At 44.5% G+C, this 71,622-nt stretch overlaps 9 protein-coding genes across 9 annotated transcripts; 3 read left to right on the forward strand and 6 right to left on the reverse strand.

Moving 5' to 3' along the window:
- Positions 1 to 1,644: 1,644 nt before the first annotated feature.
- Positions 1,645 to 3,852, reverse strand: HOO65_050584 (uncharacterized protein; the record flags this gene model as incomplete). Its single annotated transcript, XM_071003236.1, has 2 exons — positions 1,645 to 2,308; positions 3,623 to 3,852. The coding sequence occupies 2 exons, from the start codon at positions 3,850 to 3,852 to the stop codon at positions 1,645 to 1,647; spliced, it is 894 nt and encodes a 297-aa protein (XP_070858643.1).
- Positions 3,853 to 7,164: 3,312 nt separating this feature from the next.
- Positions 7,165 to 8,655, reverse strand: HOO65_050585 (Retrovirus-related Pol polyprotein from transposon TNT 1-94; the record flags this gene model as incomplete). The annotated part of the gene is made up of 2 exons (XM_071003355.1): positions 7,165 to 7,396; positions 7,967 to 8,655. The coding sequence occupies 2 exons, from the start codon at positions 8,653 to 8,655 to the stop codon at positions 7,165 to 7,167; spliced, it is 921 nt and encodes a 306-aa protein (XP_070858644.1).
- A 14,056-nt stretch (positions 8,656 to 22,711) lies between these two features.
- Positions 22,712 to 22,924, reverse strand: HOO65_050586 (uncharacterized protein; the record flags this gene model as incomplete). Its single annotated transcript, XM_071000952.1, has 1 exon — positions 22,712 to 22,924. One exon carries the CDS (start codon positions 22,922 to 22,924, stop codon positions 22,712 to 22,714), a length of 213 nt encoding a protein of 70 aa, XP_070858645.1.
- Positions 22,925 to 29,631: 6,707 nt separating this feature from the next.
- Positions 29,632 to 30,312, forward strand: HOO65_050587 (putative double-stranded RNA/RNA-DNA hybrid binding protein; the record flags this gene model as incomplete). The annotated part of the gene is made up of 1 exon (XM_071000953.1): positions 29,632 to 30,312. The coding sequence occupies one exon, from the start codon at positions 29,632 to 29,634 to the stop codon at positions 30,310 to 30,312; it is 681 nt and encodes a 226-aa protein (XP_070858646.1).
- A 2,962-nt stretch (positions 30,313 to 33,274) lies between these two features.
- HOO65_050588 (uncharacterized protein) lies at positions 33,275 to 33,629 on the forward strand (the record flags this gene model as incomplete). The annotated part of the gene is made up of 2 exons (XM_071003566.1): positions 33,275 to 33,414; positions 33,470 to 33,629. 2 exons carry the CDS (start codon positions 33,275 to 33,277, stop codon positions 33,627 to 33,629), a joined length of 300 nt encoding a protein of 99 aa, XP_070858647.1.
- Positions 33,630 to 43,328: 9,699 nt separating this feature from the next.
- HOO65_050589 (uncharacterized protein) lies at positions 43,329 to 43,635 on the reverse strand (the record flags this gene model as incomplete). The annotated part of the gene is made up of 2 exons (XM_071003568.1): positions 43,329 to 43,359; positions 43,406 to 43,635. 2 exons carry the CDS (start codon positions 43,633 to 43,635, stop codon positions 43,329 to 43,331), a joined length of 261 nt encoding a protein of 86 aa, XP_070858648.1.
- Positions 43,636 to 46,576: 2,941 nt separating this feature from the next.
- On the forward strand, positions 46,577 to 47,764 carry HOO65_050590 (putative double-stranded RNA/RNA-DNA hybrid binding protein; the record flags this gene model as incomplete). Its single annotated transcript, XM_071003439.1, has 2 exons — positions 46,577 to 46,688; positions 46,896 to 47,764. 2 exons carry the CDS (start codon positions 46,577 to 46,579, stop codon positions 47,762 to 47,764), a joined length of 981 nt encoding a protein of 326 aa, XP_070858649.1.
- Positions 47,765 to 54,868: 7,104 nt separating this feature from the next.
- HOO65_050591 (uncharacterized protein) lies at positions 54,869 to 55,087 on the reverse strand (the record flags this gene model as incomplete). Its single annotated transcript, XM_071000954.1, has 1 exon — positions 54,869 to 55,087. The coding sequence occupies one exon, from the start codon at positions 55,085 to 55,087 to the stop codon at positions 54,869 to 54,871; it is 219 nt and encodes a 72-aa protein (XP_070858650.1).
- A 15,301-nt stretch (positions 55,088 to 70,388) lies between these two features.
- On the reverse strand, positions 70,389 to 70,604 carry HOO65_050592 (uncharacterized protein; the record flags this gene model as incomplete). Its single annotated transcript, XM_071000955.1, has 1 exon — positions 70,389 to 70,604. The coding sequence occupies one exon, from the start codon at positions 70,602 to 70,604 to the stop codon at positions 70,389 to 70,391; it is 216 nt and encodes a 71-aa protein (XP_070858651.1).
- Positions 70,605 to 71,622: the final 1,018 nt, after the last annotated feature.

Consider the following 71,622-nt stretch of genomic DNA (forward strand, 5'->3'; position numbering starts at 1 on the left):
CGTTTGGGCGAAGTGGATCAGGGGGTCAGTTTCAGATATCATCTGATCGGATGCCATACTTTGCGATCGTGTTCACCACAAGCGGGAACCAATCACGGATAATGGTTGGATCTCTGCACTTAGCTCTCTGATAGTCGTATTTCTGGAAAAAAACGCGTCTTGAGGTCTGGGTGTCGCTTGACAAACTTTGAAGCCCAGCGCTTGTCGACAGATGGCGCATCGCGGTTGGCAAGCAATTGATCAGCCATTTCTTTAACACCATGAAGCCGGGGGGGGGGGGGGGGGGGGAATCCTTGCGAATCTAGGTGGAGAATAAAGTTCTTGAGGATCTGTTCCTCTTGATAAGATAGTCGACGCGATTTATTGAAGATATCGCTTTGAGATTGGATGCCTTGCTGGCGGCGACGTAGTCGACGCTCACCAATTTTATAGGTCCTTGCAGCTCGTCGGATACTTAGATTTGGGTTATTTTGAAGGGCCTGAAGGGTCTGAAGGGTTTCACCTTCAATAGTAGTAGCTGGCATCTCAGGTTGTTGAAAATCAATTGATCAAATGAAAATTTAGGTGTAGGGGGGAAAAGTGCGGCGCTCGGGGGACGTGTACGTTAGAAGTAATACCTTTCATAAATCAACTGATTTAACGTACACGATAAGCATGCGCACCAAAAAAATCAACACTCAAGACAGAAAGTGGCATAAAAACACAACAAAGCATCTAAACAACTGAAACTAAGTGCTACGTTCTTCTGCAGACATTGTAGAAACTATCTGACATGTTCTTGCATTATGACCAGTTCTGCCACATGTCCTACAGTGCCTTTCACTCACTAGCCCCGACCTTCCTCGACCACCACTTCTCGATAATTCCCCCTCTATCTGTGTGTTAATGTCCTTTTGATCAATTGCTTGCCTACCATCATCTACAGTCATTGTTCATGTATTCTGTAGCCGCCTTCCTTTTGCTCTGCGCCGCTTGCTAAGGGTCTCGTTTGACTGTCGAAGCGTCTGGTTCTCAGACTTCAATAATGTCATTTGATGCATTATTGCCGTTGTTCCCTTGGAAAATGACTTGAGCACCTCAAGAATAGATGCTGGAGAGCTACTTTGATGCTGCCTGATTCGTCTTTCAAGGTATTTAGATTGAGAAGTGGCCTTAAGTACTATCTTTGGTGTCTTGGGAACCCATGGGTCGGGAAGGCTGGCCTCCTCGTTGACCGGTGTTGGGGTCTGTAGCCGCACATCAAGCTTAAAAATGACACTTTCAGGATCTAAAGGAACATGTCCAGCTCCTCTAAATCCCCCCTTGATATTTCTTTCTGTCATAGTGGCTTGGTGGGCAGCATAAAATGCTGCAAAGAAGTCAGTCTTGGAAACGTGGGTTATCGAACACCTGATCAGATGCTCAATTTCTTGACCATATGCCTTCTTGAGAGGTCCAAAGCATCCAATGTCAAGAGGCTGAAGTATATGAGATGAATGAGATGGCAGACAAAGTGTGATAATTTTGTTTTCCTTGCAGTGTTTCTCAAAGTCAACTGAGTGGTGGCTTTCATGACCGTCGAAGATCAGAAGGCGATAGCGACCATCAGATCGTGCCTTTGTATGCCGATCAAAGCGCTTAAGCCACTCAAGGCCTGTCTCATTATCAGTCCAGCGATTGTGGGTGGGTTGTCGCGATAGCCAAATCCCCCAGAAGGTTGCTTTCTTGGTACCAGCTGGCAAGGTGATATCGGCCCGCAACTACAATAAACGGCGCGATCGCCCAGCCTTCGGCATTGATCGCCTGAATGGCAGTAACCCATTCCCAGTTTCCAGGCTGCACTGATTTTGCCTTTCCACGTCTTTCTGCACCTGTGACAACCATTCCACTCGCAATGAGGCCTATCATAAACCCAGTCTCATCAAAGTTGTAAATATCCACAAGGGTAATGCCATACTTGGCGACTGTGTCCTCCACGAGCCTGAACCAACCGCCAATGATAGTAGGATCTTCGCATTTGGCTCTTTGATAGTCGTATCTACGATTAAATGGCGTCTTGAGGTCTGGTTGTCGCTTGACGAAGTTGGAAGCCCAGCGCTTACCAATAGGTGACGCGTCGCGGCCGGCGAGCAGTTTATTAGCCATTTCTTCAACACCACGAAGTCGCGGAGGAAATCCTCGCGAATCCAGGTCGATAATGAACTGTACAATAGTCTCCTCTTCTAGATCAGACAGTTTTCGTGATTTGGGGATCCAGTCATGCCGAGATTGAATACCATGGGTGCTGGCGACGAAACTTATAATAGCACACTTCGTATGTCTTTGCAGCCTGTCAGAGACTTAATTTTCAGTCATTTTGAAGGGCGTCAAGAGCAAGAATTATATTACCCTCATTATTTGGTTGGGGCATATTTAATGGTTGAGAATTGATTGATCAAATGGACGAAAGTAAAGTTGTTTGTTTTTTGGTGTGCATACTTGTTTGGTGCGCATGCTTATCCTGTACGTTAAACATCAAGATCTATTCTACAGATCGAGACCATATTGCACTGTGGCGTGATCCTATTCCTGATAATCATTAGCTTGACCGGACTAATAGGCTCCGTATCCGTGTGGACCATCACCTGCAGCAATGGACTGCTGAAATATTCTGAATATCGATAGGTGACGCTCTCTTCTACTACAATGCTTCGAAGTCTGATGAAACCGCTATGTATCCTAATCTCTCTTCTTGGGCTTTTATGTTCGGTGACTCGGGCTATCTCATAGCGCAAGAGCACCCGCGGCTAGGGCTATTAGCGAGACCACGCTGTAGAGCATCCTAGTTACCCGGGAGCTTTTTCCAAGGAGCGGTCAATGCTCGTCTTAGATAAGACCTTTTATTGGCCCTGGCCAGTGCCTTGCCAAAGTGCAAGAGATTTGACCTAAACGTCCTTTTAATAACTACGTAACAAGAACAATGGACTAGCATCATGCATTGAAGTGTAAGAAGTGTTGCGAACGCTAGGCCTAATAGACTAGCCCTCTACACAAGAGGACATTGTGTTTTTGTAGTAGTATTTAGAGCCCAAGGATTTAACTCTGGGATCTCTAGTTTGAGCTTAAACAACCAAGTTAAGATTAGTTGAATGACTGAGATGGCACCAGCATGTGGACTCGGTAAACATTCTCCGACTGCCGTTGTTTACAATCGAAATATTAGCATTTAAGGTTAGAGATTGCGTAACATATAAACTGAAGACGTACGGGATGCCTACCAAGCATGAGATAAATACTATATCTTGATCTCTATTGCAAGTAATTGTGACTATGCAACTTGACGAGATCGGCGTGCTAAGTTGGAAATCGATCACCGGTCCTTTCAAGTTCAGTTTAGGATCTTGCTACAACTTGCTGGACTGTAGCTTGCTAAAGGCAAAGGTTGAACACGAGCAATTCAAAATTACACCAAATCATTCCAATAGTTCAACATCGAGAGATTCTTAGACAGTTATAGATGAATATATTTTAGTAGCATAGCTTAGCTAAAGTATTTGACGGAAAGATAGCTTAGGAGATTGGGACTGCTAGTCACTGACAATCTTACACTGGTTCCAGCTATCTCTATGCAGAGTAGTTCTACCAAAGGCTGGCAAACTCCTACTCTGCGCAGTATTCGTCGTCAGCCGGGAAGGGGCCCTCTTCGTCGTCAACACAAATGCAAACCCAGCCCACGTCATCAAAATTGACAAACCCACAGCCGACGATCACACGTTTAGAAACACTGGCATCGCCATCGAGGTTTTTGTTCTCGCCGACATTTTGAAGGCTGCCAGGAGCTGCCAGAGCACTGGCAGCAAAAGCGAGAAGCAGGGTAACAGCCCAGCGTTGCATGATTGCTGAGCAAAGATGTTGTGACAAAATTAAGGATTGAAGCAGAAGAGAGTGGTAAAAGGAGGCTGTAAGCGAAGTCGAGGTATGAGGAGTATAAAACTGATGTCCTGGAGAAAGAAGAATAGAAGATACATGTTGTGAGGCGAGACACTCTTATATACCTGTCCAAACGCTTCTCGAGTAGGTCTAAACACATTCAATTACACTACTATTTCTACTTCGCTGTAGCTACATCGGCATCAAGAATACGTAAGAGGGTCACCAAATCAAGAATGCCGTACATCTAAAAACGATATATAGCAGCTATGCTCACCTCGGCGTCAAGGCACACGATAACAGAGTTGCCATAGCTTCCATAATATCTCTATAAGTCAAGTCTCTGAAATCGTTCCGGAAAAGTGGAAATTCAACTATACCGAACGCCTTTCATAGCTCAGGTTTTAGTCCGGCCACGGAAGACAATTAGTAGCCGCGTTTTCCGCAGAAGCCCCTGCATCTAACCCTTCTGTTTTCTCGCCTTGTCCGACAATAAGTCTTTTCCTTTTTTTTTCATTATGTCATATAATTATTTTGTTACTCTCAAGCCATCTTCTTCCATAAATACCGCCAACCCATTCTTACATAGCACAGCCCACAGGCGGGCAAACACAGTTGCAAGCCTAATGCTGGCCGATGAGTTGTGTTTGGTGGTCTGGAAGAAGACTGATCATCTAGACCTTCCACACCGCTCAGTCGAAAGGGGGGGACGAAGAGCCTCATGAATGCGGATTTGAGATAAGTGTGACTCAAGGTTTTTCAATAGATAGAGCAAGTTTCACGGAACTGGCAGGAGTTTCGCGTTGAGTGCGCCGTCTATTCTACTCTACTCGCCAGTGTATTTCGATCAATATTGTAGTTTCTAGTAGCTCGTCAGACCCTGTATCTTGGGCTTGATAGGCTGAAGGGCTAAAAGTAGCCCAGGCCCTGTAACTGTAATTTCATCTGTTAAAAAAGAAAAGCACCTGTATCGAAGGATACGCTTAGCACAATTGTACACTGGTTTAATAGTCGCGTTATTCTTCTCACTCCTAATTATGCCTATATATGAGTGGGCAAATTGCTAAGACAGCATCCTAAGCTAATGGTTAGTATACCTGCAGCAGAAGCCTGTAAGCTTCTTTGATTCCCCTTAATAGCAGTTAATTTTGCAGTATTCATGGGCTATATTAACAATAATGTCAATTTTCCTAAGACATAACCGTGTGATTCTAGAGGCCCTTCTATACTTGAGTCTGAACTGGAGCAGATTTCGTGCAGGCTGAAACTCACCCATACATTATGTCCTTGAATAACGTTTGTCGTGGTTGAGGCAGCGCCTGTATGTCGCTTGATTCTAGAGCAAGATGATTCAATGCGACGGGCCTTTCCGTGTCGTAGTTCCCTTATCTTATTCGCGGACACTTTTCTCAATGCCTGCCCTAACTTCGAGAGAGCAAGCGCCTTGGCAGCATTCCAAGGATCAAATGGACCATATCTTCTAGTAGGGTTATGGTGGTCTTTGAGAAAGAGGGGCTAGGCTAGCATCCGGCTTGCTTGGATGCAAGTGGTTTGTTGGAGTTGCATCTCGAATTCCACATCTAGAAAAGATCGCATGCAAGTCATAGCGGATGGGGGAGAGGAGACTTGTTGGACTTGTGAATGCTACATATTACTAATGGTTGATTATATCTCGATTCCCTTGTTCTTCTTACTCAATCAGTAGAGCTCCAAGCATAGGGATAGTCAGCCTCCCCCTTGACAGAATTGCCACATCCAGTAATCATGGATCATAACACGAGACTAAGACACACACACGTCTTCTATCTATAGCCAGTAATGCCACAATGTGCTCAGTGACAGTCGCCTTGACTCGCATTGAGTGCTGCTGTTGTAAAGGGCATTATCAGGGCGCGTCGCATGGTGGGATAGATTAACAAAAGGACCGTGGTAAAGGAGGAGATGAAGCATCGCAAATACAAGTGAAGGGCAATAGTTACCGTGTGAGTGAATCCTTTCGAACCTGATTTCAACATACTAAGAGGATAGTGATTAGTATTAGTTGTTAGGCAGATGTACTATCTTGCATCCAGATCTATGCCCTGTCGATTTGGTATTATCCACATCCTTCCATCTTCCCGATACATAACTTTTGATGGGGGTGAGAGGCTATATAGTCACGTAATCACAGGCTCCTACTATATACTGGCAGATCTATATTATTGCACACCTGGAGCAACTCTTATGCTCTGCCTGGAATCGGCTAATAAAACTCCTGCCAAGAAAGCCGCTTGCTGGCATCACATTATTATTGTTAGCTATCTGTTGAATGGATAGCTCAAAGATTACTAATTCAAATCCACAGTATTGACCCAGTTCGTATTTTCCCTTTAGTGCTACATCTACACCATATCACACTGGACTACTGACTGGATATTCCTCGAGGTTACCATGTGGTAGAACGGCGAACAAAAATCGCATGAAATTCTTAGCTGGGCGATGATGGTTGCACAGTAGATATCAGCGGCACCATGGGTTCTGTTGCAGTGCTTTATGTAGTCTTAGACGAAGAGAGCATCGTGTTGGTGTTACGCCTGCGTCTATGATACGGCAGTTGTAACCCTGCAGCTATTGACCACAGTAAACATAACGCTATAATCACTCACGGTAGATGCCTATGTATAGCAATCATAAATGTATATCGATCATTCTGATAGATTTCCGAGGCGGACTCTTCGTAAGTCGATCTCAGAGTGTGGTCAGTGTCAGACTTGTCATCCGACCCTGGACCCACAACCCACAGTCGTTTCAACAGGATCGCCGCGTATTTCGTATCGCAAAATTTACTCCTACTCCTTAGATATGAAACCTGACTAATTAAGTAGCACAAACCTAGCCATGGGAAAATGTAGACACTGTTGAATAGACCTGACACTGTACAGCCGTTGTTCGTATTACAAATACCTGTATAACAGAGTTGGACCATATGTAGAATAGATCCACTAGTTCTTTCAAGTTCAGTTTAGGATCTTGCTACAACTTGCTGGACTATAGCTTGCTAAAGACAACGGTTGAACACGAGAAACTCAAAATTACACCAAATCATCCTAATAGTTCAACATCGAGCAATTCTTGGACGGTCATACATGAATTTATTTTAGTAGAATAACTTGACTCAAATATTTAATGGAAACATGGCTTAGGAGATTGGTACTGCTATTCATCGCCAATCTTATCCTCGTCCTGCCTATCTCTATCCTGAGGGTAGTTCTACTAAAGGCTGACAAACTCCTACTTCTAGCACCACTCTATAGGAACCTCGAAGGCTACATTATCCTCGTCAACGCAAATATAAACATCACCTGCGGAGGAGCAGATTATGTCACGTCTAGCAACACCGACATCACCGTCAAGTCTTTTGTTCTCGCCAACATTTTGAACGTTGCTAGGAGGAGCTGCTAGAGCACTGGCAGCAAAGGCGACAAGTAGGGTAACAGTCCAGCGTTGCATGATGGCCGAGTTACAGTTTCTGGTCAATAATTTGTAGAGGGGACTCTGCAATGGCCAAGATATTGTAACACAATTAAGGATTGAAGAAGAAGAGAGTAGTATGAAGGCTCAAGAACAGGCTGTCAGCGAGGTCGAGGTATGAGAAGTATAAAACTGATGTTCTGAAAGAGGAAAAGAAGATACATGTTGCGATGCGAGGCACTCTTATATACTTGTCCAGACGCTTCTCAAGTAGGTCTAAACACATTCACTTATGCTACTTTCTCTACACCGCTAGAGCTACATCGGCATCACGAATGCCGTGCATCCAAAAACGATAGGTAGTAGCTATGTTCACCTCGGCATCGAGGCACAAGATTACAGACTTACCATAGCTCCCATATTGTCTCTATAAGTCAGGTTTCTGAAATGTTCCCGAGAAAGTAGAAATTCAACTATACCGAACCGCCTCCATAGCTTGGCTCTTACCCCGGCCAACGGAGGAAGACGGCTAACCTTGTCCGCTGTAGAAGCCCTTTTATCTACCCTTTCTGCTTTCTCGTCTGGCCTCAGAACAAATCTTTTATTTTTCACCATGTTACATAATTACTTCGTTATTCTCAAGCCATCTTCTTCTCCACCCTGATCTTCTCCTCGGCCTTCAGCCATCTCTACCTCGCTATTTGCCTGATCGCTGTCCGCAGATTCCTTTTTTTCCAACACCTCTCGACCAAGACTCCATGGTCCTTTGGATACATCATAATCCTCAGCCTGGGGCAATCCTTTCTCTTCTTTCTGATTGTTGGCTTGCACATTCTCATAGAAATGCACTGATTCAGTAACGCCGACTTTCCGAGCATAAACGTCCAACAAGATGTATCGGCCATCAACATTTTCATCATGTCGTAGTAGCAGGGATTCACTCCCCCTAGGTCCATGTCTAGATGCTGCCGTGTGCCTAGTAGCCCGAAATTCCCATCTTCTGATGTGATCCGTCCGTGGCTCGACCCCGAAGGAGTACAAATGTGGAACTCCTTGCGTACCCAATGTCCTGTTGGAGATGTATACCGTCGCCCTCGCGGCTTCACCCCAAAACCTTTCACCCAAGTCGGTTTCCGACAACATCGTCCTTACGCCATCGTTGACTGTTCGGATCGTCCTCTCTGCAGTACCATTTTGACTTGACGAATTTGTAAGCGTGTAAGTCGGCTCAGTCCCCTTAGCCCTTGTCCAGTTCTCCAAGATTTGCTTCAATTCTGGGGCCTTGCCGCCTCTTGTCCTCTTGATGGTTTCACCCATTTGGAGTTCAATGCCTTTTCTCCATTCGTCCTGAGCTCCTTGAACCTCGCTCCTCTTCTCCAGCGTCAACAACCACTTATATCTGGAGAAATTGTCGACAGTTATGGCATACCAGCGATGACCGTTCCTCTCGACCTCATGCGGGCCGGATACATCTATTGACCCGCTGTCAATGTCACGGGTTGGGAAGTGGTGGTCGGAGGAGGTCGGAGCTGGTGAGGGAAAGGCAATGCGGAATATGTGATAAGGCTGTTCTTATCTCAAGAAAATTTCACATTGCCTCTGAGATATCTAGAGAAGAGAATAGCAATTTGTTTTAATCGATAAGATACTTTATTGCTTTTTTATAAGAGAATCTATAATGCAGCCAGTAAAGAATTAGGCGCTTGCTTGTCATTGATGTTAGTGCTCATGAGGGTTCATGAGGATTCACATTAGGGTGTCAACCCTATCATGGGTCTTGAGCCACAAGAGGTATGAAGAAGTGGGGCATGAATAAGACACCACTTAACATGTGTAGTGTGTCATGCATCACAAGCTTCACCGCATTTATAGGGCATGTACCTGCAAGTTAAAACCAATCAGAGTGTGTAAAATTTGCTCCCTACATAAAATAGCTTATCTTGAAGCAATTAAGGGTTAATTTTTACAGATGATTCAGACCTCAATAGTAGCATCTGCACCACTCATGTACATTACTGCCACAACACAATAGGATTTTGACCTGCTTACAGTAGGGCACTGGTAGTCTTTTCCAACTGATTCCTTGTCTTGTATTGTCTTGAATCCTTTTTACCTCTGTTTCTTCAGGGGTCTATATTTTTATATTTTTACTTGGCTAGATTTGTACTACATGACTATCCAAGGGAGGGGAGTGTACCTATTGGAATAAAACTGCACTGGTATCTGGCCCCCACTAGGTGTATACTATGGGGCCCAATAGAGCCATAGGCACCTATGGGTTACATCACAAGGGACCTGTGGGGTTCATATAAGCTTCTGCATTCAGTATAGTCCACAGATCATAATAATGAAGTATAGTAGGCATCTAAGCTATGACAATGGCTCTATTATTGAATAGCAATAGATTACATTGTAGATTGGCTAAAATACAGGAGTTCATCTATTACTATATCTTTATTGAGAGACTGTTTTGCTAATATTGAGAACTGGCAGCTGGTACCTTGAGTAGGAGTGGTCTTCTGCTAGCAGTTCTGCAAAGCATTAGGAGGCTTGCATGGTCTATTGCAGGTATATGTAACTGTCAATCAGTCGGATTTCCCCCTAGTAGATCTCCCAGGACAAAGAAATAACCATCATCCAGTGCATGGTAATTGATTGAGTGTGTCACGGGTTGGATACAAGATCTTCATTGTAGCCGGTTCGGAGGTTGAAAGAACATGCATTAAGGAGGAAAGGGAATAACTAGCTAGACTGTACTGGTGGGAGAGGGGCTCTTTATAGGTGAACTCTGTGTGGTGTGGTCTCGCACGGACCAAGGGCATCGCCCTAAAACATACAGGCGCAGCCCTTACAGAGTGTAAAAATGATTCTTGAGATTCATGGGTGCTTTCAGGTGGAAGATAAGTGTCAGGGAATGAGGATATGACTTCATATGAGACTTGATCCATTCTTGGGTTACCTACTTCTCAATGGTTAAAAAGTGATGTTGCTCTAATTTCACACGCGCTATTGGCGATTAGTGATGCTGAATACAAAAGCTTACATAACTCCCACCGGTATATGTGCAATTTTATAGTGACAGGTACCCATGGCCCTATTGTGCCCCCATCTACGGAGTAGGGGTTGCTTTTGCAATACGAATTACGCGGAGATCCCGTTTAAGCGATGTTCTATTCGTCTAAGACTCAGTAAGTTACTTTGATAGAACCCACAGTGCCGCTGATATCTACTGTACAGCTGTCATCACCAAGCTAAGAATTACATGCCATTTTTGTTCACCTTTCTATCACATGACAGCTTCAAGGGACATTATGACAGTCATCAAGTGTGATATACATGGCGCATATCTTGTGCTGAAAGAAAATACAAACTATGTCAATACAGTAGTGGATTTGTGTTAGTAATTGTTGAGCTATCCATTCAACAGATTGCTGACAATAATAATGCAATATCAGCATGTGACTTACTACGTGATAATCTTTTTAGATGATTCCAGGCAGAGTGTAAGGATTGCTCTGCATGTGCCATGATATGGATGTGCCAGTATAGTAGGAATCTGTGATTACATGGCTACCCCCAATATAGCCTTTCGCCCCCATCAAAAGCTCTGTATCGCAAAGATAGAAGGAGATAGATATTACCAAATCGAGGAGATATGGGTCTAGATGCAAGATAGTACATCTGCCTACCAACTAATCATCGGATTCTTAGTATGTTGAAATCAGGGTCGAAAGGATTCACTTACATGGCAAGTATTGGCCTTCACTTATATTTGCAATACTTCATCTCCTCCTTCACCATGGCCCTGTTGTTATTCAATGCCACTATGCCATGCATCCTAATGGTGCCCTTGACATAGGCTAGCCCATTGGCACTAGCCCTTTTTCTCCAAGATCATGATAACCCTACCGGAAGATATTATCTATTAGATCCTTGGAATGCCACCGAAGCGTTTACACTCTCAAAGTTAAGGCCAGGCATTGAGGAAAGTGCCCCCAAATGAACTGAGAGAACTACAACACGGAAAGGGCCGTCGCATTGAATTATCTTGTTCTAGAGTTAAGCCACATAGAGGCGCTAACTAAACTACAATCAATATTATTCAAGGACGTGATGTATAGCTCGATTTCTAACTGCATGAAAGGTGCTTGAGTCCATAGTCAAGTATAGAAGGGCCTCTAGAATCACACGCCTATATCTTCGGAAATTGCCACTGTTGTTTATATAGGTGATGAATACCACAAAAGCCACTGCTATTAAAGAGAATCAAAGAAGTTTATAGCCCTGCCAACGTGGTTTCTACTGATGGCATGCTAGACATTAGCTTGGAATGCTGTCTTGGGAATTTACCCACTCATATATTGGAATAATTAGGAGTGAAAAGAATAATGCGACTTATAAGCCAGTGTATAATCGTCCTAAGCTCACCTTTCGAGATGGAATGGATGGATGTACTTCTGAGTAGATGAAGCTCTGGCTACAGGGCCAAGGCTACTGTTAGTCCCTTAGCCTATCAATACTAGGAACACAGTACCCGACAGGCTTCTAAGCTCAGAATATTCATTATAAAGACACTACAGAGTAGAATGAATGGACTGCACACTCAAGTCAAAACTGTTGTTAGTTCTGTGAACCTTGCTGTCTCGATGAAAAAGCTTTAGTCACACTCGTAGTAAATCTGCATGCATGAGGCCCCTCGCCCCCCCTTTCGACTGAGCAGTGTGGAAGGTATAGATGATCAGTCTCCTTCCAGAACACCAAACACAGCCAATCGTCAAGCATTGGGCCTGCAACTGTGTTTGCCCGCCTATGGGCCGTGCTTTATGAGGATGAGTTGCCGATATTTATGGAAGAAGATGGCTTCGGAGTAGCAAAATAATAATAAAACATGATGAAAATAGATTCATTCTCGGACCAGACGAGAAAGCAAGAATGGGAGACACAAGGTCTTCCACAGAAGAGACAGTTAGTTTCTGTTCTCTGTCAGTCCCATTGAATGCTGAGCTATGAAAGGAGTTTGTTATAATTGAATTTCTACTTTCCCAAAAACTTGTTGGAAATCCGGCTTAAAGAGATAACATATGAGCTATAGCAGCTCTATTATCTTATGCCTAGATGCTGAGGTGAACATAGCTGCTATATATCGTTTTCAGATGTGTGTCATCCTTGATTTGGTGACCCTCTTTCAGACTCTCGATGCCAGTGTAGCTTTAGTCATGTGGAACTAGCGAGATGATTGAATGTTCTTCGAGTTGCTTGAGGAACGTTCGGACAAGTATATAAGGGGCTCTCCCTTCGCAATCTATCGGTTCTTCTCTTCTTTCTCTACAACATCAGTTTTATACTTCCAATACCTCCACTTAACTCGCAGCCTCTTCTTGAGCCTTCTTACCTCTCTCTTCCTCTTCAATCCTTAATTTGTTTACAACATCTTTGCCATTGCAAAGTCCCCTCTACAAATCGTTAACCAGAAACTATAATTCGACAATCATGCAACGCTGGACTGTTACTCTACTTCTCGCCTTTGCTGCCAGTGCCCTAGCAACTCGTCCTAGCAGCGTTCAAAGTGCCACCAATGCTAAACGGTCTGATACTGATCCCAGTACTGTTGGACGTGGGGAAATAGACTGCTTTTTTATCGATGGAGTTTGTATGTGCGTTGACGAGGATGATGTCACCTTTGAAGCTCCTGAGGACTGGTGCCGGCAGTAGGAGTTTGTCAGCCTTTGGTAGAACTACTCTCAGCATAGAGATAGTCAGGATCAGGATAAGATTGGCAATGAACAGCAGTCCAAACCTCTTAATCTATCCTTCCGACAAATACTTGAGTTAAGCTATGCCCCTAAAAATATATTCACATATGGATGTCCAAGAATTGCTAGATGTTGAAATATTGTAATGATTTGGTGAATTTTGAATAGTATGTATCCTCTGCTTAGTAGAAATGCTGTAGTTATTCGATTCATATCCATTATACTAACTCTAGCCTTCAATGCTGATATTTCGAGTGTAAACAACAGCAACCGGAGAATGTTAGTTCCTTCTCTTTACCGAGTCCACGCGGTGGTGGGATCTCGGTCATGCCAGTAATCTTGACTTTGATTGTTTAAGCTCAACTTAGAGATCCCATAGTTACGTCCTTGGGATGGAACGTTCGGCCGATATTGTTCCTTGGTATGCCCAGTTTCCCAGGTCGGCGTGTTTCAACCTCGAATCAATGTTGGTGATCATTACAAAGGAGACAGGGAAAAGAAAGAAAAATACCGCCCAAACGAAGGCATACTATACTATCCATGTAGAAATTGAAGCTCACAATGTTCTAAATACTACCACGCAACACCACCCTTTCGTCAGGCAAAAAGAATCGCCCACCAAAACTCAAGACTTTCATTAGCACACATCTCGACGACAATCAAGATTATTTAAACGTAGTTTTTTCTATCACGTATTAATTCCTAATTCTATTCTCAAACTTCCAAGTTGGGCATCCCACAATCGGATTCGTGTTTGAGTTATGGGCCTCCTAAGACAACAAGGCGACTAACTGGAATTCAAATGCAACTAGGTAGCTAGATTCATTGATAATCACCCAGATCTTAAGACCAAGATTCATAGACATCAGGAAGCAAACAAGTTCGAATCATTTGCATCTAAAATAGTTCATTGGTACATGAACGAGGCACCATGATCGGTTTTGGCAAGTCTCTAATTTTGCTTTCACTATAGCTTCGAAATTTGACCGACTGGACTATCTTTGTTAGGGCTGGATAGCCGAGTAGTTGGAAGCGTGAACCTGAAGTGAAAGGGTTTCTCAAGGGACCACAAACTCAAAATTGAACCCCATTCATCAAAGCTACTGCTGTTTACAGTGTCGGCTTAGCTCTTGACATAACATTCAAAGATAAATGAATTCAGAAGCATCGGCTTTTGATAAATTCAGGAAGATAGCTGACTGGCATTACATAACTTCACCCAATGGGTGGGCTGATGACTACATCAGAGTTGAATGGCTTTAAAGAATCTTTTTGCCTCAAACCAAGCCTAATGACGAGTCTGATGCTAGATTAATCATTCTGTACTGCAATAGAGTGTGTAATGTCCGCAAAGCTGCATATCGCCGAGAACTAGAAAAGCATACTTCCCTGACTGATTCTGCTCCAAGTGGATAAGGTCGATTTCATTAGAGCTTATGCTAAGGCTTGTGAAGTGGCAACAACTATGTGAAATGCACTCTATGACGGGAGAGTCTCTGGGAATTGGCCAATTTCTCAACCAAAAGCTTATGGCATCCGGAAATTCCAGCGGATAGGCCCAATGACGGTCTGAAATGGAGGGTACTACAAAATCATGATGTCCTCTTGTGTAGAGGGCTAGTCTATTAGGCCTAGCGTTTGCAAAATTTCTTACAACATGTATGTAAGAAGCCAGTGCATAGCGCCTGTTCCTTAGTTAGTACAAGGACGTTTAGGTCATATCTCTTAGACTTTGGAAAGGCGCTGGTCGGGGCCATTAGAAGGTTGTAGCCAAGATGGAACATTGGCCGCTCCTTGGAAAAAGCTCTCGGGAAACTAGGGTGTTCTAACGGTTATAGCGAGCCCTAGCCGAGTGTTTTTTGAAGTGGCGCTTACGCTATAAAATAGCTCGAGTCACTGAACAGAAAAGCCCGAAAAGAGAGAATTACAGTACCTCGTAGTTTCGTTAGGTTTTGAAGCATCGTAGTAGAAAAGAGCGTCACCTATCGATATTCTGAATATATATGCTACTAACTTAATAAGTAGGACATGCTTTCATGAGTTAAATCTTTTGGAAACAAAGAAAGGCCTGTCTGTAACTTCAGATTGCAGACAACAGGATAGAAAGAGGATTTTTGACTGCTGCCACCACAGTAAACAAGCGCTATAATCACTCACGTTGATGCATATAAATACGTGAGTCTCGTATGAATAGCTATCCTAAAAATGTATGTCGATTCTCTGATTCTAAAAGCTTGATGAAGAGGGAAGCAAACTCTGTGACAGACTTCCGAAGCTGGCGCTTCGTAGGTCTATCTCAGAGCGGGGTCAGGGTCCGATTGTCATGTGACCCTGAACCCTAAACCCTACAGTGGCGCGGTATATATGTTAAGTGGCGTTCCATACGTGCCCCACTTATCCGAACCTATTGTTACGCGGAGACCTCGTTTCGGCGATGTTCTATGCGTATAAGACTGAGCAAGTGGCTCCGATTCAAGCAATGGTGCCGGCGATATCTACTGTGCAACCATCATCAACAAGCTAAGGATTACATGCGATTGTTGATCGCCTTTCTACTACATCATAACCTCAATGGACGCCCCCGTCAGTCGTCTAGTGTGACATACATTGTGTAAATGTAGTGCTAAAGGGAAAAGACGAACTCGATCGATATGGCCGAGTAGAATTAGAAATTCATGAGCCATCTATTCAACAGATAGCTAGTCTTTACGCGATTTCACTACATGTCTTGCGTGTCGAGAGTTTCATGGGTCGATTCTAGGCAGGGTCTCAGAGTTGCTCCGCGTATACCATAATATGGGTGTGGTGGTATAGAGTCCGAATCTGTGATTTCGTGGCTACCCCCAGTTCGGCCTCTCGCCCATATCAAAAGCTCTTGATTGCAAAGACGAGGGGATAGATCACACCAAATCCACAGGGCAAATATACTGATGCAAGATAGTAGATCTGCCTAACAGCCAACCACCGGCTTGTTTGTTTGTGGAAATCAGGTTCAAAAAGATGCAATTCCAGCTGCAAGGCCTAGGCTACTCTTAGTCCTTCAGTCTATCAAGACCAAAAACACAGTTCCGACAAGCTACTAGGGTCTACAATATTTATTACAAATACAACGAGGAGTAGAATGAATGGACGGCGCACTCAAAGCGAAGCTCTTGCTAGTTCTGTGAAGCTTGGTCTCTCCATTGAAAAACCTTTAGTCACACTTGTGTCAAATCCGTATTCATGAGGCCCCTCGCCGCCCCTTTCGAACGAGCGGTGTGGAAGGGATAGATGATCAGTCCCCTTCCAGATTACTAAACACAACCCATCGGTCAGCATTGGGCCTGCAACTGCGTTTGCTCGCCTATGGGCCGTGCTATGCCAGAATGAGTTGTAGATGTCGATGGAGAAGATGGTTTTGGAGTAACAGAATAATCATATGACAAGACAAGATGAAAAAAAACAGTTTACTCTAGAGCCAGACGAGAAAACGGGAAGCGTAAATTCCAGTGCTTCTGTGGAAGACAAGGTTAGTCTTCGTCCTCCGTCGGCCAGATTCAAAGCTGAGGTACAGAAGGAGTTCGTTGTAATTGAATTTCTACTTTCCTGGAAACTTGCTGGAGATCCAACTTGAAGAGATAATATGCGAGCCATGACAACTCTATTATCCTGTGCCTCGATGCTGAGGTGAACATAGCTGCTGTGAATTGTTGTTAGGTATACGAAATTCATGGTACCCATGTAGCAACAGTGGAATGATTGAATGTGTCTAGGCTTACTTGAGAAACACCGGGACAAGTATATAAGAGTCCATTGCCTCGCAACATATATCTTCTTCTCTTCTTTCTCTACAACATCAGTTCCATACTTCCAATACCTCCACTTAGCTCGCAGCCTCTTCTTGAGCCTTCTTACCTCTCTCTTCCTCTTCAATCCTTAATTTGTTTACAACATCTTTGCCATTGCAAAGTCCCCTCTACAAATCGTTAACCAGAAACTATAATTCGACAATCATGCAACGCTGGACTGTTACTCTACTTCTCGCCTTTGCTGCCAGTGCTCTAGCAGCTCGTCCTAGCAGCGTTCAAAGTGCCACCAATGCTAAACGGACTGATACTGATCCCAGTACCGTTGGACGTGGGGAAATAAATTGCTTTTTTATTGACGAAGTTTGTATGTGCGTTGACGAGGATGATGTAACCTTTGAGGTTCCTGATTTGTGGTGCCTGGAGTAGAAGTTTGTCAGCCTTTTGTAGAACTACCCTCAGCATAGAGGTAGCCACGATTAGGATAAGATTGGCAATGAATAGCAGTCCTAACCTCCTGAGCTATCGTTCCAACAAATACTTGAGTTAAGCTATGCTACTAGAAATATATTCATATATGAGCGTCCAACAACTGCTCGATGTTGAAATAGTGTAATGATTTGGTGAATTTTGAATTAATGCTGTGCGACCTTTGCCTTTAGCAAGCTACAGTGTAGCGAGTTGTAGCAAGATCCTAAGCTGAACTTGAACGAGCCATTGATCGATTTCCAACTTAGCATGTTGATCTCCCCAAGTTACATGGTCACAATTACAGCAATAGAGGTCAAGATATAGTATGTATCCTATGCTTGGTAGGTATCCTATACTTACTCAGTTCATCTGATTACAAAACCACCATGTCCACTTGAGTGGATTGGGCCTAGCACTTGCAACATTTCTTACACTTTCGTGTACGAAGCCAGTGCATTGTGCCTGTTACTTGGTTAGCACAGCGACCTCTTGGACTTTATGGACTTTAGAAAAGCGCTGATCAGGTCCAATAAAGGGTCTTATCCAAGACGAATATCAGCCGCTCCTTGGAAAAAGCTCTCGGGAAACTCCGGTACCCTCTAGCGAGGTCCTGCTAATTTCCCTAGCCATGGGTTCTATAAAGCGGTGCTTACGCTATAGGATAGTCCGAGTCACCGAACAGTAAAGCCCAAGAAGAGAGAATTAGAATACATTGTAGTTGTATCAAGTTTTGAAGCATCGGATCATGTTTAGTATATTGTGTCCCACAATCTCCTCGTATTTGTCGTTTTCCTCTCCATTTTCATCATCATCATCATGATAGTTCACTCAGATCACAAGCATGCACCGCACTTCTTGAACTCTCGAGAAAGAAATTGCAATAAAGAACAAAACAAATTACTTAAGCAGACAAATTATTCTCTATACTCTTCCCAATATGTCCGGAATACTACATGACGTGTCCTTGTATTATGACCAGGCATGCCACAGACACCACAATGCTGAGTTCTTGGTCTAAGGAAGGCCTTCCCCGACCACCACTTCTCGATGATTCAGCCCCCATGTGTGCATCCACATCTATTTGATCAATTGCTTGATTTCCTTCCTCGACTCTCATTGTCCCTCTTTTCTGCAGTCGGGCTTTTTTTGACCACCGGCGCCGACTTAGCATCTCATTCGCCAGTTCAAGGTCTTTGACTCCAGCCTTCAATAAGTCTACCTCATTCATAACTATCTTTGTTCTCTTACAGGAAGAGCCTATGCCCTCTAGAATTGACGCTGGGGAGCTACTTATGTGCCTTTCAACTTGTCTCTCGAGGTATTCAGACTAAAATTGAGCTTTAAGCGCCGTCTTTAGGGTCTTTTTAACCCAAAGGTTTGGCAGCTCTACCTCGTGATCATCAAAAGTTAGGAGACGATAAAGACCGTTTGATCACTTGGATATGTAGTGATCGAAGTGCTTAAGCCACTCGAGGCTAGTTTCACCATCAGTCAACCAAGTTTGGGTCAAGTACCAGGTGGTGAGGTGATATTGGCCTGCACTGATTGGTGGGATCGCTCAGGCATCTGCATTAATCTCTTGAATGACTGTAATCTTTTCCCTATTTCTAGGCTGCACTAACTTTGGCCTCCCACACATATCTATGCCTGTGACGACTATCCTGTTCTGAATCAAGCCCATCATAAAACTAGTCTCATCGATATTGTAGAAGTCATCTAACCATATGCCATACTTTGCAACTGTCTTCTCCTCAAGCTTAACCCAGCAATAGATAACGACTAGATCTTCACACTTAGCCATCCAGTGGTCATGTTTGTGAAAAACACATATCTTGAGGCCTGGTTGTCGACTGATAAAGTTTGAAGCCTAATGCTTGCCAACTGGTGATGCATTGTGGTCTGTAAGTAATCGATCAGCCATTGCTTTGCCATGCACCACCACCCTTTCGTCAAGCAAAAAAACAATTCCACCACCAAAACTCAGCTATTTCATTCACACAGAATCTGGCCAAAATAAAAGTCGTTTGTAAATTCTAACCTCATTTGAGTTTGCCATTGATATCTCTATTGAACCTTTGGTCTTTTGGCTCGTGTCGCAGACCTAGTGGTTCGCTGAATTGGTATGCTTTCCTCTGTTGTAGAATTGCTTGTATTGATTCTTCCCTCTCTCCTTCGTCCACCCCTGAGTACTTCGACTATGAGATATTTATACTTGGGTTTATGATTACGCTTCCTTTCCTCCATGTCTGGTTAGTCATGTTCTGACAGACACCGATGAATTCGCTACTTGATAGAAGAAACTCACTTGAAATAATCTCTATTCTCGTCGAGATATGTGTGCATGAAAATGTTGAGTTTTGTTGGGCGATTTCTTTTTTGCCTGACGAAAGGGTGGTGGTGCATGGTAACTTCATGGAGAGAGCAAGGTTCACAGAGGTAACAACAGCTTCACCTTGAGTGTATAGTCCATTCATTCTACTCTGCAGTGCATTTACCATCAATATTCTGTGCTTAGTAGCGTGTCAGATACTGTGTTTCTGGTATTGGTAGGCTAAAGGACTAACAGTAGCCTAGGCCCTGTAGCTAGAATTTCATCTACGCAGGAAGACATTCCTCCACCTTGGGGTGAGTATACACTGGCTTATAAGTCGCATTATTCTGTTCACTCCCAATTATTCCAATGTATGAGTGGGCAAATTCCCAAGACAGCATCTCAGGCTAATGGCTAGTAGACCCTCAACAGACACCACACTACCAGGGGCATCAGCTTCTTTAATTCTCATTAATAGCAGTGGTGTTTGAGGTATTCATCAGCTATGTGAACAATAATGGGAATTTCCCAAGATATAGACATGCGATTCTAGAGGCACTTCTATACTTGACTCTGTGCTCAAGCAGCTTTCATTAACGCAGAAACCTACCTCTACATGACATCCTTGAATTTCATTGATTGTGATGTAGTCGGCGACTATATGTGGCTTGAGTCTAGAACAAGATAATTTAATCCCACAGCCCTTGCCATGTTGTAGTTCTCTCATTTTATTTGGGGGCACTTTTCTCAATGCCTGAGCTTAACTTCAAAAGTGTAAGGGCTTGGGTAGCATTACAAGGATCTAATAGATAATATCTTCCAGTAGGGTTATCGTGATCTTCGAGAAAGAGGGCTTGTGCCAACAGGCTAGCCTAGCATCCAGATTGCTTGGATGCAAGTGGTTTCTTGGAGCTGCATCTCAAATGTCACATCGAGTGCTGCTGTTGTAAAGGGCACCTTTAGGATGCATGGCATAGTGGCATAGATTAACAAAAGGGCTGTGGTGAAGGAGGAGATGAAGTATTGTGCCATGTATGTTACACTGGATGACTGACAGAATGTCCTTTGAGGCTACCATGTGGTAGACAAGAGAACAAAAGTTTCTTGTAATTCTCAGCTTGGTGATGACAGCTGTACAGTAGATATCAGCGGCACTGTGGGTTCTATCAAAGTAACTTACTGAGTCTTAGACGAATAGAACATCGCTTAAACGGGATCTCCGCGTAATTCGCATTGCAAAAGCAACCCCTCCTTGGTAGATGGGGGCACAACAGGGTCATGGGTACCCATCACTATAATAAAGCCATTATCATGAACTAGAGGCCTAATTGATCATAGTACTATACTTCCTTGTTATGATGGGTAGGCTATACTGAAAGCATAACCTTACATGATCCTCCGAGGTCCCTTGTGATTTAACCCACAGATACCCACGGTTTTATTAAGCCTCATAGTGTACAGCTAGTGGGGGCTAGAAACCAGTGCAGTTTTATACACCCCCCCTTGGCTATCAAGCCACTAATCATGTAGTACAAATCGGGGGCGGCTACACGCTGTAGGTTTTAGGGTTCAGGGTCACATGACAATCGGACCCTGACCCCGCTCTGAGATAGACTTACGAAGCGCCAGCTTCGTAAGTCTGTCACAGAGGTTGCTTCTTTCTTCATCAAGCTTTTAGAATCGGAGAATCGACATACATTTTTAGGATAGCTATTCATACGAGACTCACGTATTTATATGCATCAACGTGAGTGATTATAGCGCTTGTTTACTGTGGTCAATAGCTGCAGGGTTACAACTGCCGTATCATAGACGCAGGCGTAACACTCACAACGCGCTGCTTATTTTCTTCGATGCGCCGTCCCCCTTGTCTTGGCGACGCCTATATCCGCGCCCCCCTATCTTCGCTCCCCTCCCCCCTGTTTTTGGATTACCTAATGAAGATTTTGCTGTGAGCCCTTGGCAGCACCAGCAAGCAGACTACAGATGCACCAGATAGAGATGGAGACAGACGCTGTAGCAGAGGCTTTAAATGCTGTAAATGCAAATGGTACAGCAGACTACGTAGCAGACAACGCAGAATTAGAGCGATGGAAGTGTCTGACTTTCAAAACACCTACTCAGCCGGTCACAAGTACGAAGTGTGAGCTGTCTGGATTTAAGAAAGTTGGGCCTACGAAAAGGAAAGCTTCAAAATGTAGCAAGTGTCATCAGGTTGGCCATACAATTACTTCGAAGGCATGCCCCCTTAAGTATTCAGGGCTTTGCAATACATAATTTCCACTACATTATTTACCTCTATCTAGTATGTATGTATGTATTTTTTAACATACCTTTATCTAGTGCATTTGCTACATCTACATTGCTAGTAAGGGCTCAAAACACCAGCGATGCAAATGAACACCGAGATTTATTCAAGGTTGAAACACGCCGACCTGGGAAACTAGGCATACGGAGGAAGAACATCCGCTAAACGTTCCATCCCAAGGATGTGACGGTCGGATCTCTAATTTGAGGCTAAACAATCAAGGATACAACGAGTTGAATGACTGATGTGGACTGGGTAAACATTCTCCGACTGCCGCTGTTTACACTCAAAATATGAGCATTCAAGGTTAGAGATAGCACAAAGAATATGAACTGAATAAATATAGCATGACAACTAAGGACAGGATACATACTATAAATTGATCTCTTTTGCAGTAACTGTGGCTGCGCCACTTGGTGAGATTAACAAGCCAAGTTGGAAATCGATCACCAGTTCTTCCAAGTTAAGTTCAGGGTCTTGCTACAACTTCCTGGACTGTAGCTTGCTAAAAGCGAAGGTTGAACACAAGCCATCCAAAATTTCGCCAAAGCATTCCACCAGTTCAACATCGAGCTGTTCTTAGACACTCACGCACGAATACATTTTTGGTAGTATAGTTTAACTCAAATAGTTGTGGGAAAGATAGTTTAGGAGGTGAGGACTGTTATTCATCGCCAATCTTATCCTGGTCCTAGCTATCTCTATGCTGAGGGTAGTTCTACCAAAGGCTGACAAACTCCTACCGCTAGCACCACGAATCAGGAACCTCGAAAGATACACCATCATCGCCAGTGCAAATACAAACCGAACCTGCGAAAGAGCAGTGTATGTCACGTCTAGCAACACCGACATCGCCATCAAGGTTTGTGTTCTCGCCAACATTTTGAACGTTGCCAGAAGGAGCTGCCAGAACACCGGCAGCAAAGGCGAGAAGTAGGGTAACAGTCCAGCGTTGCATGATGGTCGAGTTGTAGTTTCTGGTTAATGATTTGTAGAGGGGACTTCGCAATGGCAAAGAGATTGTAACAAAAAATTAAGGATTGAAGAAGAAAAGAGTAGTAAGAAGGCTCAAGAAGAGGCTATGAGCGAAGTCGAGGTATGAGAGGTATAAGCCGATGTTCTGGAGAAGAAAGAAAAGAACCCATATGTTGCGGTGAGGCACTCATATATACTTGTCTAGACGCTTCTCAGGTAGGTCTAAGCACGTTCAATTATGCTACTCTTTCTACGTCGCTAGACCTACGTTGGCATCAAGAATGTGAAAGAGGTCACCAAATCAAGAATGCCGTAGATCTAAAAACGATATATAGCAGCTATGTTCACCTCGGCATCGAGACACACGATAACAGAGTTGTCATAGCCCCCAAATTATCTCTATAAGTGAGGTCTATGAAATCTTTCCGGGAAAGTGCACATTAAATTATACCGAACTCCGTTCATGGCTAAGCTTCTAGTCCAGCCAACAGAGAACGGCGACTAACCTTGTCTCCTATAGAAGCCCTTGCATTCACCCTAACTGTTTTCTCGTCTAGCCCAAGAATAACTTTTCTTTTTTTTCATCAAGTTATACAAGTGTTACGTTACTCTCATGCCATCTCCATCCATAAATATCATCAACTCATTCTCACATGGCATGGCCCACAGGCGGGGAAACACAGTTGCAGGCCCAATGCTGGTCGATGGGTTGTTTTTGGTGTTCTGGAAGGAGACTGACTGATCATCTATACCTTCCACACCACTCAGTCGAAAAGGGGGGGACGAGGAGCCTCATGAATGCGGATTTGAGATAAGTGTGAATACAGGTTTTTCAATGGATATAGCAAGCTTCACAGAACTAGCAAGAGTTTCGCGTTGAGTGCGCCGTCTATTCTACTCCCCAGTGTATTTGTGATGAATATTGTAGATTTTAGTAGCTTGTCAGATACTGTGCTTTTGGTCATGATAGGCTGAAGGACTAAAAGTAGCCTGGGCTCTATAACTGTATTTTCATGTCCTATGTAACAAAATCACTCGGATTGAAGCTTTGGACAATCATCCACGGGGCTATAAGTCACGTTATGGGCATGTGTTTCTAAGGGCCCTTCTGTACTTGAGTCTTAACTCCAGCAGATTTTGTGCAGGCTGAAACTCGGCTATACATCATGTTCTTGAACAATGTTAGTTGTGGTTGAGGCAGTGCCTATATGTAGCAAGACAATTTAATGCCACAGGCCTTTCTGTGTCGTAGTTCCCTTATCTCATTCAGCGACACTTTTCTCAATGCTTGCCCTCAACTTCGAGAGTGCAAAAGCCTTGGTAGCATTCTCACAATAAAACAGACAACATCTTCTAGTATGGCTACGATAATCTTTGAGAACGAGGTCCAGCTTGCTCGGATGCAAGTGGTCAGTTGGAGCTGCATCTTGAGTCTCGCATATGGAAAAGATTGCGGGGAGAGGAGACTCGTTGGGGGCTTGTGAATGCTACATATTTCTCATGGTTTATTTTATCTCGATTACGTTGTTCTTACTCAACCAGTAGAGCTCCAAGCTTAGCGACAGTCAGCCCCCCCTTAATGGAACTGCGACATCCAGTACTTAGGACCATAACACCAGCCTTAGACACACACACACGACGTCTAGCTATAGCCAGTAATACCACAATGTGCCCTGTGACGGTCGCGTTGACTCGCATTGAGTGCTGCTGTTGTAAAGGGCATCATTAGGGTGCATGACATGGTGGGATATATTAACAAAAGGGCCGTGGTAAGGGAGGAGATGAAGCATTGCAAATATAAGTTCAGGCTAATAGTTACCGTGTGAGTGAATCATTTCGAGCCTGACTTCAAAGACTAAGAAGCTGGTAGTTGGTTGTTAGGCAGCTGTACTATCTTGCATCTAGATCTATGTTCCGTTGATTTGGTAACGTCAATGATAAGCGAATGCACCAAAAATATCGACCCTAAAGACAAAACAGACCATAAAAACACAAAACATCTAATCAATTGAAACTGAGTGTTATGCTCTGCCATAGACACTGTAGCAACTTTTTGACAAATTCTTGAATCATGACCAGCCTTACCACAAGTTCCACACTGCCTTACCCTCGCTAGTCCCAACCTTCCCTGACCACCACTTCGGGATAATTCTGCCATCACCTGCGCATCAACGTCTTTCTGATCAATCTCACTTCTTCCCTCATCCATAGTCATCTCCCCTCTATACCGTAGCTCAGTCCTTTTTGTTCTATGACGCCTGCTAAGGGTCTCATTTGCCTGTCGAAGGATCTGGACCTCGGACTTCAACAAGGTGTTCTGGCACATTGTTGTGTTCATTCCTTTTGAAAATGACTTAACTGTCTGGATAATTGATGTCGGGGAGCTGCTTTGATGCCTTCTAACTCGCTTTTCAAGATATCCAGATTGAGAATTGGCTTCTAGCACTGTTTTTGGCGTCTTAGAAACCCAAGGGTCGGGGAGGCCGGCCTCCTCCTCGATCAGTGTTGGAGTCCGTAGCTGCACGTCAAGCCTAGATATCACACTTTCTGGATCTAGAGGAATGATTCCAGCGCCTCTAAATCCCTCCTTAATATTGCTTTCCGTCATAGCTGCTTGGTGGGCAGCATAAAACGCCAGAAGGAAATCAGTCTTGGAAACGTGAGTTATCGAGCACCTGATGAGATGCTCGATTTCTCGACCATAGGCCTTCATGAGAGGTCCAAAGCAGCCAATGTCAAGAGGCTGGAGTATATGAGATGAATGAGATGACAGGCAAAGTGTGATAATGTTGTTGTCCTTGCACTGTGTCTAAAAGTCAACTGAGTGGTGGCTTTCATAACCATCAAAGATCAGAAGGCGATAGCGACCACTAGATCGTGCCTTTGTATGCCGATCAAAGTGCTTAAGTCACTCAAGACCTGTCTCATTACCGGTCTAACCATTGTGGGTTGTCGCTTGACGAAGTTGGAAGCCCAGCGCTTACCAACAGGTGACGCGTCGCAGTCGGCGAGCAGTTTATTAGCCATTTCTTTAACACCACGAAGTCGCGGAGGAAATCCTTGCGAATCCAGGTCAATAATGAACTTTACAATAGTCTGCTCTTCTAGATCAGATAGCTTTCGTGATTTGGGAATCCAGTCATGCCGAGATTGAATACCATTGTACCGGCGACGTAACTGGTTTAAGCTCGTGGAGTTGTCAGTAACCTAAGTCAGGGTTACCAGGATTGCTGACCCTGATCCAGTTCGCCCAAACGCTAGGGTTAGTATCAGACATCAAGGGTCTAGAACATGGTAGTGAATATATAAACCGGCCTGCTGAGATGTGCTCCTCGGAGATACAGAACAACTTCAACAATCACTTATTCCTTCTTTCTCTTCTTCACAAGAAATTCAGTACGTCCTTCTAATACCTACTGTTGTATGTGAAGTATGGCATATAGTTGGATGATTTCTATAACATCGATGAGACGGGTTTTATGATGGGCTTGATTCAGAACAGAATAGTCGTCACAGACAAAGATGGGGATGGGAAGCCAAAGTTAATGCAGCATGGAAACAGGGAATGTGTTGCCGGTGCTTGACATCGATTGCTCAATGAAAATACCGTAAAGCGTTTTATTTAGAAAAATCTGAAGAAAGAAAGAAAGAAGGAGAAAACTAAAACTAAGTGCCTGTTGTCCTATTTGTATTTCTTGCTTCCCTCTAGCAGAGTTTTCTCTGCGCCATTTGTCATCCATGGTCGCCAGTTGTCTGTGCACTCCTTGCTCTGTGATCCATATCGACTGTAGGCGCACAGCCTGCAACAGAATGGATTGTGGTCATTCAAGCGATTAATGCAAATGGCTGGGCGATCCCGCCGCTTATCATCAGTGGAGGCCAATATCACCTCACTATCTGATACTGGGAAAGCAACCTTCCAAGCGATTAGGTCATTGCGACGACCCAAATTCGCGGGATCAATAACGAGACTGGTCTCAAGTGGCTTAATCATCGATCACTGTACACCCAAGCGATCAAATGGTCACTATTGTCTCTTAATCCTCGATGGCCGTGAAAGTCACCACTCTATCGGATTCGACAGATATTGTGAGGGGAATAAGATGGTCTGGTTTTGTATGCCACCAAATTCGTCCAATCTACATGAGCCCCTTGATGACAGGTAGTGGCCGAATTATCGAGAAGTGGTTGGTTGGGGAAGGCCGCTTAGACCTGTTGCGTGGCGCGGTATATATGTTAAGTGGCGTCCCATACGTGCCCCACTTATCCGAACCTATTGTGGCTGATCACGTGACATGATTGACACCACAATACAAAAGGAATCGTGCCAGGACGTAGCATAGACTTGAACCCTTTAATAAACCAACTGATTCAACATTTAAGATCTATTCTACAAGACCAGAGATTCAGCACTGTGGTGCATGTGGCAAGCCTGCTGATAATGTAAGGGCATGTCAGGTAGTACCATGCACCACCACCCTTTCGACAACCCCACCCTTTCGTCAGGCAAAAAAAAAGTCGCCCACCAAAACTCAACACTTTCATTCACACACATCTCAACAAGAATAAATATTATTTAAAAGTAGTTTCCTCTATCGAGTCTTGAATTGATTGGAGTTCCTAATTCTCTCCTCAAACTGCCAAGTTGGGGACCCGATATATGTGGGTAGTAGCAAGGAAAGAGTTGTTCCTATTCGCACCGTAATAGTTTCCTACTCGCACGTGTAAATTTAATGCCCCACTTAACACCAAGTAATTGAACCAATCACATAACCAATTTGACAATAGTCTGACCAATAAAATAGTCATATAGATTTTTAAAGTGGAACCAAACTTGAGTAAAGAAGCTGAAAATGAATATCACAATCAAGTGAAATCTAAAGCCCATCTTCTAAAGTCTATTAACGATTTAAACTTGTACACTAAAAACTAGATAAATCAGGTGATTTGTACGCTATCTTGGCACTAAGTATCAAGTTTCTAAGCAAAAGGAGAGTGTTTGACGAAGTCACACAGCAAATTGGCTTGGCAATATCTCTCGTGAAGTATCATATGCCTGTGTTGATATTCTTGCTAAGCAACACCGCTATATTGCAGGTGTACAGGATTCAGGTCTGCCTTCTTGTAAGCCTCTTATACGCTCTTGTGCTGGCATTTGTCGGAAGCAATATGGTTTGCCTGGTGCCCATGAAATTCTGGCAAAAAAAGACAGAAAAGAAGCTATTTTGAAGGTCGAAATTGATTCGTATTGGTGGCTAGACGACAAAATCACTGAGGACAACGATATATTCTTGATTCAGGAGCCAGAAGTTGTTCAACGTGGGCGTGGGCGCCCTCGAAACACTGCAACCTTCAGTGCAGATGAAATAAGTGTCTTTCCCTCATCTCAGTCTGTCTACGAAGGTCAAACAATCATCCCGTCACCATCCCCTGTTATACAGCCGATTCCAGACCAAAGCTCCCGCCGTACAACTGCTTCAATATGGCGCCAACTCAGTCAATGGGAGTATGGCGATAGCCTTGCGGCGATGGATCAGCAGGATGTGGAGACAATTCAATGCAAAGGAAAGACGGAAACACGGCAAATGACACTGACGATATCACCAAAGAAGGCACCACAAGAGGTATCACAGGAGACACTGCAGGAGGGACCACAGGAGGCAGAGGGATGGAAGGAGGCTACATACAACATTCGGCGCAAGAGGCCCAGAGTAGACTTTCTTTTTCTTGAATCGAGGAGGAAAGGGATGTTATAAAGTGGGGCTGGAACGACTATTTTATTGGTTCAATTATTCGGTGTTAAGTGGGGCATTAAATTTTCATGTGCGAGTAGGAAACTATTGTGGTGCGAATAGGAACACTCATAATCAAGCCAAGGGAAAAGCTACACCCTTCTTCCTGTTCTGAGAGGATTATCCCCCAGCTCCTAGGTGACCTCAGCCTCTATACAGTCATTCTCTGCCTTACTCTACTGGCTGTCATGAGGTTGTTTTCCTGAGTAGGGGCAGCTGCATCATAGTACTTAAGAGTAATAACATAGCATAAAGAAATCATATGTCAGGGTAATGAGTGAAGTCTTCAACACAATGAGTATCCCTTCCTTTTACATTTCTTTGTGTAAGGATCAGCCATAGAATTTGATTTGATTTGATTTGAATATATTTAACGTCTACTGGAATCACTAAGATCAAACGACGCCGGGTTGGTTACCGGACAGAATTAACCCTCTGCAAGGCTGACCACAGATCTCAGGCGGCGAGAAGCTCGTATGCTCCCAAGCAAGCTTGTTACTCGCCCTCCTCCTGTAGCCGACAATTACAAAAAAAAAAAAAGAAAAGAAAAGAAAAAGGAAAAAGGAAGAGAAGAGAAAGAACTAGAACAGAACACAAAACACAACAAGAAAGAAGAAGCAAGCAAAAGCCGTGAACTTCACCCTCTCGTAAACACTAAACAAATCCTAACGCCCCTCCTCCCTCCGTGCTAGCCCGTCCCCTGTCATGTGTCTACTCGACACGCCCTCCATTTAGGGTCTAATTTTTCCGCTAGGTACTTACAAGACCTATCCTCTCTGAGGAGTTTCTTTACGAAGCTCCCCACCAGTCTCGTGGCGTTGCCTATGCACTCCCATGGGTGACTGAAATCCTTCGGTTTGCCACAGTTTGGCACTTGGCACTTTGTCTCGGCGTCCTGATGGTTGAACCTGGTGTGGTACTCCTCAAAGTCGCCGTGTTTGGAGCGCGCCGCCAAGATTCTCGCGACGGTGCCTCGGTTCAGCCCTCTCATCCAGTCCAGCTTGTATGGCCTTGGGATTCCCAGCGCCCCTCCAAGGTGGTCGGTGTTTGGGCAGTTGTCTCTCATCCAGTCCTTGAAGTCGGCCCTGAATGCATCGTTCTTCCAGCGTCTCGCCGCCGCCAGAGACATCGTCCTCTCGGGAACCAGCAGATCCGAACTCTTGCATCCCGCTTTGGCCAGCTGGTCCACTGCTTCGTTCCCTGGGACTTCGCAGTGCCCCGGGACCCAGTGTACCCTGCCGACCGGCTTGTCCAGCGAGAGGCACTCCGTTCCGCCTTCCCACTTTGCAAGGATGCGCCTGATCTCGTCGACCTCGAGTTGGGAAGTGCCTGGCTTCCTCATTCACTTGCTGATACGCTTCGCTACTCCCAGGTTGTCCACGCACAGATTCAGACCCTCTGCTTGTGGTGGGGCAACTTCTGCTGCGATTCTGACTGCTCTGAGGGCTGCGATCGCTTCCGCGTCCGCCACTTCCCTGTACTTCCCACATGCCCCGGAGCCTTGCGCCAGGGTCTTGCCTCCGTGGTAAACAGCCCAGCCAGCTCCCGTGTTTCTGTCGCTGTCACGCGAGCCGTCTGAGTAGACCCAGATTGTGTCCTGAGATTCCTTCTCGAGCAGTTTAAGATAGGCCTTGGCCGCTTCTTCCTTGCTCAGTTTCTCTGCTAGTGGGTCGGGCGGTCCCATCAGCCATAGAATTGGCCAGTGAGAGAGGTACATTGGCAGAACTCCAGAGCATGGAATGCACTAACAGACATATTTCCAGCCAATCAGAGTGCGTAAAATGTGATGCCCACATAAGCCTGATGCCCATGGAGAAAAACGTGATGCCCACGTAGTAACTGCCTCCAAGAAACAGCGCGGCGCATGTAGCTGTCGCCGCTATCCATTCAACAGATGGCTAACAATATTAATGTGATGCCAGCACGCTGTAGATTTTAGGGTCCAGGGTCACATGACAAGCTGACCCTGACCCCGCTCTGAGATAGACTTACGAAGCGCCAGCTTCAGAAGCCTGTCACAGAGTTTGCTGCCTTCTTCATCAAGCTTTAAGAATCATAAAAATCGACATACATTTCTAGGATAGCTATATGTACGAGACTCACGTATCTATATGCATCAACGTGACTGATTATAGCGCTTGTTTACTGTGGTCAATAGCTGCAGGGTTACAACTGTCATATCATAGACGCAGGCGCAACACCCACAACGCGCCATACTACACTAGGCAGGATTTTTATTTGCCGATTCTGGGCAGGGTGCAAGGGTGGCTCCGTCTGTGCAATAATATGGATGTGCTAGTAAATAGTAGGAACCCATGATTATGCGGCTACCCCCAATACAGCCTTTCGCCCCCACCAAAAGCTCTGTATCGCAGGGATAGAAGGAGATATTACCAAATCGAGGAGACATCGGTCTAGATGCAAAATAGTTCATCTGCCAACAACTAATCACCAGCTTCTTAGTATGTTGAAATCAGGTTCCAAAGGATTCACTCATACGGTAACTATTGGCCTTTACTTGTATTTGTGGTGCTTCATCTCCTCCTTTACCACGGCCCTTTTGTTATTCTATCCCACCATGCCGTGTGCCCTGATAATGCCCTTTACAACAGCAGCACTCGATGGGAGTCAAGGCGACCGTCACAGGGCACATTGTGGTATTTCTGGCTATAGCTAGAAGACTTGTGTCTGTCTCAGGCTGGTGTTATGGTCCTAAGTACTGGATGTCGCAGTTCCGTTAAGGGGGGGCTAACTATCGCTAAGCTTGGAGCTCTACTGATTGAGTAAGAAGAACAAGGGAATCGAGATATAATTAACCATTAGTAATATGTGGCATTCACAAGTCCAACAAGTCTCCTCTCCCCTACGAGGTATGTCTTGCCGGCAATCATTTCCATATCCGAGATTCGAGGTGCAGCTCCAACCGACCACTTGCATCCGAGCAAGCCAGACCTCTTTCTCTAAGATCACTATAACCCTACTCGAAGATATTATCCAGTTTATCCTTAGAATGCCGCCAAGGCTTTTGCACTGTCGAAGTTAAGGGCAGACACTGAGAAAAGTGAGTGTCCCCGAATAAGACAAGGGAACTGCGACACGGCAAGGCCCGACGCATTAAATTATCTTATTCTAGAATCAAGCCACATACAGGCGATGCCTCAACCACGACAAACGTTATTCAAGGACATGATGTATGGCGGAGTTTCAGCCTGCACGAAATCCGTTCCGGTTCAGACTCAAGTATAGAAGGGCCTCTAGAATCACATTCTTATATCTTGGGAAAATTGCCATTATTGTTAATACAGCTCATGAATACCGCAAAATCAACTGCTATTAAGGGGAATCAAAGAAGCTTACAGACTTCTGCTGCAGGTATACAAGCCAATAGCTTGGGATGCTGCCTTGGCAATTTGCCCACTGATATATAAATAGGCATAGTTAGGAAGCTAGGAGTGATAAGAATAACGCGACTTTGAAACCAGTGTACAATTGTCCTAACCTCATCTTTCGATACGGATGCTTTTCCTTTTTAAGAGATGAAAATACAGTTACAGGGCCTGGGCTACTTTTAGTCCTTCGGCCTATCGAGACCAAAAACGCAGTATCCAACAAGCTGCTAAACACTACAATATTGATCACAAATACACTGGGGAGTAGAATAGACGGCGCACTCGACGCGAAACTCTTGCTAGTTCCGTGGAGCTTGCTCTATCCATTGAAAAGACTTGAGTCACACTTGTCTCAAATCCGCATCCATGAGGCTCCTCGTCCCCCCCTTTCGACTGAGCGGTGTGGAACGCATAGATGATCAGTCAGTCTTCTTCCAGACCACCATACACAACCCACCGGCCAGCATTAGGCCTGCAACTGTGTTTGCCCGCCTGTGTGCCGTGTGATGTAAGAACGGGTTGACGGTATTTATGGAAGAAGATGGCTTGAGAGTGACGAAATAATTATATAACATAATGAAAAAAAATGGAAAAGATTTATGCTCAGACAAGACGAGAAAGTAGGAAGGGTAGATACAGGGGCGTCTGCGGAAGACAAGGTTATTCATTGTCTTCCGTGGCCGGATTAAAAGCTGAGCTATGAAAGGAGTTCGGTATAGTTGAATTTCCACTTTTCCGGAAGCATTTCAGAGACTTGAGTTATGGAGATATAATGGGAGATATGGCAACTCTGTTATCGTGAGCCTTGACGCCGCGGTGAGCATAGCTGCTATATATCATTTTTTGATGTACGGCATTTTTGATGCCGATGTAGCTCTAGCGATGTAGAAATAGTAGCATAATTGAATTTAGACCTACTCGAGAAGCGTCCCGACAAGTATATAAGGGTGCCTCGCCTCGCAAAGTATATCTTCTTCTCTTTTTTCTCTAGAACATCGGCTTTATACTTCTCATACCACGACTTCGCTTACAGCCTCTTCTTGATCCTTCTTACTACTCTCTTCTTCTTCAATCCTTAATTTTGTTACAACATCTTTGCCATTGCAAAGTCCCCTCTATAACTCATTAACCAGAAACTATAACTCGACAATCATGCAACGCTGGACTGTTACCCTACTTCTCGCTTTTGCTGCCAGTGCTCTGGCAGCTCCTGGCAACCTTCAAAATGTCGGCGACAACAAAAACCTCGATGGTGATGCCGGTGTTGCGAAACGTATGATCCTCGGCTGTCAGTGGGTTGACGTGGAAGACGTAGGCACAGTTTGCGTTTGCTATGACGACGTAAAGGGCCCCATCGTGGTTGACGACTCAATTTGCCGAGGTTAAGAACTTGTCGCCCTTTGGTACAACTACCCTCAGCGTAGAGATAGCTGAAACCAGGATACAATTGGCAGTGACTAGCAGTCCCAATCTCCTAAGCTATCTTTCCGTCAAATACTTTAGCTAAGCTATACTACTAAAATAAACTCATATAACTGTCTAAGAATCTCTCGATGTTGAACTATTGGAATGATTTGGTGTAATTTTGAATTGCTCGTGTTCAACCTTTGCCTGTAGCAAGCTACAGTCCAGCAAGTTGTAGCAAGATCCTAAACTGAACTTGAAAGGACCGGTGATCGATTTCCAACTTAGCACGTCGATCTCGTCAAGTTGCATAGTCACAATTACTGCAATAGAGATGAAGATATCGTATTTATTCCATGCTTTGTAGGCATACTGTATTCCCTCAGTGCATGTATGTTACGCCATCTCTAACCTTCAGTGCTGATATTTTGAGTGTAAACAACGGCAGTTGTACAATGTTTACCGAGTCCACACGGTGGTGCCATCTCAGTCATTCAACTAATCTTCACTTGGTTGTTTAAGCTCAAATTAGAGATCCCAGAGTTAAATCCTTGGGCTCTAAATACCACTGCAAAAACACGATGTCCTCTTGTGTAGAGGGCTAGTCTATTAGGCCTAGCGTTTGCAACATTTCTTACACTTGAATGCGTGAAGCTAGTGCATTGTTCTTGTTACTTGGTTATTAAAAGGACGTTTAGGTCAAATCTCTTAGACTTTGTAAAGGCACTGGTCGGCTAATTTCTGCTTGGCTTTTCAGCAGTCCATGCTGCAGGTGATGGTGATGGTCCACACAGATACGGAGTCTAATAACCTTGTTAGTCCAGTCAAGCTAATGATTATCAGTAATAGGATCACACCAGAGTGCAATATGGGTCTCGATCAGGGGAACAATGCCCCCAGATTGTCAGCAGTATTACTCCTCGGATCCTAGCGCGAGCATCTCGGATCGTGGTTGGGATATTGTATCCCACAAGCTCCCTGTATTTGTAGTTATCCTCTGCATTTTCATCATCATGATAGTCTCCTTGTAACAAGCACTCATTACCTCAAATACTTGGTTATAGAAACCTATAAAGGTATTTTATTGAATCCCATAACTTTCTATAGAGGCCTGGTCACTACTTCACTAGCCTCAGAACCTAGTTGTCATTGGCTTTATGTAGGGTAAGTCTCGTCAAACTACGACCCTACTCCGGCTTTTCGTTGAGCAGCTGGATTTATTGACGACAAAATGTGAGACTCATCGAGCCAACAGCCTTTTAGCTCAAGCTGAATTGCGAACTCAACCTCTTTGTGAGTATCGTGCAACAGCCTGCAAATAAGACAGCGGCTAACAGGGGGGTTGGGGGACACTACTTACCTACAGAATGTGCTGATGCTTTTTTCCAGACCAGGATTCCAGCCCTCCAAGTTGTTTCGAGAGGGTTTGTAGTTACAAGTCGTAAAGAGTATCACAATAGCTATAGGCAGACAGCTGTCAGTTGGATCTGTCCAATCTAGGCCATCTAGGTTTGAATAATGGGCATCTCCTGTGGGCTTGCATCTAAAACAAAATACAAAAATTAATCTCAAGTGGAATAGACAGAACACTTGGAATTAAATGTGGTGATATGAAGCATCAGCCACACTGTGGCACCGCTATGTGGCACCGCTATGTGGCTGACCACATCTCATAGGTTACATTCAGTCCTAGGAAACTATGTAGATACCCTTTCGACAACCCCACGCTTTCATCAGGCAAAAAAAAAAGTCGCCCACCAAAACTCAACACTTTCATTCACACATATCTCAACATGAATAAAGATTTTTTAAAGGCAGTTTCCTCTATCAAGTATTGAAATGATTCGAGTTCCTAATTCTATTCTCAAACTGCAAGGTTGGGGACCCGATATATGTGGGTAGTAGCAAGGAATTATTACCACTTCAATCCCTAATTTCCTCACCACTCTTTTCCAATACTATTCCTGATAGCCTCTCACAGCACTATCAGAATGCATTCATCTCGGCCTCGTTGGAAATATACAGAAGATGACATGGCTGAGGCTATATTGGATGTCACCGATAATGGCTTTTCACCCTCCCAGGTGTCTCAGCGACGGGGGGTGCCTCGAACCACCCTAATCGACAGACTTAACAGTCAGGCGGCTGTGAAAGAGCAAATCCAGCCTAGTCAACAGTTATCCAAGAATCAGGAAGACAAACCGGCTTTCTGAATCCTTCGAAAGAGTCCCTGGGGTACGCCCCATCCCACAATCAGATTCAGGCTTGCGTTATGGGCCTGCTAAGACAACAAGGCGACCAACTGGAATTAGGACACAACTGGGTAGCCAGATTCATTCATCGTCGCTCAGACCTTAATACCAAGATTGGTAGACGTCAGAAAGCCAATAGGTTTGACTCTTTCACGCTTAAAGCGGTTCACTGGTACTTCGATATCAGGGGGGGCCAGTATGGCTGGATTCGGCCTGAGAACACTATTAACGTTGATGAAGGAGGCATCATGATTGGTTTTCACAAGTATCTAACTCTATTTTCACTATAACTTTTCAAATTTGACTAGCTAGACTCTCTTTGTTAGGATTAGATAGCCTTGTGCTCGGAAGCGTGAACCTGAAGCAGAAGGCTCTTCTCAAGGGAACACAAACTCGAAATTGAACCTCATTCATCGAAGCTATCACTGCTGATGGTCGTGCCTTGACTCCTGGCATAACATTTAAAGGTAAAGAACTCAAGAGACAATGGTTTCTTGATGAATTGAGGAAAATTGCTGATTGGCATTTCATAACTTCACCAAACGGGTGGACTGATGACCACATTGGAGTTGAATGGCTTGAAAGAGTCTATTTGCCTCAAACCAAGCCCAATGACGAGTCTGATTCCAAATTGAACATTCTAGATGGCCATGGGAGTCATGCAACGGTAATGTGTTTGTTTACCTGGCTATAGGCTGCTGCTAACCGATCTAAGGACGAATGGATGGCTACATGCTTTTTGAATAATATTTACTGCTGCTACCTTCCAACACGTTGCTCCCATGGACTTCAGCCATTAGATGATGGAGTGTTTAATGCCTCCAAAGCTGCATATCACCAAGAACTGGAAAAGTTTGCTTCCCTGACTGATTCTGCTCCAATGGATACGGTCAATTTCATTAGAGCCTATGCCAAGGCTTGTGAAGTGGGAATGACTAAGAAGAATATACTCTCTGGCTGGAGAGTTACTGGGAATTGGCCAATTTCTAGAGCCAAAGCTCTATGGCATCCAGAAATACAAGAGGATAGGCCGAATGACAGTTCGAAGACAACTCCAGAGCCGGCGACATATTTCGTGTCAGATGATTCACCAAAATCTAGCCGCCACATCCGTGACTTCGGGCTTAATAGAATACTAAAGGCGCGGAGACGGTATAACGTGATAGCTAAAGAGTTTGAAGCGCAGTCGCAGACGTTGACGTCGTATGCCATGAGGATTTCTGGTCTAGACGAGCAACTGGCCTGTCTGAAAAGAGGGAAGAAGAGGAAGGTATCACCTGATCCCAATAAGCGTTTCATGACTCCAAGTGAAGCTCTAGTGACTGGATAAAGTCTTTCCAAGAAATAAAGCGAAAAGAAGCTTGTTGTGGTGAATGACAGCTCGTCAAAGGAGTCAGGGCCAGAATCAGAAGCTGCTTCAGTTGTTGAAGTTAGAGAGGAAAGCATACCACCTCAGCGAACCACTAGGTCTGCGACACCAGCCAAAAGACCTAAGGTTCAATAGATATATCAATGGCAAACTCGAATTAGGTTAAAATTTACAAACAACTTTTATTTTGGCTTGATTCTGTGTAAATGAAATAGCTGAGTTTTGGTGGTGGAATTTCTTTTTTGCTTGGCGAAAGGGTGGGGTTGTCGAAAGGGTGGGGTTGTCGAAAGGGTGGTGGTGCATGGTAATCTGGAAATCTGTACAAGAGTGTAGTGAATAATTTAGGTTGTGTCGAAACAATCTACTGAATTCAGATTTTATCACTTGAGAAGTCACTCGTGATCCTGTACAACCGCACGTGGAACCGTGCTGGTATACAGATTGATCGTTATGGTGAAGCTTGTCTTCTATTCATTCTCTATGGTGTTAAGTTCTTTCATCATGCACAACTAAGCTCAAGTATTCAGGCTCGGGTTTACCCAGGGTTAACCCGACCGAAGGCAAATTCCCCACAATACCCATCCTCCATATAGTTTATAACATTCATCCAACAGCAACACACTTTGATTAAGCCTCTGAATTAAGCGCGCAATTGATAATTTGTCCAATTAATTAAAATTAATGACTATACTATTCTCTGTTAAAGTCATGGCCTCTTGGCAGGTCCTTGCATTCAATCTGGTCTTTCTACAAATACTACACTGTCAACAATTGAATCTGTTGTGGAAAATCCAACCCTAGTCGGTAATAACACAGTAGGATGGTGCTGGTGTGGAAAAAGGACTAGGATACACAAATAAGGGTCTTGAACTATAGGGGAAGCATCACAGTCAATTGATCAGATAGATATCGATGCATAGGTAGCAGTTGAATCCTCAAGAGGTAGTCGTGGAAGGTCACAAGAGGCAAAGGTTTTGCAGTGTAGTATTTGCAGAAAGACCAGATTGAATGCAAGGACCTGCCAAGAGGCCATGAGGTCAACATAGAATAGTGTAGTCATTAATTTTGATTAATTGGACAAATTATCAATTGCGCGCTTAATTCAGAGGCTTTAATCAAAGTATCTCCGTTGCTCGCTTAACACTCGCGTTATATACTGGCACATCCATATTATTACACATGTGAAGCAATCCTTAAACCCTGCCTGGAATCAGCTAATCAAACTGACAGTGCAGGCATCACATTATTGTTGCGTGGCGCTTTGACAAGCACCCCTCGAGCTCAAGACTTACTAATTCAAATTCACAGTGTTGACTGAGTTCGTATTTTCCCTTTAGCGCTACATATACGACATACCACACTAGACTACTGACTGGATATTCCTTGAGGTTATCATGAGGTAGGAAGGCAAACAAAAATCGCATGTAATTCTTACCTTGGCGATGATGGTTGCACAGTAGATATCAGCGGCACCGTGGGTTCTTTGGCAGTGACTTACGTAGTCTTAGACGAAGAGAACCTGGTTTGAACAGGATTATTGTGTATTTCGTATCGCAAAATTAACCCCTGCTCCCTGGATATGAAGCTTGACTAATTATATAGCACAAATCTAACAGTAGATATTAGGAGGACGTACTGAATGTCCTGTGAAGAAGAGGAAGAAGGAGAATGAGTGATTATTGATGTTATTCTATGTCTGTCTAAGTCTAGCCCGAGAGGCGGATCTCGGCCGGTTTATATATCCATTACTACCATGTTCTGGGTCGAGCACTTGGGCCTTGGAAGAAGACCCTTGATGTCTGATTCTAACCCTAACGTTTAGGCGAACTGTATCAGGGTCAGCAATCTTGGTAACCCTGACTTAGGTTACTAACACTTACGCATTCTTTGCTACTAAAGACGCAGATCTTTAGCAGGTAATAAACACTGTTGGGTTTAAACCAGTGAATGCTAGTAAGTTGTAGCCATAGATAGCTAGATAGTTCCCCGGTAGTTTAGCCAACCGCCTGGCCTGTAGCAGTCATGCGGACACACATCGAGATTTACGTTAGTATTAGGATGGGCTTTCTACTTTAGAAATGGCCCAAAAGTGCCTGGCTGCAGAGAGAGTCCAAGGTTAACGCCCCTTCATCTGGACTAGAGATTAAAATTTCAAGTTTGTCTGTCAAGCTGAGGGCCAGATCAATGTTTCCTACAAGATAGACTAGCCTCAAAGAGGAGATCTTAGGTCTGTCAGGTAGATATATACTCGGAATACTGCATCACCTTGATCGCTACCGAAGATGTTGCTCTGGATTCGGACTGCAATTTCGTGCCATTTTACCCGCTATCCTTCTGGAAAGTATATGTAAGCGACAGAGCTAAAAGCTATTAGGTGAACTATGGAAGGTCGGATTCCATAGGAAACTTCATACAGCGGGATATGATTGTAGTTCGTCTTGCATGTTAGTTGGTGACCACTTCGTACGCAAAAGGCTAGAAGGGGTAGGATAAGCTCGCATCATGCTTCATAGCCCCGACTCGCTTTGTGATGATGCCGTTCCGTATTTCGGCCAGTCAGTTGGAACTGTGAAAATACAGTGGAGTGACCCCTACATAGGTTCCCTTCTGATTGGCAGTTTTTAGCCGAGAGCTAAATCCCGCCCCTCCATCGACATGAAACGCTCGCATTCGTCCATCAAGTTGTGTTATGGTCAGTTTGCTACGTGGTTGCATGGCTAGGAACCTAGTCCAAATATGCCTAGTGACACTCACTGTTGACGATTGGAAGGAGGCGTCCTTGTCTCGATAAGATCTGTGTGGAGACAGCGGCCAAGATTCTAGGTGCGAGATTCGCATTGTGGGATTGTAGACTGTGTGGTCTTTTGAAGGAACTCACTGTTTAGAATGCTACGGGCGCAGATCTTTTTTGATTATTGTGAATGTGGGTTCTGTTGTACATGATGCTGCCTTTCGTAAATATGCGGATGAGATTTACTCTAAACACCGATGCGGGAGACTTTGTTCAGTCGTTACAGAAGTAGCTGTTTTTGGCCAAGGCCGACTTTGAGTGGTTTAGCTGAAGTAAACGGACCCTGTTGAACGTTTACTACTGCTAGCATGAGATTTACTTGCCCTGAAGACCGGGAGATAGCAAGCTTATAACCGGAGCAAGGTTCCATCTTCTAGGTTTTCTTAGCTGCTCTTGTCAGTAACCTAAGTCAGGGTTACCAAGATTGCTGACCCTGATCCAGTTCTCCCAAACGTTAGGGTCAGTATCAGACATCAAGGGTCTTCTTCCAAGGCCCATGTGCTTGATCTAGAACATGATGGTGATGGATATATAAGCCGGCTGAGATCCGCTCCTTGGACTAGACTTAGATAGACACAGAACAATAATGAACAATCACTCATTCTCCTTCTTCTTCTTCTTCACAGGACATTCAGTACGTCCTCCTAATAGTTACTGTTAGCTCTATTGCCGCCTCCATATCAAGATAGGCATTGATATCCTTAACCACGAGCAGGGAATAGATGGCATCCTTCCATCCATTAAGGTTTGGCTTACCCTTCAACAAGAGGACTTTAGTTGCTAAAACTCCCTCTATAATAAGGATAGAACACTTGCGGCTTTTCCTGGAACTATCATAGATTCAGCGCTTAACCGGCGCTATCCTAAGCGCGATGGCCTCTGCGCGCAAAAGTCGTCTAAAGTTTGCAAACCTAGCGTGAAACGGATCGCAAAGACGAGGGGATTCCAGATCGTCAAGACCACGGCTTTGCAGTCGAATTACCTGTGAGGGCACTTGCAGTCTGTCAAGAGTGATGCAGGTGTAGTCATGAAAATCAGGCAGGTTAATCTAGCAAGACCAAGCAAGGTCAACACTAGCTTGCCGCTGAGTAGGGCAAATTCTGAACAGGGATTTCTGCTATGCGAAGTACGAGTAGATTTCTGGGTCATTAACAGACAATGACAAAATAAGTTTCCTGTCGAGCACGCCCTAACAGAAAGCACAGAGGCCCTCGGACACTATGCAGACTAGAATCACACTATGTGGATGTGAATGTCAACCTTCCTAAGAAGAGTATAACAACAGTCTTGAAACAATGAATGGACAGGCTTGAATGATAGTTCAAGACAAAGAGATATGAGAACAAATAGCGATTTCACAAGAAGACTGCTATGGTATGCGTTTTAGGTGAAAGCTGATGTATTTTGAACTCTGCCTTGCAGACCCCTTATACTGTTCCCATTCTATCTTCAATCTCCAGAGTTAAAGAACTGTATCGTTATATGATTGTATGTTGTGGTGATTTTGCATAAAGAACTTCAATTTGGTCTATCTACATAATTTCCTTGGACTGAGTATAACCTGTGAGATGTGGGACAGCCACATGGCGGTGCCACAGTGTGGCTGATGCTTCATATCACTACATTTAATTCCAAGTGTTCTGTTTATGCCACTCAAGATTAATTTTTTTTTATGTTGTTTTAGATGCAAGCCCACAGGAGATGCCCATTATTCAAGCCTAGATGGCTTAGATTGGGCAGATCCAACTGATAGCTGTCTGGCTATAGCTATTGTGGTACCCTTTACGACTTGTATTTGCAGGCTGTTGCACGATACTCACAAAGAGGTTGAGTTTGCAATGTAGCTTGAGCTAAAAGGCTGTTGGCTTGATGGGTCTCACATTTTGTCTTGAATAAATCCAGCTGCTCAACGAAGAGCTGTAGTAGAGTCGTAGTTCGACGAGACACACCCAACATAAAGCTAATGAATGACAACTAGGTTCCGAGGCTAGAGAGGCAGCGATAGGGCCACTATAGAAAGTTATGGCACTCAATGAAATACCTTTACAGGTTTCTGTAACCAAGTATCTGAGGAAATCGGTGCTTGTTCCAAGTAGACTATCAAGATGATGAAAATGCAGAGGATAATTACAAATACAGGGAGCGATCCAAGTTGCTCGCGCTAGGATCCGAGGAGTAATACTGTTAACAATACGGGGGCATCGTTCCCCTGGTTGAGACCCATATTGCACTGTGGGGTGATCCTATTCCTGACAAACATTAGTTAGCTTGACCGGACTAACAAGGTTATTAGACTCCGTGTCCGTGTGGACCATCACCTGCAGCATAGACTGCTGAAAAGCCAAGCAAAAATTAGCCTGAGAGCAGCAGCCAAAAACCCCTTCTCTACCACATTGCCTGCAATCTCAAGTTACAGGCCTTTCTTTGTTCCCAAAAAAGTCAGTTCATGAAAGCATGTGCCATTTATAAAGCTAGTAGCATATATATTCTGAATATTGATAGGTGACGCTCTCTTCTACTACAATGCTTCGAAGCTTGATGAAACTGCTATGTATTCTGATTCTCTCTTCTTGGGCTTTTATGTTCGGTGACTCGGGCTATCTCATAGCGCAAGAGCACACTTCAAAGCATCCGCAGCTAGGGCTATTAGCGAGACCACGCTGTAGAGCATCCTAGTTTCCCGGGAGCTTTTTCCAAGGAACGGTCAATGCTCGTCTTGGATAAGACCTTTTATCGGTCCTGACCAGTGCCTTTACAAAATCTAAGAGATTTGACCTAAACGTCCTTTTAATAACTAAGTAAGAAGAACAATGCACTAGCATCATGCATTCAATGTAAGAAGTGTTGCAAACGCTAGGCCTAATAGACTAGCCCTCTACACAAGAGGACGTTGTGTTTTTGTAGTAGTATTTAGAGCCCAAGGATTTAACTCTGGGATCTCTAATTAGTTGAATGACTGAGATGGGACCAGCATGTGGACTCGGTAAACATTCTCCGACTGCCGTTGTTTACAATCGACATATTAGCATTTAAGGTTAGAGATTGCGTAACATATAAACTGAAGAAATACGGGATGCCTACCAAGCATGGGATAAATACTATGTCTTGATCTCTATTGCAGGTAGTTGTGACTATGCAACTTGATGAGATCGACATGCTAAGTTGGAAATCGATCACTGGTCCTTTCAAGTTCAGTTTAGGATCTTGCTACAACTTGCTGGACTGTAGCTTGCTAAAGGCCAAGGTTGAACACGAGCAATTCAAAATTACACCAAATCATTCCAATAGTTCAACATCGAGCAATTCTTGGACAGTTATATATGAATATATTTTAGTAGCATAGCTTAGCTAAAGTATTTGACGGAAAGATAGCTTAGGAGATTGGGACTGCTAGTCACTGACAATCTTACGCTGGTTCCAGCTATCTCTATGCAGAGTAGTTCTGCCAAAGGCTGGCAAACTCCTACTCTGCGCAGTATTCGTCGTCAGCCGGGAAGGGGCCCTCTTCGTCGTCAACACAAATGCAAACCCAGCCCACGTCATCAAAGTTGACAAACCCACAGCCGACGATCACACGTTTAGAAACACTGGCATCGCCATCGAGGTTTTTGTTCTCGCCGACATTTTGAAGGCTGCCAGGAGCTGCCAGAGCACTGGCAGCAAAAGCGAGAAGCAGGGTAACAGCCCAGCGTTGCATGATTGCTGAGCAAAGATGTTGTGACAAAATTAAGGATTGAAGCAGAAGAGAGTGGTAAAAGGAGGCTGTAAGCGAAGTCGAGGTATGAGGAGTATAAAACTGATGTTCTGGAGAAAGAAGAATAGAAGATACATGTTGCGAGGCGAGACACTCTTATATACCTGTCCAAACGCTTCTCGAGTAGGTCTAAACACATTCAATTACACTACTATTTCTACTTCGCTGTAGCTACATCGGCATCAAGAATACGTAAGAGGGTCACCAAATCAAGAATGCCGTACATCTAAAAACGATATATAGCAGCTATGCTCACCTCGGCGTCAAGGCACACGATAACAGAGTTGCCATAGCTTCCATAATATCTCTATAAGTCAAGTCTCTGAAATCGTTCCGGAAAAGTGGAAATTCAACTATACCGAACTCCTTTCATAGCTCAGGTTTTAGTCCGGCCACGGAAGACAATTAGTAGCCGCGTTTTCCGCAGAAGCCCCTGCATCTAACCCTTCTGTTTTCTCGCCTTGTCCGACAATAAGTCTTTTCCTTTTTTTTTCATCATGTCATATAATTATTTTGTTACTCTCAAGCCATCTTCTTCCATAAATACCGCCAACCCATTCTTACATAGCACAGCCCACAGGCGGGCAAACACAGTTGCAAGCCTAATGCTGGCCGATGAGTTGTGTTTGGTGGTCTGGAAGAAGACTGATCATCTAGACCTTCCACACCGCTCAGTCGAAAGGGGGGGACGAAGAGCCTCATGAATGCGGATTTGAGATAAGTGTGACTCAAGGTTTTTCAATAGATAAAGCAAGTTTCACGGAACTAGCAAGAGTTTCGCGTTGAGTGCGCCGTCTATTCTACTCTACTCGCCAGTGTATTTCGATCAATATTGTAGTTTCTAGTAGCTCGTCAGACCCTGTATTTTGGGCTTGATAGGATGAAGGGCTAAAAGTAGCCCAGGCCCTGTAACTGTAATTTCATCTGTTAAAAAAGAAAAGCATCTGTATCGAAGGATAAGCTTGGCACAATTGTACACTGGTTTAATAGCCGCGTTATTCTTCTCACTCCTGATTATGCCTATATATGAGTGGGCAAATTGCCAAGACAGCATCGCAAGCTAATGGCCAGTATACCTGCAGCAGAAGCCTGTAAGCTTCTTTGATTCCCCTTAATAGCAGTTAATTTTGCAGTATTCATGGGCTATATTAACAATAATGTCAATTTTCCTAAGACATAACCGTGTGATTCTAGAGGCCCTTCTATACTTGAGTCTGAACTGGAGCAGATTTCGTGCAGGCTGAAACTCACCCATACATTATGTCCTTGAATAACGTTTGTCGTGGTTGAGGCAGCGCCTGTATGTGGCTTGATTCTAGAGCAAGATGATTCAATGCGACGGGCCTTTCCGTGTCGTAGTTCCCTTATCTTATTCGCGGACACTTTTCTCAATGCCTGCCCTAACTTCGAGAGTGCAAGCGCCTTGGCAGCATTCCAAGGATCAAATAGATCATATCTTCTAGTAGGGTTATGGTGATCTTCGGGAAAGAGGGCTAGTCTCAACGGGCTAGGCTAGCATCCGGCTCGCTTGGATGCAAGTTGTTTGTTGGAGTTGTATCTCGAATTCCACATCTAGAAAAGATCGCAGGCAAGTCATACCGGGTGGGGGAGAAGAGACTTGTTGGAGTTGTGAATGCTACATATTACTAATGGTTAATTATATCTCGATTCCCTTGTTCTTCTTACTCAATCAGTAGAGCTCTAAGCTTAGCGATAGTCAGCCCCCCCTTAAGAGAATTGCCACATCTAGTAATTATGGTTCATAACACGAGACTAAGACACACACACGTCTTCCAGCTATAGCCAGTAATACCGCAATGTGCTCAGTGACAATTGCCTTGACTCGCATCCAGTGCTGCTGTTGTAAAGGGCATCATTAGGGTGCATGGCATAGTGGGATAGATTAACAAAAGGGCCGTGGCAAAGGAGGAGACGAAGCATCGCAAATACAAGTGAAGGCCAATAGTTACTGTGTGAGTGAATTCTTTCGAACCGGATTCCAACGTCCTATGAAGTTGGTGATTAGTTGTTAGGCAGGTGTACTATCTTGCATCTAGACCCATGTCTCCTCGATTTGGTAATATCTATCTCCTTCTATCTTTGCGATACAGAGCTTTTGACGGGGTGAAAGGCTATATTGGGGGTAGCCATGTAATCATAGGTTCCTACTATCTACTAGCATAACCATATTATTGCACATGCAGAGCAACTGTTACACCCTGCCTGGAATCGGCAAATAAAGATCCCGTCAAGTATGGCGCGTGCTGGCATCACATCAATATCGTTGGCCATCTGTTAAATGGATAGTGGCGACAGCTACATGCGCCGCCCTATTTCTTCGATGCGCCGTCCCTCCTAGTCTTGGGGCCCAATAGGTGCAGCCTACGGGGCTCAATTGGGCCACAGGTACCCGTGGTTTTAAAATCACCCGGGACCCGTGGGACTTGCGTAAACTTCCGCTTTCGGCACAGCTCACACATCACAATAATGAAGTACAGTACTATGATCAATTAGACGTCTAAGTTGCAAAAAACACTTCTATTATTAAAAAGCAATAGATTCTATTGCGAGTTGGCGATAATGCAAAAGTTCATCCTCTGCTGTTCTTCGATGTCCTTATCGAGAGACCGTTTTGCCATTATTGAGAACAGGGAGTGGGTGCCTCGAGTAGTAATCCTCCACTGCCAGTTCTTCAAAGCATCCGGAGGCTTACATGCTCTATCACAGGTGTATGGCCAGATTTTCTTGCTAGTAAATCTCCCCATGACAAAGGCATGACAACAATCTAGTGTACAAGAAATTTATTGATTGTAAAAGTGACTCTCGAGACTCATATTCACTTGCAGGTGGGAGATAATCGTCAGATAACAAAGCTACGACCTCAATGCAGGCTCAGTCCATTCTTGTGTTACCTACTTCTCCATGGTTAAAGAGCATTATTGCCGCGCTTCTAAGCGTTGTTTTGGCGATTAATGATGCCGAAAGCGGAAGCCTACGTGAGTCCCACGAGTCCCATGTGATTTTAAAACTATGGGTACCCGTGGCCCAATAGGTGCGTCAGTTACTACAGATCACATCAATTGTCACCTTCGACATAGAAGGAGCTTTTGATGCGGTTAGGAAAACAGGCTGGAGACACGTTTGAGAAGGCAGTGATGGCCAGAGTTTCTGTGCAAATGGGTAGGCTCTTTCCTGACGGATAGGTGCGTCAACCTCTCAGTCGAAGAAGGGCGAAGTGGGAGGCAGTCTGCCACAAGGATCTCCAGTCTCCCCCATACTGTACATGCTGTACATGGCGGAACTCTTCAAGAAGCTACCCAGCCTGGGATACGCAGATGATGGTCTGATATATGTTTCGTCGACATCAGTCCAGACCAACATTACCACGCTGCAAGCCTACATGACACACGCGGTGGAGTGGTGTAGGGAAAATGAGCTGAGGATCGACTGGAGTAAGACAGGAGTCATGCATCTGTACACCGGCCATAAACTCCCGAGCATGAACACAGGGCTTCGACTCCCAAACGGAACAACGCTGAGCCCAGTGCGGGAAATGAAGTGGCTCGGCGTCAGTTGGGACACCAGCCTTAACTTCAAAACGCAGTGCCAAGAGATGACGACCAAGGCACGCAAGACAGCAAACGTGCTGCGCCGCATCAGCAGAGTCCACAGCGGCGCGCCCCCGAATTCGGTAATGCAGGTAGTGAGAGCATACATGCTACCACAGATGACGTATGCGGCCACCACCTGGTTCCCCAGAGCCAGCAAGACCAGCATGGACATTTTGGAGAAGGTTCTCAGAGAAGGCTTGCGAGCCGCCGTACCTGTCTTCAAAACGACAAGCAAAAAGTGCCTCTACAGATTCGCAGCGTTCCCGAACATGACAATCATTTGCCAGGACATGCTGCGGACAGGAGGAATACGGGCATCAACATGCAATGCAGACCACCCTCTGTACTGGACGACGATTGACGGGAGCATCGATGAGGCAAAGGCCCTGTTACCACACCCGATCGGGGACTCGACGAAACTCTGGCCAGAACAGGAAGGGCCAGCCGAGTCGCTGGCCTGAAGATCAGACATCTCGGTGGAGCGCTGAACTGGCCGAGACTATATGACATCGGCTGGATGAAGGGGCTACACAGAGGTACAGTCGCCCAGATCCTGGCAGCGCGCTCCGGACACGGCGACTTCAAAGAGTATCACGTGCGGCTCAACCACACGAATGCAGAAATACGTTGCCCAGTCGCAGGATGCGACCAAGCCAAGACCTTTACCCACCCATGGGAGTGTCTAGGCAATGAGAAGAATCTGTCCATGAGATTTGTACGAAAGCTCCTCACAGGAGACAAGAGCTGCAGATATCTGGCAGGGAAACTAGACCCTCAGTGGAGGGTATTCCGCATTGGGATGTAAGAGGGGATGGCGCGGCGAGAAGGTGATTTCTCGGGAGAGAGGGTGCGGAGGTACATGTTTGTTTTCTTTGCTACTTTTCCTTTGTATTCGTTCTACGTTCTGTTCACTGCTTTGTTCTTTGTGTTTGGTTGTTTTCGTTCTTTCCTTCCTTTTCCTTCTTTTTTTGCCTATTGTACTTTAACCACGGTAGAGCGGAAACGAGCAACAAGGTAACTTGGGAGCAATTGCGCTTCGCTCGTCAAAACTCTATGGTGAACCTTGCAGAGGGTTAATTCTGTCCGGTAACCAGTCCTGCGTCGTTTGATCTCTGTGATTCCCGTAGACGTTAAATATATTCAAGTTCAAGTTCAAGTAGTCCAAAAAACACTAGGGACGGGGCGCATAAAACAAATGGGGGCGCGCATGTAGCCGTCGCCGCACACTGCTGGCCCCAATAGGCGGGCAGCTACTACGTGGGCATCAGGTTTTTTCTACATGGGCATCGGGCTTATGTGGGCATCAATTTACGCACTTTGATTGGCTAGAAATGTGTCTGTTAGTGCATTCTATGCTCTGGAATTCTGCCAATGTACCTCTCTCCCCTGGCCAATTCTATGGCTGATACTTATACAAAGAAATGTAAAAAGGACAGGATACTCTTTGTGTTGAAGACTTCACTGATATATGATTTCTTTATCCTATGTTATTACTCTTAAGTACTATGATGTAGCTGCACCTACTCAGGAAAACAACCTCATGACAGCCAGTAGAGTAAGGCAGAGAATGGCTGTATAGAGGCTGAGGTCACCTGGGAGCTAGGGGATAATCCTCTCAGAATAGGAAGAAGGGGTGTAGCTGACATCTAGAGAAGGATAGATAAAGATACTGAAGAATAACAAGCTTTGTATCTAATGGACAGAGAGGGAGATTGCATTGTATTTAGAGAATGAGAATCAAGTGGTTATATTTGGGTATAAAGGCAGCCCAAATAAATAGTATAGAGACAAAGGCTGTGAAATGGCCCTTCCAGAAGAAGAAATTCACAGCAAATGTAGTGTTGCTACTTGTAAAGAATCCTTGAGATTTGGCCCACTGTTAGTGCACATGCTTCACCGCCTTTATGGGCCTTGTACCCGTAAGCTAGAGCCAATCAGAGTGCATAAAGCCTGATGCCCACATAAGCCCGATGCCCATGTAGAAAAAACCTGATGCCCACGTAGTAGCTGCCATGGATTTAACGGTGCGCTATCACACACCACCAATTTGATTTTAATATATTCAAGAGAATTCCTATTTGCACCTAAAACTTCAATGCACCACACACCGAGTAATTGAATGAACAACATAGCTGATCTGACAACAATCCAGTCAATCAAATAGTTTCATATCTTTATAAAATGTGATTATTAGCCAATACATCAAGAGTAGGCAGGTTGTTTTGTCAAGAATATCAGAAACTACAGCCAATCAAGTATCTCTCCAACAGTCAGCACATCATGAGCTAAAAAGCTATTTGATCAGAGGTACTGGAGACTTGAAGAGGGTTTTTGATATTATTCAAGAGCTTTTACAAAATAAGAAAAAAGCTTTTGATGCAGAAGTTGCTAAGCAAAAGAAGTGCATTGTATGAAGTCATACAGCAAAGAAACCATTGCAAAGGTCAAGGTCGATTTGTATTAGTGGCTGCATGATGAAATCACTGAGGATGATGATATCTTCTTAATTCAGCAGCCAAAAGCTACTCAATGTGAGCGTGGGTGCCCTTGAAAGACTGCAACCTTCAGTGAAGGTGAAATAACTGTCTTTCCATTGTCACAATCCGTCTATAAACGCCAGACAATCATCCCATAACCATTCCCTATTATACAGCTGATTCCAGACCAAGACTCCGGCCATACAACTGCCTTAGTAAAGCATCAACTTAGTCGATGAGAGTATAGCAATAGCCTTGTGGTGATGCATCAGCAGGATATGCCGACAAGTAAAGCCAAAGGAAAGAGGGAAACATGGCAAATAAAACTGGCCATATCACCAACTTCACCAAACCATTCCAATAGTTTCTTGAACACTCATAGATGAATCTATTTTCAGTAGCATAGCTTAACTCGAGTATTTGTTGGAAAGATAGCTTAGGAGATTAGGACTGCTATTCATCGCGAATCTCATCTTTGTCCTGGCTATCTGCACGCTGAGGGTAGTTCTACCAAAGGCTGACAAACTGCTACTGCCGCCACCACGGCTCAGGAGCCTTGAAGGTTACGTCATCCTCGTCAACGCACATACAAACCCCATCTATTGAAAAGGAGTGTATTTCCCCATGTCCAGTATCAGCGGTATCAGTATCAGACCTTTTAGCATTTACGGCATTTTAAATGTTGCTAGGACGAGTTGCCAGAGCACTGGCAGCAAAGACGAGAAGTAGGGTGACAGTCCAGCGCTGCACGATTGTTGAGTAATGGATTCTGGCTAATGTTTTGTAGAGGGGATCTTGCAAAGACAAAGATATTGTAAAGAAATTAAGGATTGAAGAAGAAGAGAGTGTTAAGGATGCTCAAGACGAGGCTACGAGTGAAGTCGAGGTATGAGAAGTATAAAACCGATGTTCTGGAGACAGAAGAAAAGAAGATACATGTTGCCAGACAAGGCACTCTTTTATACTCGTCCTGACGTTTCTCAAGTAAGGCTAACGAACATGCGTAGTGAGTGAAACAAAAATCTCAACCTTCTTCCTAGAGATCGCCATAAAAACGCAACAAACCATTCGATCAATCCAAATTATTTGCTAGACTCTTCCCCAGATGTCTCAATTACTGCCTGACATGTTCTTGCATCATGACCAGATTTGCCGCACACACTACAATTCTGAACCCCCGGTTGTGTCAACCTCTCTTGACCGCAACTTCTTGACGATTCAGCCACTACCTGCGCATCCACATCCATTTGATCAGTTACATGTCTTCCTTCCCCTACTATTACTTTCCCTTCTTTCTGGAGTCGGGTTCTTTTTGCTCCCCGGCGCCGGTTAAGCATCTCATTCGCTTGTTCAAGGTCCTCGACCCTGGCCTCTAGTAAGGTAACCTTATGTCTAACCATCTTTGTTCTCTCAAAAGAAGACCTCATGGCTTCTAGAATAGACTCTGGAGACCTACATTTATGTCTTGCCACTCGTCTCTCGAGGTAATCTGACTGGGATTGAGCCTCAAGCACAGTCTTTGGGTTGTTTGAACTCCAAGGGGTCAAGGGTTCAGCCTCCTCCTCAGGCGGCGTTGGAGTCCATAGCTGCACATCAAGCTTCGAAACTACAATTTCTGGGTCAAGAGGAACAAGCCCAGCCCCTCTGAAGGCTGACTTGATGTTCTTTTCTGTCATAGTAGCCTGAAATGCAGCGTAGAATGCTCGGAAGAACTCTGTCGTAGAAATGGGTGTTACAGAGCTTCGAATCAAATGCTCTATTTCTCGACTATAAGCATTCTTAAGCAGACCAAAGCATCCGATGTCAAGGGGCTGAAGCAGATGAGAGGAATGAGGCGGCATACAAAGCCTGATGATCATGTTCTCCTCACAATATCTCTCGAATTCTAGGGGGTGGTGACTTTCATGGCCATCAAGAGACGATAGACACCAACTGATCGATTGGTTGTGTGTTGGTCAAAGTGCTTGAGCCACTCAAGACCAGTCTCGTTATCGGCCCAACCATTTCGGGTGGTCACAATAGCCCAATCTCCCGGGAGGTTACTTTCCCGCTACCAACTAGAAAGATGATATTGGCCCGCACCGATGATAAACGAGGTGCGATCTCCCAGCCTTCCGAGTTGATCGCCTGAATCACTGTAATCCATTCCCGGTTTCCAGGCTGCACTGGTTTTGGCTTTCCACGCTTATTTGCGCCTGTGGCAGCCATTCCGCTATGAATCATGCCCATCATAAACCCAGTCTGATCGACATTATAGATATCATCTGATCGGATGCCATACTTTGCGATTGTGTTTTCCACAAGTGTGAACCAGTTACGGATAATAGCTGGGTCTTCGCACTTGGATCTCTGGTAGTCGTACTTGCGCAAAAAAACATGTCTTGAGCTGCTCCGTGTGTCGCCTGACGAAGTGTGAAGCCCAACGCGGGCCGGCTGGTGGCGCGTCGCGGTCTGCAAGCAATTGATCAGCCATTTCTTTTACACGACACAACCGGGGGGGGAAATCCTCGCGAATCTAGGTCAATAATAAAGCGAATAATGGTCTCTCTTCCTCTAGATCGGACAGCTTGCGTGATTTAGGGATAATATTAGCTCGGGCTTGGATTCCCATCTGTCGACGCCACAGGGTTGTTATGTTGGCTGTATAGATCACTGCAGCACGTTGGAGCTTTAATTCCGGGTTATTTTGAAGGGGCCTGAAGGGCGAGGAGCATTCCAGCCTCATCATAATCAGTCTGTGACATTCTGGGTGGTTGAGAGTCAGTTGATCAAATAGAGAAGGTGTAGGTTGAGGGATTTTTGTTTCACTCGCTACGCATGTACGTTGAACACATTCAATCATTTCAGCATTTCTACATCACCATTGCTACATCGGCATCAAGAATGCTGTACATCTAAAAACGATACATAGCAGCTATGTTCACCTCGGAGATAACAGAGTTGTCATGGGTCACACATTATCTCTTTAAGTCCGATATCCAACAAGTTTCCGGGAAAGTAGAAATTCAATTAAAACGTACTCCTTTTGTAGATCAGCTTTTGATCCGGCCCACGGAGGACGAACGATAACCTTGTCTTCCACAGAGGCACTGGCATTTAAGCTTCCCATTTTCTCATCTGGCCCGAGAATCAATCTTGTTTTCATTATGTTATATGATTGTTTACTGCAAAGCCATCTTTTTCCAACTCATTCTGACAGAGCACGGCCCATAGTTGCAGGCCTAATGCTGGTCGATGGATTATGTTTGGTATTCTGGAAAGGGTCTTATCATCTATCCCTTCCACACCCGCTCGGTCGAAAGGCGGGCGAGGGGCCTCATGAATGCGGATTTGACACAAGTGTGACTAAAGGTTTTTCAGTGGAGAGAGCAAGCTTCAAAGAACTAGCAAGAGCTTCGCCTTGAGTGCGCCGTCCATTCATTCTACTCCCCGTTGTATTTGCAATTAATATTGCACAGCGTAGCGTGGTAGCTTTTCGGATACAGCGTTTTTGGTCTTGATAGACTGAAGGACTAAGGGTAGCCTAGGCCATGTAGCTGGAATTGCATCGTTTCGCACCTGATTTCAACACATTACCATGTAGTAGACAGACGCACAACAATCACATGTAATTCTTGGCTTGGTGATGATGGTTGCACAGTAGATATCAGCGGCACCGTGGGTTCTTTGGCAGTGACTTACGTAGTCTTAGACGAAGAGAACCTGGGTATCCATCACTAGCGCGTCTGGATCAAACACATGGGCCTCGGATGAAGACCACACCTCTTATAGCGGAACCCCTATGACAGAGTTAACACTCTACCACCTCATCCTCATGAGTTAACAGTCTTGAGACAGTATGCAGAGTAACTTTAATAAATCAACTGATTCATTGGCATGAGATTTATTCAATACATGTAGGGCACCGTTCCCCTGATCGAGCTCATATTTCACTGTGGTATGATCTTATTCCTGATAATCATTAGCTTGACCAGACTAGCAAGGTTATTAGGCTCTGTCTCCGCGTGGGGATGGACTGCTGAAAAGCCAAGCAAAAAATTAGACTGGTAGCAGCAGCCAAAAACCCTCCATCTACCCCATTGCCTGCCATCGTTCGGTGACTCGGCCTATCCTATAGCGTAAGCACCGCTTCTTAGAACCCATGGCTAGGGCTATTAGCAGGACCTCTCTATAGAGTACCCTAGTTTCCCGAGAGCTTTTTCCAAGGAGTGGCCAATGTTCGTCTCAGACAAGACCTTCTATTGGCCCTGACCAATGCCTTGTTAATTGTTAAAGTCAAAGAGATATGACCTAAACGTCCTTGTGCTAGCTAAGTAATAAGCACAATACACTCACTGGCTTCGCGCATCCAAGCGTAAGAAATGTTGCAAACGCTGCGCCTAATCCACATAAGAGGACATTGTGATTTTGTAGTAGTATTTAGAAAATTGGGAGCTTCGATTTCTACACCGATAGTCTGCCTTCGCTTGGGCGGTATTTTGGGAAACTGGATATACTAAGGAACAACATCAGCTGAAAGTTCCATCCCGAGGACTAAACTCCAGCATCTCCAATTTGAGCTTAAACATCCGAAGCGAAGATTAGTTGAATGACTGAGATGGCACCACCATGTGGACTCGGTAAACATTCTCCCACTGCCGTTGGTAACAATGGAAATATTAGCTTTAAGGCTAGAGATAGCATAACAGATATCAACTAAACAAACACAGCATGACAACTAAGCACAGGATAAAACTATATCTTCATCTCTTTTGCAGTCATTGTGCCTATGCCTCTTGGTGAGTTTAACATGCTAAGTTGGAAATCCATCACCAGTTCTTTCAAGTTCAGTTTAGCATCTTGCTACAGCTTTCTGGAGTGTAGCTTGCTAAAAGCAAAGGTCGAACACAAGTCATTCAAAATTTCACCTAAGCATTCCAACAGCTCAACATCAAGCAATTCTTAGATACTGATATGCGTATAGATTTTTAGTAGTATAGCTTAATTCAAATATTTGCCGGAAAGATAGTTTATGAGGTTAGAACTCCTATTCATCACCAAGCTTATCCTTGTCCTGGCTATCTAGTTCTACCAAAGGCTGACTAACTCCTACTGCATGCACCACCCATCAGGAGCCGTGAAAGATACACCATCATCGCCAGTGCAAATACAATCAGAACCTGCGAAAGAGCAGGTTATGTCACGTTTAGCAACACCGACATCGCCATCAAGGTTTTTGTTCTCGCCAACATTTTGAACGTTGCCAGAAGGGGCTGCCAGAACACTGGCAGCAAAGGCGAGAAGTAGGGTAACAGTCCAGCGTTGCATGATTGTTGAGTTGTAGTTTCTGATTGGTGTTTTGTGGAGGGGACTTTGCAATGACAAAGATGCTGTAACAAAATTAAGGATTGAGGAAGAAGAGAGTAGTAAGAAGGGTCAAGAAGAGGTTGTGAGCGAAGTCGAGGTATGAGAAGTATGAAACCGATGTTCTAGAGAAAGCAGAACAGAAGATACAGGTTGCGAGGAGGCACTCTTATGTACTTGTTCGGATGCTTTTCAAGTAGGTCTAAACGCATTCAATTATGCTACTATTTCTACATCTTTAGAGCTACATCGGCATGAAGAATATGTAGCAGCTATGTTCACTTCGGCATCCACGCACAAGATAGCAAAGCTACCATAGCTCCCATATTATCTCTATAAGTCAGGTCTCTGAAATGTTTCCGAGAAAGTAGAAATTCAACTACACCGAACTTCTTTCATAGCTCGGCTTTTAGTCCAGCCAACGGAGGACGACGAGTAACCTTGTCTTCTGTAGAAGTCCCTGCACCTATCTACCCTTCCTGTATTCTCGCCTGGCCTGAGAATGAATCTTTTATTTTTCATTATGTTATATCATTATTTTGTCACTCTTAAGCCATCTTCTTCTCCATCCTGATCTTCTCCTCGGCCTTCAGCCATCTCTACCTCGCTATTTGCCTGATCGTTGTCCGCGGGTTCTGTTTTTTCCAACACCTCTTGACCAAGACTCCATGGTTCTTTGGATACATCATAATCCTCAGCCTGGCGCAATCCTTTCTCTTGTTTCGGATTTTTGGCTTGCACATTCTCATAGAAATACACTGATTCGGTAACGCCGACTTTCCTAGCATAAACGTCCCACAAGATGTATCAGCCATCAACATTTTCATCATATCACAGTAGCAGGGATTCACTCCCCTTAGGTCCATGCTTAGATGCTGTCGAGTGCCTAGTAGCCTGAAATTCCCATCTTCTGATGTGTTTCGTCTGTGGCTCGGCCCCGAAGGAGAGCAAATGTGGAACTACCTGTCTACCCAATGTCCTATTGGAGATGTATACCGTCGCCCTCGCAGCTTCCACCCAAAACCTTTCACCCAAGTCGCTTTCCGACAACATTGTCCTGACACCATCGTTGACTGTTCGGATCGCCCTCTCTCCAGTACCATCTTGGCTTGACAAATTTGTCAGCGTGTAAGTCGGCTTAGTCTCGTTAGCCCTTCTCCAGTTCTCAAAGATTTGCTTCAATTCTGGGCCCTTGCCCCCTCTTGTCCTCCTGATGGTTTCACCCATTTTCAGTTCAATGCCTTTTCTCTATTCGCCCTGAGCTCCTTGAACTTCGCTCTTCTTCTCCAGTGGCAACAACCACTTATATCTGGAGAAATTGTCGACAGTTATGGCATACCAGCGATGACCGTTCCTCTCGACCTCATGCGGGCCGGATACATCTATTGACCCGCTATCAAGTGGCTCTTCTGCTCCCATAGGAACCGACGAACTCCCATGGCTTCTTGTCATTTTGCCTTTTGAGCAATGCTCACACGCAAACTCCCCTGGTCTCGGAGGTGTTTTGTCTTGCCTAATCACCCTCAGCCTCTTGTCACTGACGTGAGCAAATATTCAATGCAAATCGTCGTATGCTAGTAAACATGTGCGCGTGACCGTGTCATCTCTTTTCAATGGAATAAATATCTTGTCCTTTCTATCGTCAACTGTGGCCTTCATGTCTTTGAACAAGACAGATTTTCCTTCCTTTATCAAAGCCATTGCCGAGATTAGATTTTCCGCCAATTCTGGCACAAATAAAACTTTGGATAATTCGAGCCTTTCAGGACACTTGCTGTATGGTTTGTCTTGGACAGCCTAGTTTGCCTTCTGTTTCTGCTTCTTTTTCTTTGACCAGCAGTCAGCCATCAGGTGTCCCTTCTTGCCACAGTTGTAGCATTTTGACTCCGGGTTGGTACTGGACTTCGCTGGTCCGTCGGTCTCATTGTAGTTCGACGATATGCAACCTATATAAAACCAATGAAAACTTGGTCCTGAGGAGAAATACCTTATGCCAAGAGGCTATTGCTGGAGCGAAGATACCAGACACAAGCCAAGACAGGGAAGGAAGGAACAAGAAAAGAAATTCAGGGCTATCCAAGTAGAAGCGAGACTGAGTGCAGCGATACTTGGGATGGATAATGTGAATAAATATGGTTAAGATCCTTTTCTTGGCGTAGCCTAAGCGGAGGAAAACGGGGTATTAAATATCCGCTGACGGCAGCACTTCATCAAGCTCCTAGGGAAACTTGATCTCGGCGAGGAGATGAAGGCAGACATAGACAAACGCATCCTGCATCTTATGGTAAAGGCTAGGTCCAGGCCATACACTAATTGGGTAACTCTGTGTTTATATGCTATACTTTTGCAATATATATGCCGCAGCAAACTTGCACGTGCTGCATCATTGCTCACTTGTCCTCTAAGAGGCCTTTGATTTAAAGAGTAACCTAGTTTGTCAACTATAGGCAGCTAAACATACTAATAGATCTTCACCCTTGGCATTCCTACACTACACTGGAGGACACCACAACAGCCTGGACGATGACATAGCGCGGATATCAGTAGAAGAGGCATGTAGAAGCTACAATGTACACGCAGCTTAGGCGCCAGAGCTAGCCTCTTTTTAAGAGGTAAATAATGTAGTGAAAATTATGTATTGCAAAGCTCTGAATACTTAAGGGGGCATGCCTTCGAAGTCATTGTATGGCCAACCTGATGACACTTGCTACATTTTGAAGCTTTCCTTCTCATAGGCCCAACTTTCTCAAATCCAGACAGCTCACACTTCGTACTTGTGACCGGCTGAATAGGTGTTTTGAAAGTCAGGCACTTCCATCGCTCTAATTCTGTGTTGTCTGCTACGTAGTCTGCTGTACCATTTGCATTTACAGCATTTAAAGCATCTGCTACAGCGTCTGCCTCCATCTCTATCTGGTGTATCTGTAGTCTGCTTGCTGGTGCTGCCAAGGGCTCACTATTTGTTAATGGATAGCTCAAGACTTACTAATTCAAACTCACGGTGTTGACTGAGTATTTTCCCTTTAGCGCTACATATACGCCATACCACACTAGACTACTGACTGGATATTCCTTGAGGTTATCATGAGGTAGGAAGGCAAACAAAAATCGCATGTAATTCTTAGCCTGGCGATGATGGTTGCACAGTAGATATCAGCGGCACCGTGGGTTCTTTGGCAGTGACTTACTGTTGCGTGGCGCGGTATATATGTTAAGTGGCGTCCCATACGTGCCCCACTTATCCGAACCTATTGTGGCTGATCACGTGACATGTTTGACACCACAATACAAAAGGAATAGTGCCAGGACGTAGCATAGACTTGAACCCTTTAATAAACCAACTGATTCAACATTTAAGATCTATTCTACAGGTTATGAGCCTGCGTTTCCCAGAACAAATGCTAGAAATATCGATCCAAAAAATGTAAGCGTGGAAGCAAGTCCCGCCTCATGAGTCAGTTCACGACGATGAACCTCGACACAGACCCCGATTTCGGCGCCATCTGCAGGACCAGGAGCGTTTCCATCTTCCCATACTAGACTGATTCAACAAGATCTATTCTGCGGACCCGAGAAATATCGATCTTAACGATGTAGGCGTGGAAGCTAGTTCCGCCTGACGAATCTGCGGGGAAGACAAACCTCAACTCAGACCCCATTGTCGGCGCCGTCTGGAGTATCAGGAGCGTTTGCGTCTTCCCATTTTAGACTGATTCAATAAGATCTATTCTGCGGACGCGAGAAATATCGATCTCAAGGATGTAGGCGTGGAAGCTAGTTCCGCCTCATGAGTCAGTATGCGAAGACAAACCTCAACTCAGACCCCGTTGTCGTCGCCGTCTGCTGTACCCTCAGTGTTTCATTTCGGTCTTCCCACTCTACTACCCGTGGTAGAGCACACTCATTTCTCTCTCCTTTGCATCACGTTGCCACTCTTTTCTGTGCATTTGTCTCAATTTTCTTTTCATTTCAAATCGCACACTATGCGTATTTTAGATACTGGTTGTCAGCCCATCTTTACTTCGACTGATGTCGTACACCACCGCCGCAAAAGATTTTCCTCTCTTGCCTCCCACCTTTCGTCCAGGCCTCTTCAGAACACTCAGCATTCTCACCATGAAGACGGCCGGATTCTTACCAGCGGACAAGGCCGCCAACGTCAAGAGCACGGCGGCATCAACGTCCAGTCACAATTTGGAAACCGTCACTTCGACTTGGATCGTTACAATCCCTAACATCAGTCGATCGTGAGCGAACGAAGGGTCTACCTACGGTAGAAGGGGGGGTGTTGCGTGGCGCGGTATATATGTTAAGTGGCGTCCCATACGTGCCCCACTTATCCGAACCTATTGTGGCTGATCACGTGACATGTTTGACACCACAATACAAAAGGAATAGTGCCAGGACGTAGCATAGACTTGAACCCTTTAATAAACCAACTGATTCAACATTTAAGATCTATTCTACACTTACGTAGTGTTGCGTGGCGCGGTATATATGTTAAGTGGCGTCTCATACGTGCCCCACTTATCCGAACCTATTGTGGCTGGTCACGTGACAGGATTGACCCCCCTATCAGGATCACAATGTAAAAGGAATAGTTCCAGGACGTAGCATAGACTTAAACCTTTTAATAAACCAACTGATTCAACATTTAAGATCTATTCTACAGGAAGTCTGACAATGCCCTACTGTAGACGCTTCAATGTGCTTTAGAGACTTCAACTCAGAAAAACATCAGGTAAGCCAGCGCCTGACCCATATGCATGGTATTTGGTGCATGGGAGATGGTACACTCTGAGGTTTAGTGCTTGATCTTTGATTAATCATTCTAGATGTCCATATTTCCTAGCACCATAAAGTAGACCTAGATTCCAATTGCCCATTTTTTCTACTTAGTTCAAACTGTTGCTCTCGGCGGGATAATAGCTATGTGGTGCTGGGGCTGTGGTGGGTAGTTAAACCTGAGCGGATTCTTGGCGATTCTCTAGCGCCATTATCATTTAATCCCAAATTTTTGGAGGCACTAGATTCTACAGTAGCAAATCTAGTTTCGATTGTCTATTCCGTTTTGACTTGAGAAATGAAAAAGCTTGTTACATACTTATTTGCGTTCGTATCCTTTAAGCGATATGCATGTCAAGTGTTCATCCATGTGTTGTAGAGGCATGGATCTAACCTTATCGTCTCATGACTAGCTTTCTGACCTCCATACTTCTGCTAGTTCTGCCAGTAGCACCAATGCTTGTTGAATCGATAGCAAGTCGTGAAATATCATGTGTAAGGTTGCAGCTTTGCTTTCTACAGCATATTGAGGTCCAATATTCGTTTAGCCAAAGTTGATGAGGAAAAGATAATGGCGTATCAAGATTAGCTAATACGTGACTATGTGCAGTATATGCTATACAGCTGATGGTCTGCTGCTCAATCCCACTTCGCTACATTGCTTAATATCCATACCACTGCCATCTAGAATCGTATCGTGTCACACTTTCAATTTGTGATATTTCCCCATCATGTTGATTTAAAGTCATACGTGATTTATTAGTGAGAACGGAGCACAAGCCTGTGCAAACACAGCTAAAACGATATGACTGTTTTCTGACTAGATGGGTTGGTTTGTGGCAATCAGTCGCTTTAACACACAGCCTGTCTAGCCTAGCCATCATCTGGAATACTCAGAATATGCTTGTTTTGTTTCATTTCAGTCTTCTCATCCACAGTCTTGCGTCCCTTTTTCTAAGAGAGCCCCAATAGTTTTGTCTGAAATGCGTGCTGACATCATACCGCCTACGCAGGACGCGACTTTGCATATTGAAGATGAAATAGGCCCTTTGCTTAGTTGCCTGTTGTTGTCTATACATTTCCAAGATTGTCTCCAACACTACACGCCCTTGACTTTCCAAATATACCCCCAAGTTCCAAGTTAGGATGCTAGGCCGAGTTTTACTTGGTCCCCTCACCCCATCCTCCCTAGCTTTTCCTGTTTTCCTCTCGCCCCCAGTCCATAATGGTCCTTTGCCGATAAGTACTAATATTGTATACACAGCAACGCATATGCCGGAACGTTCTCTACTAATGACGGCCGTTCTTTATCGTATGAATACGAGCATGGCGGAGCGGAGTTCCGCCATACGTGTTGAAAAATACAGTCCGCACACGGAAGAACGGTGCCTTTTCACAGTCTTGGCCCTAGTCCGATCCTACCAGTGGGAAATTGCATTCACCAATCTAGCCTGCTTCTTTAGGATGCCAAGACCTAGGAATTAGATGTTAATACTACAAATTTAGTTACGTACTGAATGTTCTTAGAATGAAAAGAAGAAGAGATCTGTGATTTATGGCTATTGCTTTTCTATATAATTGTTAGTTGAAGAGCGAATCCCAACCGATGTATGTACTCCTCACAACAGTATATAGACTGAATATTGAGCTTTGGCGCACGTCTTCGGTATTTACTTAGGACTGCCCTCGTAGATTGGACCAACAAAGAAGGTTGCTAGGGGCAGCCAAATGGTGATGAATTCATGTACCTACTTCATCTGATAAATTACGCATGTGAGTGTATCACATACTAGAAGTTGTTTCACTGTCATTTCTGCAGTCCCGGTACATCCTGCTATTTGCTCGCGAGCCACTCATGCTATCTAGACATGGCATCAACCTTTGTCATTTAGGACACTCACCCACGATGAGTTACTCCTAGTAGCTACTTCACCTCATCAAGTGACTATGCGGACAACTGGAAACACGCCGCAACATCACAGTTTCCATTGCCACAGTTGCTATTTGGAGTTCCAGCACGTGTGACTATTTGTTGTCGACAACATCTGTGCCACGGAATACAAGCAAATAGGCCCTTCCATTCATGCATAGAGACAGAATGACGCATATTTTCTAGACAAAGTTCTACACTGATCGAATGTACGGGATCTCTTTTGGTCTCTACAAACTGCACAGTGCATAAAGGCTAAACTAATTGTGCTCGTTTATCAAGCAGCAAAGGTCCCCCATTACAAATGAGTTTTGGCGCATTAGAGTTAACTGCATATTGTTATAAATTGTTGTGTCACCTAAGTGCCCAGCGCAGGTTACACAACTATATCTTTTAGGAGCACAACGCCACAACTCATCAGCATTGTTCCTGTGCACGATGTTTTTCATCACAATATAGCATTCCTCTAAATAGATACCACGACAATAAGCAGACATATTAAATGCCATATTTTGATCATAAATGCTAGGCAAGATGAAACTCCCCTCAAGGCTCACGGCGGAATCTTGACGACAAAGCCATTCAGCTAGGCATCCAATGCAGCGAAGCTTTCAGTCTGGCCTCGACAGGATAATCAGGCAGATTTTATTTTTCGCAAGATGAATAGAACCAAGCCGAAAGGAGTAAACAATCGAGTACGCGTGAATTTACATGCTTTTACCAAGCCGCTACTCCCAGTCACCAGCATATGGATACAATGCTATGCAGCTTCTAGCCTAGGTAGTTATCGAGCAAACTCCTTTCTGATCCAGGGTAAATAAGCAAGGTGCCTGTTTTCAATACACGTTTCTTATTTTTTGCTACGCAGGCTAGTGCTTTCAACCAGAACTGTCTGGCTCTCCACCATTAGCTTCTGAAGGCACTGATTGGTGTAGCCGACGTGACCACGTCAAATCACATCTAGACCAGGCACTTCTTTTCTCCCTACTCAGGCAACTCCTAAATGTGGCAATGAAATGCTCCATGTACGTTTCTTTAGTCTTAATATGTTAAATTTGACTAACAATAGCTCTGGGCGGTATTCTTAGAGGAAACCGCTCACTGTGGCAGCAGATGCAATAATGCCCCAGAATGATTGAGTGACGATGGCATGAGAAGCCCGCGGATGGTACGGCGACCTAGGAAGTCAGCTGCAAGCCCATTTTTCCAATGTATTCAGCAGCATTTTGTGAAGCAAGGCGGGCATCTGTCATACTAATACGGCCAAACCATCTACTGGCTTTTCCACTTCGCATCGTCCAGAAGTTATTGCAGGCCACTCCTTGCCTCGCTACAACAGCGTAAACGAGTCACTGTAGAAATTAGTGTCTCCAAGTTAACAGCAGTCTAGTTTATGACAAACATATGTCAGTGACCTAAGTCAGGGTTACGGCCGGATCCTGGCAGCGCGCTCTGGACACGGCGACTTCAAAGAGTATCACGTGCGGCTCAACCACAGGAACGCAGAATTACACTGCCCAGTCGCAGGGTGCGATCAGGCCAAGACCTTTACCCACCCATGGGAATGTCTAGGCAATGAGAAGAACCTGTCCATGAGATTTGTACGAAAGCTCCTCACAGGAGACAAGAGCTGCAGATATCTGGCAGGGAAACTAGACCGACCCTAAGTGGAGGGTGTTCCGCATTGGGACGTGAGAGAGGACGGTGGGGGAGAAGGTGATCTGCCGGGAGAGGGAGTGTGGAGGTACGAGTCTGGTTTTCTTTGCTACTTTTCTTTTGCATTCTTTCTACGCTTTGTTCACTGTTTTGTTTCTCTGTTGGATGATTGGTGTTTGATTTTGTTTTCGTTCTTTCCTTCCTTTCTTTGTTTTCTTTTTTTTTTCTTTTTTTTGCCTTTTGTACTTTAACCATGGTAGAGTGGAAACGAGCAACAAGGTAACTTGGGAGCAATTGCGCTTCGCTTGCCAAAACTCTATAGTGAACCTTGCAGAGAGTTAATTTCTGTCCGGTAACCAGTCCGGCGTCGTTTGATCTCTGTGATTCCCGTAGACGTTAAATATATTCAAGTTCAAGTTCTAGGTCGAGCGCTTGGGCCTTGGGTGAAAACCCTTAATGTCTAATGCTAACCCTAACGTAAGGGCGAACTGGATCAGGGTCAGGAATCTTGGTAACCATGACTTAGGTTACTGACACATTCGAACAATAAAATAGATTATATCTTCTGGTAGGGTTATGGTGATCTTCGAGAAAGAGGTCCAGCTTGCTCGGATGCAAGTGGTCGGTTGGAGCTGCATCTCGAATCTCGCATATAGAAAAGATTGCAGGCAAGTCATACCTGGTAGGGGAGAGCAGACTCCGTCCGACTTGTGCATGCTACATATTACTAATGGTTAATTATATCTCGATTGCATTGTTGTTACTCAATCAGTAGAGCTCCAGGCTTAGCGATAGTCAGCCCCCCCTTAACACAATTGCTACATCCAGTAATTGTGGTCTATAACATGACACTGAGACACACACACGTCTTCTAGCTATAGCCAGTAATACTGCAATGTGCTCAGTGACAGTCGCCTTGACTCCCATCGAGTGCTGCTGTTGTAAAGGGCATCATCAGGGTGCATGACATAGTACGATATATTAACAAAAGGGCCGTGGTAAAGGAGGAGATGAAGCATTGCAAATAGAAGTGAAGGCCAATACTTACCGTGTGAGTCAATCATTTCGAGCCTGACTTCAAATACGAAGAAACTGATAGTTGGTTGTTAGGCAGCTTTACTATCTTGCATCTAGATCTAACGTAGAGTTACAAGTGAGCGCTCAATCCAAGTGAGTGCCCAATTTCTTTCCCACCTACATTCAAGATTCATTTATAAAAACAAAATAAAGCATCTTGTTGAATAAAACTGATTTTTATTCTCTTCTTTAGATGTCTTGACACCAATTTAACATGTTCTTGAGTTATGACCAGCCTTACTTAATCTTCCACACTGCCTTTTCCTCGCCGGCTCTGACATTCCCTGACCACCACTTCTCGATAGTTCGGCCATCACCTGCATATTAACTTCTTTCTGATCAATTTCATCCCTTCCCTCACCTGCAGTAACCCCCTCTCCATCGCATAGCCAGGTCCTTTATGCTCTAAACCACTTACCAAGTGTCATGTTTGCCTGTCGAAGCATCTGGTTCTCAGACTTCAATGATGTCGTTTGATGCATTATTGCCTTTGTTCCCTTAGAAAATGACTTGAGCACCTCAAGAATTGATGCTGGACAGCTACTTTTATGCTGCCTGATTCGTCTTCCAAGGTATTCAGATTGAGAAGTGGCCCCAAGTACTGTCATTGGTGTCTTGGGAACCCATGGGTCGGGAAGGCTGGCCTCCTCCTCAAGCGGTGTTGGGGTCTGTAGCCGCACATCAAGCTTAGAAATGACACTTTCACTTTCAGGATCTAAAGGAACAAGTTCAGCTCCTCTAAATCCCCCCTTGATATTTCTTTCAGTTATAGAGGCTTGATGGGCAGCATAAAATGCTGCAAAGAAGTCAGTCTTGGAAACGTGGGTTATCGAACACCTGATCAGATGCTCGATTTCTTGACCATATGCCTTCTTGAGAGGTCCAAAGCAGCCAATGTCAAGAGGCTGGAGTATATGAGATGAATGAGACGGCAGGCAAAGTGTGATAATGTTGTTGTCCTTGCAGTGTTTCTAAAAGTCTACTGAGTGGTGGCTTTCATGACCATCGAAGAAGATCAGAAGGCGATAGCGACCACTAGATCGTGCCTTTGTATGCCGATCAAAGTGCTTAAGCCACTCAAGGCCTGTCTCATTATCGGTCTAGCCATTGTGGGTCGTCGCGATAGCCAAATCCCCCGGAAGGTTGCTTTCTTGGTACCAGGTGGCAAGGTGATATTGGCCCGCAACTATGATAAGCGGCGCGATCGCCCAGCCTTCGGCATTGATCGCTTGAATGGCAGGAACCCATTCCCGGTTTCCAGGCTGCACTGACTTTGCCTTTCCACGTATTTCTGCCCCCGCGACAACCATTCCGCTCACAATTAGGCCCATCATAAACCCAGTCTCATCAAAGTTGTAGATATCCACAAGGGTAATGCCATACTTGGCGATTGTGTCCTCCACAAGCCTGAACCAATCGTGAATAATAGTAGGATGTTTGCATTTGGCTCTTTGATAGTCGCAGCTACGATTAAATCGCGTCTTGAGATCTGGTTGTCGCTTGACGAAGTTGGAAGCTCGGCGAGCAGTTTATTAGCCATTTCTTCAACACCACGAAGTCGCGGAGGAAATCCTCGCGAATCCAGGTCAATAATGAACTGTACAATAGTCTGCTCTTCTAGATCAGATAGTTTTCGTGATTTTGGAATCCAGTCATGCCGAGATTGAATACCATTGTGCCGGCGACGTAACTAATGATATCCCGCTTCGTATGTCTTTGCAGCCTGTTGGAGACTTATTTTTCGGTCATTTTGAAGGGCTTTAAGAGCAAGTGTTATATTACCCTCGTTATTTGGTTGAGGCATGTTTAATGGTTGAGAGTTGATTGATCAAATGGAAGAAAGAAAAGTTGTTTGATTTTTGGTGCGCATGCTTGTTTGGCGCGCATGCTGATCCTGTCTGTACGTTACCTGAGAGCCAAGTGAAGATCCAGTCATTATCTGTTGCGTGGCGCACTATCCAGGTTAAGTGGCGTCCCATACATGCCCCACTTATTCATACCTCTTGTGGCTGAAGATCCATGATATCATGAATCCTCATGAGCATGATAAAAGGGGTGAAGTCCAAGGACGTAATGTAGAAGTTATCCCTTTAATAAATCAACTGATTCAACATTTAAGATCTATTCTACATTATCTGCACCTGGTTTAAACTCGTGGAATTGCCAGTAACCTAAGTCAGGGTTACCAGGATTGCGGAACCTGATCCAGCTCGCCCAAATGTTAGGGTTAGTAGCGGACATCAAGGGTCTAGAACATGGTAGTAATGGATTTATAAACCGGCTGAGATTCGCTCCTCGGACTGGACTTAGATAGATACAGAACAACTTCAACAATCACGTATTCCTTTTTCCTCTTCTTCACGGGAAATTCGGTACGTCCTCCTAAAATCTACTGTTATATGTGAAGTATGGCATACAGTTGAATGATGTCTATAACATCAATGAGACGGATTTCATGATGAGCTTGATTGAGAACAGAATAGTCGTCACAGACAAAGATAGGTATGGGAAGCCAAAGTTAGTGCAGCATGAACACAGGAAATGGATTTTGGTCATTCAAGCGATTAATGCAAATGGCTGAGCGATCCCGCCGCTCATCATCAGTGCAGGCCAATATCACCTCACCATCTGATACTGGGACAGCAACCTTCCAAGCGATTGGGTTATTGCGACGACCCAAATTCGCGGGACCAATAACGAAACTGGTCTCAAGTGGCTTAAGCACTTCGATCACTGTACAGTCAAGCGATCAAATGGCCACTATTGTCTCTCAATCCTCGATGGCCGTGAAAGTCGCCACTCTATCGGATTCGAGAGATATTGTGAGGGGAATAAGATGATCTGGATTTGTATGTCACCTTATTCGTCCAATCTACTTGAGCCCCTTGATGTTGGGTGTTTCGGCGTGATCAACAACGCTAACGCCCAAGAACAAGAGCATCTGATCAGGTGCTCAATAGCCCACATCTGGAAGGCTGAGTTCTTCCCGGCATTCTACTCCGCAATTCAGGCCATCAGGACGGAAAAGGATATTAAGTCAGTCTTCAGAGGGGCCAGACTTACTCTTCTTGACCCGGAAAGTGTTATCTCGAAGCTTGATGTGCAGCTACGGACTCTAACGCTTGATGAAGATGAGGCAGAACTGTAAACCCCTCTAGTCTTCAAAGACCCTGAACACTGTGCTTGGAGCTCAATTGGAGCCAGCATACCTCGAGAGACGAGTTGAAAGGGACAAAAGTAGCTCCCCAGCGTCAATTCTAGAGGCCGTAAACTCTTCCTCGAAGAGAACAAAGATAGTTATGCATGAGGTAGCCTTATTGAAGGCCAGAGTCAAAGACCTTGAACTGGCGAATGAGATGCTAAGTAAGCGCCAGGGAGAAAAAGAACGCCCGACTGTAGAATGGAGGGGCAATGAGACTCGAGGAAGGCAATCAAGCAATCGATCAAATGGATGTGAATGCACAGGTAGTGGCCGAATCATTGAGAAGTGGTTGGTTGGGGGAGGCCGGTTAGACCAGAGATTCAGCATTGTGGTGCATGTGGCAAGGCTGCTGATAATGTAAGGGCATGTCAGGTAGTAATCTGGACATCTGTGGAAGAGTGTAGTGAATAATTTAGGTTGTGTTGGAATAATCTCATGAATTTGGCTTTGTGATTTGTCAAGTCACTCGTGATCCTGTACAACCGCATGGAGAACCGTGCTGGTGTATAGATTGATCAAATTGGTGAAGCTTGTCTTTATATTCCTTTTTCTAAAGTGTTAAGTTCTTCTATCAACTAAGCTGGAGTATTCATGCTTGGGTTGACCCAGGGTTAATCCAACAGAAGGCAGATTCTGCACAATACTTATCCTCCACGTAGCTAAACCAACAGGTTGATTAAATAATTTGTCATGTTTTAATTGCGATTTCCATCTTGAAGGTATAAAAAAAGAGTGCGACGCATGCTTCGATGCGGCACATGCTTGTATTGTAATTCACGTTATCTGAGGAAACCATTGCTAGTTCTAAGTAGACCGTGATGATGGTGATGAAAATGTGCAAAAAATTGATGAATAGGAGGCGCTTGTGGGACACAACATCCCAAACAGGATCCTAGATGCCCGGGTTAGGATCTGAGGATGTAGGCTTTAGGGTTCAGGGTCACATGACAGTCTGACCCTGACCCCGCTTCGGGATAGACTTACGAAGCGACAAGGTTCGGAAGTCTGTCACAGAGTTTGCTTCCTTCTTCATCAAGCTTTGAGAATTATAAGAATCGACATACATTTTTAGGATAGCTATTCATACGAGACTCACGTATCTATATGCATCAACGTGAGTGATTATAGCGCTTGTTTACTGTGGTCAATAGCTGCAGGGCTACAACTGCCGTATCATAGACGCAGGCGTAACACCCACAAGGAGAAATACTGCCAAACATATGGAGCATTGATCTCCAATCGAGGCTGTACTGCACTGGGGTATGATCCTATTCCTGATAACCATGAACTTGATGGCACTAACAAGGTTGTTAGGCCATTGACTGCTGAAACGCCAAGCAAAAATTACCTTGACGGCAGTAGCTAAAAACCCTCTATCTACCTCATTCCCTGCCATTTCGAGTTACAGGCCTTTCTTTGTTTCCACGATAATTAGTAGATGAAGGCATGTGCCACTCATGAAGCCAGTAGCATATATATTCAGAATATTGAGAGGTGACGCTCTCTTCTACCACAATGCTTCGAAACTTGACGAAACTGGCATGTATTCTATTTTTCTCTTCTTGAGCTTTACTGTTCGGTGACTCGGACTATGCTATAGCGTAAGCACCGCTTCTTAGAATCCATGGCTAGGGCTATTAGCAGGACCTCGCTATGGAGTACCCTAGTTTCCCGAGAGCCTTTTCCGAGGACCAGTCAATGCTCGGCTTGGATATAACCTTCTATTGGCCCTGACCAGTGCCTTTCCAAAGTCTAAGAGATATGACCTAAACGTCCTCGTACCAAGTAACTAGCACAATATACTGGAAGTGTAAGAGATATTGCAAACGCTGCGCCTAATCCACACAAGACGGCATCGTGGGTTTGTAGTAGTGTTTAGAACATTCTGAGCTTCAGTTCCTACATGGATAGTCTGCCGTCGATTGGGCGGTATTTTTAATTCGTTTGCCTTTCTCCTTTCTAAAGAACACCAAGATTTATTCAAGATTGAAACACGCTGATCTAGGAATCTGGGCATGCTAAGCAACAATATCGGCTGAAAGTTCTATCCCAAGGATTTAACTGCGTGATCTATAGATTGGGCTTCAACAACTAATATTAATGTTAGTTGAGTGGCTGAGATGCCAGCACCATGTGCATTCGGGAAACATTCTCCGACTGCCGTTGTTTACACTCGAAATATTAGCATTTAAGGTTAGAGATTGCGTAACATATATGAACTGAAGAAATACAGTATGTCTACCAAGCATGGGATAAATACTATATCTTCATCTCTATTGCAGTAACTGTGACTATGCAACTTGACGATCTTAACATGCCAGGTGGGAAATCGATCACCAGTTCTTTCAAGTTCAGTTTAGGATCTTGCTGCAACTTGCCTGACTGTAGCTTGCTAAAGGCAAAGGTCGAACGGAATTAATTTAAAATTTCACCAAACCATTCCAATAGTTTCTTGGACACTCATATATGAATATATTTTCAGTGGCATAGCTTGACTCAAGTATTTGTTGGAAAAATAGCTTAGGATATTAGGACTGCTGTTAATTGCCAAACTTGCCCTAATCCTAGCTACCTCTATGCTGAGGGTAGTTCTATCAAAGGCTGACAAACTCCTACTACATGCACACCCCATCAGGAGCCGTGAAAGATACACCATCATCGCCAGTGCAAATACAAACAGAACCTGCGAAAGAGCAGGTTATGTCACGTTTAGCAACACCGACATCGCCATCAAGGTTGTTGTACTCGCCAACATTTTGAACGTTGCCAGGAGGAGCTGCCAGAACACTGGCAGCAAAGGCGAGAAGTAGGGTAACAGTCCAGCGTTGCATGATTGTCGGGCAAAGATGTTGTGACAAAATTAAGGATTGAAGGAGAAGAGAGTTGTAAGAAGGATCAAGAAGAGGCTATTAGTGAAGTCGAGGTATGAGAAGTATAAAACTGATGTTCTAGAGAAAGAAGAATAGAAGATACATGTTGCGAGGCGAGACACTCTTATATACTTGTCTGGACGCTTCCCGCGTAGGTCTAAACACGTTCACAGAGTTGCCATAGCTCCCATAAGATCTCTATAAGTCAAGTGTCTGAAATGCTTCTGCAAAGCGGAAATTCAACTATGCCGAACTCCTTTCATAGCTCAGGTTTTAGTCCGGCCACGGAAGACAATTAGTAACCGTGTTTTCCGCAGAAGCCCCTGCATCTACCGTTTCTGTTTCCTCGTCTGGTCTGAGAATAAGGCACTTCCATTTTTCTTTTCATCATGTCATATAATTATTTCGTTACTCTCAAGCCATCTTCCATAAATACCGTCAACCCATTCTTACATAGCACGGCCCACAGGCGGGCAAACACAGTTGCAAGCCTAATGCTGGCCGATGAGTTGTGTTTGGTGGTCTGGAAGAAGACTGATCATCTATAACTTCCACACCGCTCAGTCGAAAGGGGGGGACGAGGAGTGTCATGAATGTGGATTTGAGATAAGTGTGACTCAAGGTTTTTCAACGGATAGAGAATGCTTCATGGAGCTAGCATGAGTTTCGCGTTGAGTGCGGCGTCTATTCTGCTCCCCAGTGTATTTGCGATCAATATTGTAGTTTCTAGTAGCTCGTCAGATACTGTGTTTTTGGCCTTGATAGGCTGAAGGACTAAAAGTAGCCCGGGCCCTGTAACTGTAATTTCATCTGTTAAATAAGAAAAGCATATGTATCGAAGGATGAGTTTAGGACAATTGTACGCTGGTTTAAAAGTCGCATTATTCTTCTCACTCCTAATTATGCCTATATATGAGTGGGCAAATTGCCAAGACAGCATCTCAAGCTAATGGCTAGTATACCTGCAGCAGAAGCCTGT

The sequence above is a fragment of the Ceratocystis lukuohia genome (assembly GCF_044167205.1).
Source record: "Ceratocystis lukuohia strain C4212 chromosome Unknown Supercontig5_pilon, whole genome shotgun sequence".
NCBI classification, from domain to species: domain Eukaryota; kingdom Fungi; phylum Ascomycota; class Sordariomycetes; order Microascales; family Ceratocystidaceae; genus Ceratocystis; species Ceratocystis lukuohia.